General features: G+C 39.3%; 3 protein-coding genes and 1 long non-coding RNA gene across 7 annotated transcripts; 3 read left to right on the top strand and 1 right to left on the bottom strand.

The window, feature by feature from the left end:
* Window positions 1–17,326: 17,326 nt before the first annotated feature.
* Window positions 17,327–25,621, top strand: LOC111461971 (glutamate--tRNA ligase, cytoplasmic-like). Of its 3 annotated transcripts, none has more exons than XM_023105615.1 (7): window positions 17,327–17,466; window positions 18,607–18,778; window positions 21,898–21,994; window positions 22,142–22,295; window positions 22,609–23,729; window positions 24,058–24,525; window positions 25,004–25,621. In XM_023105615.1, the coding sequence occupies exons 2-7, from the start codon at window positions 18,639–18,641 to the stop codon at window positions 25,220–25,222; spliced, it is 2,199 nt and encodes a 732-aa protein (XP_022961383.1). In that variant the 5' UTR covers window positions 17,327–17,466; window positions 18,607–18,638; the 3' UTR covers window positions 25,223–25,621. The 3 variants fall into 3 exon arrangements, with proteins under 3 accessions (XP_022961383.1, XP_022961382.1, XP_022961381.1); XM_023105614.1 differs by lacking the exon at window positions 17,327–17,466 and adding an exon at window positions 18,079–18,246; XM_023105613.1 differs by lacking the exon at window positions 17,327–17,466 and adding an exon at window positions 18,079–18,278.
* Window positions 25,622–29,812: 4,191 nt separating this feature from the next.
* LOC111461972 (pectin acetylesterase 12-like) lies at window positions 29,813–34,089 on the top strand. Its single transcript, XM_023105616.1, has 12 exons — window positions 29,813–30,412; window positions 30,583–30,665; window positions 31,155–31,284; window positions 31,390–31,463; window positions 31,626–31,712; window positions 31,789–31,913; window positions 32,046–32,106; window positions 32,795–32,848; window positions 32,969–33,046; window positions 33,138–33,243; window positions 33,333–33,478; window positions 33,549–34,089. The coding sequence occupies exons 1-12, from the start codon at window positions 30,226–30,228 to the stop codon at window positions 33,660–33,662; spliced, it is 1,245 nt and encodes a 414-aa protein (XP_022961384.1). The 5' UTR covers window positions 29,813–30,225; the 3' UTR covers window positions 33,663–34,089.
* Window positions 34,090–53,619: 19,530 nt separating this feature from the next.
* On the top strand, window positions 53,620–61,498 carry LOC111461975. Its single transcript, XR_002713676.1, has 3 exons — window positions 53,620–53,630; window positions 57,954–58,007; window positions 61,460–61,498. It is a non-coding gene; the product is annotated as an uncharacterized LOC111461975 (long non-coding RNA).
* A 7,752-nt stretch (window positions 61,499–69,250) lies between these two features.
* On the bottom strand, window positions 69,251–70,970 carry LOC111461974 (transcription factor MYB61-like). 2 transcript variants are annotated; one of them, XM_023105618.1, is made up of 3 exons: window positions 70,593–70,968; window positions 70,354–70,483; window positions 69,251–70,282 (listed from the first exon to the last, which is right to left on the bottom strand). In XM_023105618.1, the coding sequence occupies exons 1-3, from the start codon at window positions 70,723–70,725 to the stop codon at window positions 69,430–69,432; spliced, it is 1,116 nt and encodes a 371-aa protein (XP_022961386.1). In that variant the 5' UTR covers window positions 70,726–70,968; the 3' UTR covers window positions 69,251–69,429. The 2 variants fall into 2 exon arrangements, with proteins under 2 accessions (XP_022961386.1, XP_022961385.1); XM_023105617.1 differs by having other exon boundaries at window positions 70,354–70,970.
* Between the last annotated feature and the right edge of the window lie 1,119 nt (window positions 70,971–72,089).

Raw genomic sequence — 72,089 nt, 5'->3', positions numbered from 1 at the left:
AAATTCGTCCTCAACTTTATCAACGCCAGACAGTACCTCAAATGCATCATCGTCAAGCTCATCAACGCCAAAAAAACTTCAGGTCTCTAGAAGATACTTATAGAAAATTGAACGAAACAAAGGAGGAAGCAGTGGACCTTTGTTTTCTTTCTATAGAGGAGCCAACCTCATATGAGGAAGCTGCTAAGAATGAAAACTGGAGGAATGCCATGATGTCTGAGATTCTCTGTAACGCCCGCTCATCGTCAACGCAATTAACAGGAGTTACCATCATCAATGACAACATACTCTAACACCCGATCATAATCTCAAAATATTTCTAAAAAAAACAACCAGTAAAACATTTAAAACCAGTGCTATTTAAACTTAAAACAACCGAAGTAAATTCTTGACAACGAAAACATAATTACATAAACAGACCCAGACATGGATTCCCAGTAGTCTCTAGCCCGCTGGTCTCGTCCTCGGTTGGCCTGCATCATCTAAATCTGGAAAGAAAAGTTATAATAATTTTGATGAGTAATTAGATTACTCAGTAAGTAGCTAGCTTATCATTCACGGGTTCATAACTAATCTTTCCAGGTGTTTTTAAGCTTTATTCATCACTGACTCCTAGTTCTCTTACTAGGGTCATCTGTTCGTTAATGAGGTATCTCAGCTACCTCCAGCTAGGTTACTGACTCTCCTTCGATATGCTTATCTAGAATTTTCGGACTCGTATGTAAGACTCGCTCTCGGTCAAATACGGCCCGTCTACTAATTGCTCTGGCGGCCTGTTTATCTCATATACCAACGGTCAGGAGTACTCATGCTCCCTGACTTAGCACACAGCGCGTTGGCCAGGAACTCCGCGGGAATTAGTAGACTATCATACTCATATAAATAAGCCATAGCTCAACAACCAATAAGCATATCTAGAGTCATAACCTTTCCATTAACATGCATAACATACTCACAGTTACTGCATGCTTTCATACATGTATCATGTTCAACACATAGAACATTCTGACAATCATTTATATCATGCTTACATCACAGGCAAGCAGTCACAATATACAATAAACACTCAATATCATCAAATCTCATCATAACATACTAAGCTCTTAATCAGGTAAACAACATACTCACATGTTGTAAAACAAGTTAAGAACTAGTTCATAGATCGATATGCTACTTACTTGGTTTCGAACTCCTTTTCCCCCTTGAATGTATGTTTAATAGTATTTCAACACAATTCCTTCCTATTAGACCTATTTTTTATCAATTTCAACATAAGTATAGACCAATTTTGATAGGACAGGTCAAAAGGAGTCGAACGGGACAAACCGGAAGCCAAAATACCTGCTCACGCACCAACACAAGGTCGGGGTTCGTTTCTCACGTGCCTGATCCGCGCTCAATCGCACTTCCACTCGCGGCCTCCCACGCGCCTCGCGTGTCCTTCATGCGCTCGTCTTCAACCTCTCCTCCCTGCAATTTTTCCCAATCTTTTCCTTTAATACTCGTTGTGTCCCGAAGCAAAAATTTCATCTCTACCGCTCGAATTTCGTTCTGATTTCTTCTACAACTTTATAGATCTTCTAACTACGGTTCTAACAAGCCTTATTTCATAACTTATTATGTAGTATGAATCAAGATATCGAGATTTAAAGGTTCGGTGATATGGGTTTTTCGTTACCTTCGAATCACCGTCCGATTCAACTCGTGGCCGTATCCCCTTCCTCAAATGATTCCTCAGCAACAACCCCTCTTCCTTTACCCTCGATTGATGTCCAATTTTAAGCAACCAAAACTCGAATTCTCAAAAATTTTCTCCTCTGTTTTCTGGGTTTTTCGCTAATCACTCTTCTTCGTTTTTCTTCCTTTTTAAAACCTAATCAAGGCCCTAATACGCTTCCACATCCTCTAACAATCCACTCATCCATCCCACGCCTCCAGCCTACGCGTCCGCCGCCCGTCATCCCCCTTTACAGCAGCTGCTTGACGCAGCTGCTTCGTTTCGATTTTTTTTTTTTTTATAATAATAATAATAATTATTATTATTATTATCATTATCATTATCATTATCATCATCATCATCATCAAACACACAACAAATAAATACATATTATCATTATTTTAGATTGTTACAATTCTACCCTCTTTTTAAGAACTTTCGTCCTTGAAAGTTCCCAACTTCCTAAACAAGAATGGATACTCTCGTTTAAACTCCTCTTCTCTTTCCCAAGTAGCTTCACTAGCTTGCTGATTCTTCCATAAAACTTTAATAAAGGGAATATCTCTGCTACGCAAAGATCTCACTTCCCGTGCTAAAATTTTCATGGTCTGTTCTTCGTAGCTTAAGTCCTCCTTTAACTCCAAGTCTTCATAATGAAGAATATGCACAGGGTCTGCAACATACCTCCTCAGCATCGAAACATGAAAAACATTATGTACAGCATCCAACGCTGGTGGTAATGTCAATCTATAGGCTACTGGGCCAACTCTTTCGAGGATCTCAAAAGGTCCAATAAAACGTGGACTAAGCTTCCCCTTTCTACCAAATCACAAAACACCACGAGCTGGTGCAATCTTCAGGAACACATGATCCGAGCTGGTGCAATCTTCAGGAACACATGATCCCCTACCTCAAACTCTAGGTCATTCCTTCTAATATCTGCATAACTCTTCTGACGACTTTGGGCGGTCAAAATTCTCTTCTTAATCTTCTGAATCGCCTCATTGGTCGTTCGTAGCAAATCTGGACCTAATAGCGGTTTACTACCTACCTCCTCCCAATAAATTGGAGTTCGACACCTCCGTCCATAAAGTGCTTCAAAAGGAGCCATCTGGATAGTTGACTGATAACTATTATTATAGGCAAATTCCACCAAATATAGGTAGGTGTCCCAACTGCCAGCAAAATCAAGTACACATGCACGCAACATGTCCTCGAGAATTTGATTTAATCTCTCTGTTTGTCCATCTGTCTAAGGATGGAACGCTGTACTAAACTTCAGTTGTGTACCAAGGGCTTCCTGAAGACTCTTCCAGAATCGAGAAGTAAACCGTGTATCCCTATCTGACACAACAGAAACTGGTACACCATGCAACCTTACAATCTCCTTTAAATACAATTGTGCCCACTTGTCAACCGAATATGTAGACTTACCCGGTATAAAGTGGGCTGTCTTAGTTAATCTATCCACAATGACCCATATCACTGTAAACCCTAACTGGGTTCTAGGTAGTTCTGTAATGAAATCCATAGTCACTTCTTCCCACTTCCACTCAGGCACATTTAAAGGTTGCAATAATTTAGCTGGTTTCTGTCTAGATGCCTTAACTTGTTGACAAGTTAAACACCTACTCACACATTCAGCAACATCTTTCTTCATCCCAGGCCACCAAAAGCATGTTTTCAAATCCTGATACATCTTTGTGACACCTTGATGCACAGTATAGAGCGACTCATGCGCCTCAGATAGAATCTTCCTCTTGATCTCTAAATCGTTTGGCACACAAGTTCGGTTCTGCCACTTCAAACATCCATCACCCGTTGTCCAGAAATCCTTGATTTGTTCAGTCTCAAGTTGCCTCACAACTTTTGAAAAATAAGGGTCCCTTTGCTGACCCCGAATAATTTGTTCCTGCAACGTCGGACAAATAGTCATAAGAGCTAGCTGAGCTGCCGCTTTCCTGACCAAGACAGCTATCTGGGCTCGTTCAAACTCCATCTGAATGTTGTGTTGTCTCGTTAGCATTGCAGATGAGTGAGCTGTCTTACGACTCAAGGCATCAGCTACCACATTAGCTTTACCAGGATGATGTAGGATCTCCACATCATAATCTTTTACCAACTCCAACCACCGACGTTGCCTCATGTTGAGCTCTTTCTGGGTGAACAGATATTTAAGACTCTTATAATCCGTATATACTTGTATCCTCTCACCGTACAGATAATGTCTCCATATCTTCAGAGCAAACACCACAGCAGCTAATTCTAAATCATGAGTTGGGTAATTGCGTTCATAATCCTTTAATTGCCGAGAGGCATAAGCAATAACTCTCCCGTTTTGCGTAAGTACGCACCCCAACCCATGCTTAGAGGCATCACTATAAATTACTAGGTTTCCAGTACCATCAGGTACAATAAGCACTGGGGCTGACGTTAATCTTTCCTTGAGTTCCTGAAAACTACTTTCACAAGCTCGACTCCAATCAAATTTCTTCCCTTTTCGGGTTAACTGAGTCAGTGGTGCGGCAATCCTTGCAAAGTCTTTAATAAAACGCCTGTAATATCCGGCTAAACCCAGAAAACTTCTCACCTTAGTAACTGTAGTTGGTCGAACCCAACCTATAACTGCCTCCACCTTTGCTGGATCAACAGTTATACCATCCTTGGATACCACATGACCAAGGAATACTACCTTTTGAAGCCAAAACTCACATCTTGAGAACTTGGCATATAATCTTTGTTTACGCAGAACCAACAAAACCTTCCTCAAATGTTCTGCATGTTCATCGTTTGTCTTGGAATAAACCAAGATATCATCAATGAACACAATGACAAAAGAATCCAGAAAATCCTGGAATACCCGATTCATCAGCTCCATAAACACTGCAGGGGCATTAGTCAAGCCAAAGGACATCACGACAAACTCATAATGCCCATACCGAGTACGAAAAGCTGTCTTCGGTATGTCATCTTCTTTGACTCTTATCTGGTGATAACCAGAACGAAGATCAATCTTCGAAAATACCGCTGCCCCTTGAAGCTGGTCAAACAAGTCATCAATTCGCAGCAAAGGATACTTATTTTTAATGGTCACCTTATTCAGCTCCCTATAGTCAATACAGAGACGGAGTGTGCCGTTCTTCTTTTTCACAAACAACACTGGAGCTCCCCATGGTGACACACTAGGTTGTATGAATCCCTGGTTCAACAATTCCTGTAATTGCAACTTCAACTCTTTCAATTCCGCGGGAGCCATCCTATAAGGAGCTTTAGAGATAGGTGTTATCCTTGGTTCTAGTTCAATACCAAAGTTGAATTCCCGCTCTGGTGGTAAACCAGGTAATTTATCAGAGAAAACATCCAGGAATTCATTCACTACAGGTACAGTTGATACATCTGTATCCACTCGTCCCACTTCTACCACACTAGCCAGGAATGCCACAGCACCGTGACCAATTAACTTCCTAGCCTTCAAAGCAGTAATTGTCTTGGGAACACTTCCCAGCTTCGTACCCTGAAACCGGAAGCTCTTTCCCATCGAGGGGTGAAAAACTATCTCCTTCTTATAACAATCGATACTGGCATGATGAGCAGACAGCCAATCCATGCCAAAAATAATATCGTAATCATACATATCTAGCACCATTAACAACACGTTTAATGGTTGGCCGGATTCTTCTACTTTATTCAGTTTCACCTTTTCACGGGTCATCAATATGACTCCTGAAGGTGTAGAAACTAAAATCTCATAACCTAAAGGCTCTACTTCAAGTCGGGCTTGACAGACAAACGATAATGATATAAAAGAATGCGTCGAGCCAGAATTGAATACAGTATAAGCAAAATAGCCAGATATGGGTAAAGTACCTGTCACCACAGTGCTGGCATCCCCCGCTGCCTTGCTTGTCGTGGCAAAGGCTTTACCTCGAGCCTGAGGATGTCCCCCGGCACTCAACTGACCCCCTCCTCCACCTGGAGCAGATTGCTCGGGGCGCATCATATTTGGGTTCTTTGCACTACGACATACTCTGGCGAGATGACCAGTCTTGCCACAGTTATAACATATCTTGTCTGCAGCATTACAAGATCTCGCATGAGTTAACCCACACTTACTACAACCTGCCCTCCCTTCACTTGAATAAGGCTGACGATCAACTCGTTGTGGTACCGTCTGCTGTTGCGAACCCGTGGATATTTGAATAAATTTTCGTTTACCACTTGGTCGTACCTGACTGTTAGAACCCTGATTATTCCTCGAGGTGCTAGCATCTAATTTCGCTGCAGCATTATAAGCCGTAACAAAATCTTGAGAAGCATGGGCAAACACGGATCCCTGTATCTCTTGCCTCAAACCCTGAATAAAGAGATCCGTCTTCTCTTCCTCAGTAGCAACCATAAGAGGAACAAATCTGGATAATCGTGTGAATTCCGCCTCATACTCCTCTACTGACCTATTACCCTGTTCCAATTGCATAAATGCTTTTTGGTTTCGCAATCTCGCTAGAGCAGGATAGTATTTCTCACAAAACTCATGTCTGAAGGCCGCCCATGTGATTGGGGCCCCACCAGCCTCCATCTTCGGCTTCTTTGGTTTCCACAAAAAATGGGCTGGTCCCTCCAACAAATATGTAGCACACAACACCTTATGATTCTCTGGGCAGTTGTAGAATGTAAACTTTGTTTCAATGCATTCCAACCACCATTCAGCTGCCTCAGGATCAGTCCCTTTTCCTCCAAAAGTTGGCGGGGCAAGTTTCATGAAATCTCGTATGTACTCACTCTCCTCTGTCATACATCGTCGGCCATAAGTTACTACCCGCGATGGTGCCTTTGTCACCACAGCTGTACCAAGTAGCTCTGTCAACCATGTTGGAGGTATTACTGTCTGAACACCTACTCCTAGTGCTTCAGACACTAATGTCGTCTGGCCCGATACAGGTGCTGTTGGAGCCGCCTGGCTTCCAAGACCAGCAAGGGCTGCCTGTACCGCTTGGTCCACCCGGCTCTGCACCGCCTGATCTACTTGACTCTCAATCAATGATTGTAATGCCTCCAAAGTAATCACAACAGTCGGCTGATCTCTAGATGCCGACTGAGCAACAGGCTCCAGAATCGCCTCTGCTGGAGCAGTTCCCTCTACAGGCTGCCCCTCATTTCCCAAGTCCACATTGGACGTACCAGGGTCTAAATTCTTAAATACGACCATATCTGTCACATACATAATTAAGTGATCATCATCAATTCTTTTAAACTTTTCATACTATTCTTTCATACAATTTAATCATACATCACTTACCTAACCGAGGTGAGATACAGCTGAGCTGGACTAAAGGAATCCATACTGTCTATTCTAGACTCTCTACAGAACCTATAACCTAGGCTCTGATACCAACTTGTAACGCCCGCTCATCGTCAACGCGATTAACAGGAATTACCATCATCAACGACAACATACTCTAACACCCGATCATAATCTCAAAATATTTCTAAAAAAAACATCCAGTAAAACATTTAAAACCAGTGCTATTTAAACTTAAAACAACCGAAGTAAATTCTTGACAACGAAAACATAATTACATAAACAGACCCAGACATGGATTCCCAGTAGTCTCTAGCCCGCTGGTCTCGTCCTCGGTTGGCCTGCATCATCTAAATCTGGAAAGAAAAGTTATAATAATTTTGATGAGTAATTAGATTACTCAGTAAGTAGCTAGCTTATCATTCACGGGTTCATAACTAATCTTTTCAGGTGTTTTTAAGCTTTATTCATCACTGACTCCTAGTTCTCTTACTAGGGTCATCTGTTCGTTAATGAGGTATCTCAGCTACCTCCAGCTAGGTTACTGACTCTCCTTCGATATGCTTATCTAGAATTTTCGGACTCGTATGTAAGACTCGCTCTCGGTCAAATACGGCCCGTCTACTAATTGCTCTGGCGGCCTGTTTATCTCATATACCAACGGTCAGGAGTACTCATGCTCCCTGACTTAGCACACAGCGCGTTGGCCAGGAACTCCGCGGGAATTAGTAGACTATCATACTCATATAAATAAGCCATAGCTCAACAACCAATAAGCATATCTAGAGTCATAACCTTTCCATTAACATGCATAACATACTCACAGTTACTGCATGCTTTCATACATGTATCATGTTCAACACATAGAACATTCTGACAATCATTTATATCATGCTTACATCACAGGCAAGCAGTCACAATATACAATAAACACTCAATATCATCAAATCTCATCATAACATACTAAGCTCTTAATTAGGTAAACAACATACTCACATGTTGTAAAACAAGTTAAGAACTAGTTCATAAATCGATATGCTACTTACTTGGTTTCGAACTCCTTTTCCCCCTTGAATGTACGTTTAATAGTATTTCAACACAATTCCTTCCTATTAGACCTATATTTTATCAATTTCAACATAAGTATAGACCAATTTTGATAGGACAGGTCAAAAGGAGTCGAACGAGACAAACCGGGAGCCAAAATACCTGCTCACTCGCCAACACAAGGTCGGGGTTCGATTCTCACGTGCCTGATCCGCGCACAATCGCACTCCCACGCGCGGCCTCCCACGCGCTCGTCTTCAACCTCTCCTTCCTGCAATTTTTCCCAATCTTTTCCTTTAATACCCGTTGTGTTCCGAAGCAAAAATTTCATCTCTACTGCTCGAATTTCGTTCTGATTTCTTCTACAACTTTATAGATCTTCTAACTACGGTTCTGACAAGCCTTATTTCATAACTTATTATGTAGTATGAATCAAGATATCGAGATTTAAAGGTTCGATGATATGGGTTTTTCGTTACCTTCGAATCACCGTCCGATTCAGCTCGTGGCCGTATCCCCTTCCTCAAATGATTCCTCAGCAACAACCCCTCTTCCTTTACCCTCGATTGATGTCCAATTTTAAGCAACCAAAACTCGAATTCTCAAAAATTTCCTCCTCTGTTTTCTGGGTTTTTCGTTTTTCTTCCTTTTTAAAACCTAATCAAGGCCCTAATACGCTTCCACATCCTCTAACAATCCACTCATCCATCCCACGCCTCCAGCCTACGCGTCCGCCGCCCCTCATCCCCCTTTACAGCAGCTGCTTCGTTTCGATTTTTTTTTTTTTTATAATAATAATAATAATAATAATTATTATTATTATTATTATTATTATCATTATCATTATCATCATCATCATCATCAAACACACAACAAATAAATACATATTATCATTATTTTAGGTTGTTACATTCTCTCCATTGAGAAGAACAGAACGTGGGAACTCACAGATTTGCCAAAGAATCATAAAGTAATCGGCATCAAATGAATTTTTAAATTAAAGAAAAATCCAGATTGAGAAATCATGAAACATAAGGCGAGACTCGTGGCAAAGGGATATGCACCGCAGTTTGGTGTAGATTACAGTGAAGTATTCACACTAGTGGCTAGGTTAGAAACAGTGAGATTAATTCTTGCCTATGTAGCCATTAAGAACTGGGAAGTACATCATATGGATGTAAAGACAGCTTTTCTGAATGGAAAGATAGAAGAGGAGGTGTATGTTGTTCAACCAGAAGGGTTTGTTGACAAGGAAAATCCAAACATGGTGTTAAAACTACGTAAAGCCTTGTATGGATTAAAACAGGTTCCGAGGGCCTGGAATTTTAAACCACAGGAATATGCTCTCTACAAGAAAATTAATGGAGTTGAAGCAATGATAATCGGCACATATGTGGATGACTTAATCATAGCCGGCTCAAATAAACAAGTTATAGCTCAGTTCAAGGAAGAGATGCACCAGAAATTTGAGATAAGCGATCTTGGACTTTTGAGCTATTACTTGGGTATTGAGGTCCGACAAAGCAGTGAATCAATCATTTTAGGTTAGGCCGGATATGCAAGAAAAATCCTAGAGAAGCTAGGAATGGGGGATTGTGATCCTTGTTCGATTCCCATAGACCCAAGAATGAAGATGAGCAAACATAGGCATGAAGAACCTACGGTTGACAAAACATTTTACAAAATTGTTATTGGAAGCTTACGCTATCAGGTTAATACCCGGCCCGACATAGCCTACTCAGTTGGTATGATGAGTAGATACATGGAGGCACCAACAACTTCACATCTCACAGCAGTAAAACAAATATTGAGGTATGTGAAAGGTACTCTAAGTTTTGGTTGTGTTTATAAGAAGCTATCGAATATGGAGCTGGTAGGATTTAACGACAATGATATGACTGGGGATATTGATGATAGGAAGAGTACAACTGGAGTGTTGTACTATTTGGGAGTAAATCCGATAACCTGGGTATCACAGAAGCAGAAGGTGGTGGCTTTGTCATCATGCGAGGCTGAGTATATAGCCGCAACTGCTGGAACATGTCAAGGAGTATGGTTGGGCAGGATTTTGAGTAACATCAGTCAACTGCAAGTAAAACCCAAGCTTAATGTTGACAACAAGTCAGCTATAGCGTTGGCGAAAAATCCTGTTTACCATGATCGAAGTAAGCACATTGATACCAGGTTCCACTTTATTCGCCAATGTGTACAAACCGAAGCTATTGAACTGGAATATGTGAACACATATGAACAGTTGGCGGATATTCTGACAAAGCCGTTAGCAAGACAACGGTTCCTGGAGTTAAGAGAGAAGATTGGCTTGAAGAAAGTCGATTCAACATAGTTAAACAAGTTTAGAGGAGTGATTGTTGGTTATAAACTTGTTTTTTTTTTTTTTTTTTTTGCTTTATAAGTTTTTTTTTTGGTTAAAAAAAATATATATATAGTGGTGAGTATTTATTTTATTTTTGTTGCTTATTTCTCCATGAAAAAAGGCTGGAGACATTGGAACTAGTGGAAGGAACTCGTTTTTAGGGAGTGGAATAGTAGAAGGAGTGGTGGAGTGCTTGCTTATTTGTAGTAGAGATGGATAAATTTTTATTATATAAGAAAAATGGTGTCAAGTTCTAAAGACACCGCAAAAGAAGAAAATTAATTTGTGTGTCTTCGCTTCTTCTCCCCTTCTGTTATTTTTTTCTTTCATCTTTGTCGGGGGTTTCAACCTAGACATTAGTTCAGTCTCATGGTCTATGTCCCGACGAGGTGGTAAAGTCTTTGGTAGACTTTCTGGCATTACTTCGTGGTACTCCTCTAGTACGCGTTGTATTACTATGAGAAAAAATTCAATCGTTCCTTCAGTTTCAACCACAGGGATGACCATGAACGTTGGTTCATTATGTGCAAGACCTTGTTTAAGTTGGAGCGCCGAAATCATCTTGATTCCATCGGAATGTTTGATGCTTGATTGAACAACGGTATGGGTTGATCCTGTTATGACTAAGCATTTAGCCAAAGGCATAGGGATCAATTTATGTTCCAATAGAAATTCCATCCCAAGTACCACATCAAATTCGTCCATTTTGACGATCACAACTAGACTACTCCATGTTCCTAACTTGAGGTTAGCCTTTCTCGCTATTTCGAGGATCGGTAGGGCCACATATTTGACAGCCTTCATCTTCCCCGAGTCTCGATGCCACTTGATGATCAACCGATTCACTTCAGTCTCGGTGATGAAGTTATGGGTGGCTCCCGAATTGACCATCGTAGTCTTGGCCAATTTGTGATTTACTCATGCTTCTACGTACAAGAGATCTTTTTCAATTGGTTCTTTTTGCTCCCCGGTCTTCTTTTGAACTGCAAATAGGAACTTTAGAGCTCCCATCTGAGGAGTTTCTATGTTCAGTGCTTTTTCAACTTCTTTGCCCTCAGACTTTGTGTCTAGTCTGCATCTAATGCGGCTTGGAACGCTTGTAGTGACGCCTTCTTTGGGCACTCATATACTATGTGGTTCCCTCTACATAGGAAGCAGGGGGAGGTGGCCGATTGAAGTGGGGTTCTGATTGTGAGGCCCCTTGCCTAAGACACCAGTCCCCTGTTGGGGTTGTCTTGTCTCTCCCCCTTCGATCCTCGACCTCCTCCTTCTGGATGGATTGGATGTATGGTTGCGATTACCTCCACTCAAGGAGGCTTGGTTTCGCCTTGTGTCTTGAGACTGTTGGTTGCTCAGATTGAACAATCGTTCGGTCATAGCATAGCTCATGGAGAGGTCTTGTATTTCATGTTCATATAGTTTGGACTTCACTCATGGCTTCAGTCCTTCTACGAACTGAAAGATCTTATCTATCTCGGACATTTGTTGGATGTCTAACATGAGTAATGAGAATTTTTTGACATAATCTCTAGGGCCTTGGCATCTCGAGCCCTAGAGAAGGGCTTGGGCTCTGGAAGTTTGACCTTGTTGGGTCACGTTGTCCTCTGGGTAGGCTCTTGATTCTTCACCGCCCTTACGACAACGTTTACTCTGGCGCTTATGTCCACCATTTCTACCCTGACAAAGTCAAGGGCTGCCTTCACATCTTCAGATAGCTCATGACCATCTAAAACATCACCTTTTGGGAGCTGTCTAAGTCATGACTCGCTCCTCAATCGAGCCAGTAGAGCTTGTCGAGCTGTCTCCTCACTCGAAACCATCATTCTTTGTGGTTTTTGTTTCTAGGTTTTCCATTCGATACATTATTTCTTGAATGGGCAACCCACCTAACCGACCCGTTATTGTGTCAACGGTGAGGGTCTTGTCAGCGAGTTCCTTACTCGCTCGTCTAGATATTGAATACTGTCAGGGACTTTCCGTAAGTATTGCATCTATTCTTCTATTTCGACTAGTTGGTTGATGTGGGACTCATTCAACTGTTTGGTCGAAGACATGTCTATTGGGTCACTTTAGAGACAACTAGGCTCTGATACCAACTGTTACAATTGCCTTTTCTTGGCAGCGGGTTTGGCGATTGTGCGGCACTCACTCTCTGTACTGAGTGAGTCAAGTCAACTTCGAATTGCGTTGCCTATGGTCGGGAAATGTATATTCAAGCCTTTGACCTCGATTTGAAAAAGAAGATTTTATGTTGTTTTAAAGATGGTTTCGAAGTAAGTCCATGGTAATGTTTTAAGTTAAAGTTTATGTTTTGAGATGAAGTTTTAAATGTCTAATTTCACATAAGAGCATAGGTTATGATGACAGTATCAACTTTAGGTTACTAGAAATCTAGGGTCGTTACATCCACGATCTTTACTTTCCTTGTTGTGGCTGTCACATCGCTTTGTACTTGAAAAAGAAGAATCAGTCGTATCTTTCTTTTCTGCCTGTGTGAGCCACTCCTCATGTTTGAGTACTTGAGGTCGCCAAATTGTTTGATGGAGGTAAATATATGCATGAATCGTAGGGAGAGGCTCTGAGGAACTTCTTATCACATTGTCCCTAAAGAACGGATGTCGGTGACGGTTGTCATCAACTTCATGGTTAAATTGTCCACCGACTTACATTCCTTGACTCGTTCCACACCCTTATGCATTGTTTACGGCATCTCCCACTCTGTCTTTGCCAAGTTCTTCTCGGCTGATTCTTCTATTTCAGCGTCTTTCAAAAGGGATCATATTAATGAAGATAGTGTCCCCCACTTATATGTTCTTGATCTTCTCCTTAATTAGCTAACGTGAAACTCCAACAATTCTCAATAGTATTTAGGTTTTTCCTCTGAAGCTAAATCCAAATCTTGAGGTAGAGAAGAAAGGCTCGGATAAGGATCTTTAGTTCAGCTGGATGAAGTTTTATATGTTATTCTATAGCATGGCTTTACTTTGTTATTATTGTGCTATTCATATGTAATTTTTTCAAATTAATTTCTGTATTTATTTATACAAGGTCAAATATTTTATCGACAGTTTTAAAGGGTAGTGTTTTACCCATGTTTTCATAAACATTTTCAAAGACGGTAACATTCTCGTTCATCAATATTGCAGTAAATAAATAAGTTAAGTCTGTGGTTAGTATATCTACTCATATATTTTGTATAAAAACAATAAATTTTAACGTAAGACAAAATACAAGGAAGAATATGAAGTTGAATCCATTGTACTGAAGACTAATTATCTGGATCTAAAAAATGGACTTGTTTACTGCAAGATAAGACGGCCATCAGCTGGTTTACGTGTAAGAAAGAAATGCTCAAAAACAAAGAAAAAATAAGTTTACTTGTAAGATAAGATATGTGGCATTCATATAAATGACATGGCTTTTGCATCTCCATCCTCATCTCACATATATTAAAATCGGACTGCAAAACATTCATGAAATTGCATGGGAGTAATTTTAAATAAATCAAATTTTATGGATTGGGTTGGTGGATAAATTTCTCTTCATACTAAACAAACTTAAATTTATTATTTTTAAAACCTACCGTTTTACTTAATAATACAATTATATACACCTATTTATTTTATTTTTATTTAATATCATACTTATTTATTTATTCTTTAACAACTTTTTGGAGAGTAATTTTTCAAAATATTTATTGAAACTAAATTACAACTTTCAATTAACTATTTGTACACTAACGTTGAATTTGACAAATCAGAAAAGTTAAAAGTGTGTGAAGTAAAAATGACATTATTTCAAACCATATTTGAATTTGAATGTCAGGCGAGAAAAGTAGGAGTAAAGAAAGGGAATAAATGGAGGAAAAGGTTGAAGTTTGTTGCACCTATTTTAGACTTCATAGCCTTCCATGTTTGAATGGTCAAAGTAGCAATTCTGGTGTTGTGAAAGTGGGAAATATGAAGACTGAATGCAATATCATATTGTATTTATAGTTGTGGCGGTGTTCCAAAGCATTCAATGGAAAAGGAATTATATATATAAGTAGAAGAATTAGAATGTAATGAATTAAGAAAAAAGGAGAGCCGGACTCGTAAGCATTTAGCAATCAGCAGTTTAGGCTGCCGGGCCAGGCCATCCGGACATTGCTTAATTTCTCAACCAAACCCGTACACTTCATTTTACGCGCTTCAGTTCGCCTCATCCCTTCTCCCCCAAATTAAAACTTGGCTTCAAACACACACACACACGCACAAAAGCATCAATTGATCCGTTTACGGCCCCATCTCTCTCTCTCTATATATATATGCACATATCATGTGACATCTAGGCCTACGATTCTCTCTGTTATTGCTAGCAACCATGGCCTTCAACTTCATGGATTCAGATAACATTTACAATCATCATAGTCATGTGGATCATCGAAGTGAATCCTTGCGATATTATTATTCAGATCAGGGCTACTCGTCGACCCTGATGGAGAAGAGGCAACTATTTCTGAGGAGCTATCAGTTCTGCACAAAAAAGAGTGTACCCCAGAAGATAAACGCCTCCCTTCTCAAAATCAAGAGAGTTATATGGGTGAGGCTCAAGAACTTGTTGCTTCATTCCTGCAGGCTCCGACATGCTTCTCGTTCACGTAGAAGAAGATCTGTTCGTCTCCACCACCCCATTCACTCGCTGTCTTGTTTCTCATGATCTATCTCCTCCTTCCTTCTCTTTACTTTCTAATTATCTTTCCTCATTCGGATTCTTTACAATTATTAAATTATACCTCATTTGTTGCTCTCTGTTTCTTTCTATACCTCTTTTCTTCTCTAATATCTGCCCCTAAAGCTTCTTTCTAATTTCCTCAACCTTCATATTTTGTAATTTCTTTCAGTGTCCCATCAATCTTTAGAATACAAGGAATATCTTCATGTAACGAGAAATTTGATATTTTTTCTATCTAAAGACATGAAACACAAAATTAATAAAACAGTAAATTAGCAAAAGAAAAATACAACATTAGTTAATGTCTTTCTCTTCCATCTGCGAGAGTGGAATGAAAACGGCCCTGACGGATTCAGGCAAGGGGCTTATGAATTATTAGTTGAATTTTTTTATTAGACAATTTGATGCATCTAAGTTCAGTGGAGTAGCGTAGCATAATTTTAGAGTGGGGTACATAATTTTAGCAGGTTAGAGCGAGTGGGGGTTGGCCACTTCGACCATTTTTGGAGTATAAGTTTTGTTTTAAATACTACAATCACTAAGAAAATCAACCCAATGTTTTAGTAACAACAAAATTCAAGCTTTTATTAGACACTTGGGATTTCTTCCAGCTCTCAAGGTGAGCTGCTCATAGCAAGTGGGGTAAGAGTCATGCCCTTAACTTAGTCATGTCAATAGAATCCCAAGTGTCGAACAAAGAAATTGCTAGCCTCAAAGGTGTAATAAAAAACTACTCGATGTGACTGAACAAAGAGTGTACTTTATTCGAGGGCTCCAGAAATAGGAGTAGAGTCTCGATCAAGGGGAGGTTGTTTTAGGGCTACATAGATCTCAGGGGAGGTTCTATGATATATTTTGTTCGATGAGAGGATTGTTGAGGATTGTTGGGAGGGAGTGCCACATTGGCCGATTTAGTGGAAGATCATGGGTTCATAAGTGAGGAATACTATCTCCATTGGTATAAGACATTTCGGCGACACAAAGCCATGAGGGCTTATGCTCAAAGTGGACAATATCGTACCATTGTAGAGATCCGTGATTCCTAAAATGGTATCAGAGCTAGACACCAGACTATGTGTCAGCGAGGAGGCTATTCCCCAAGGGGGGTAGACATGAGACGGTGTGCGAGTAACGACACTGGCCCCAAAGATAGGGGGTGGATTCGGCAGGGGTCCTACATACATTGGAGAAAGGAAAGAGTGCCAACAAGGACGTTGGCCCGTCTCCTGGGTCCCACATAGATTGGAGAAAGGAAAGAGTGCTAGCGAAGACGTTGGCCCCAAATGGGGTAGATTGTGAGAGTCCCACATTGGTTGGGGAGGAGAAGAAAACACCCTTTATAAGGGTGTGGAAACCTCCATGCTGCAGCCGAGCGCCGGCGTCTCCATCACCGCCGCAAAGACGGACGCCGAGTCGTCGTCGAGCGTGTGATCAAGGAGACGACCGCCTCTGTGCAGTACCTGATGCTGACAAGGTCCAACTACAACGAGTGAGGTTTGTTGATGCGTGCCAACCTGCAAGCGCAAGGACTGTGGCACACCATCAAGTCGACGGATATTGCTTGACATGGAACGACATGACCGAGGTGGACCAGAACCCAGATCAATTCACGATGGAGTACCTCGTCACCGAGCTGGGAGAAGAAGGAGCGCAGCACCAAGCACTATCACCACCGTTAGCAACTGCACCGGACACGCCTACGCCAACACCGACCGCAACTCCTGCTACGCCCCCTGAACCAATGAAATTCGCAACACTACGTAATGCGGGCTAGTTTTTAATTTGTTAAGTTTAGTGAGTTAGGTTTTGAAATTCAGTCGGGAAGGAAAAGGCGAAAGCATTGAAAAATGAAAGGCCAAGCATATATTTAGTGTTTAGAAAGTTTATAAATACGTTTGTTTTTCATTGTAAAAGAGTAAAGAGAGCTAGATAAAAAGAAAAAATATAGAGTTAAAAAAGTTCAGTAGAAAAAGTTTCTTTTTACTGTTATTTGTTTCCTTGTCTCTCTCCTCGACACTTTCTTCACAAGTAGGGAGTAGTATTTTTGCAAAGTAGTATCGGAGAGATCGATTGTTAGTGAGTGTGAGATTACTTCACAAATTCGTGAGGGTTACCTTTTAACAAATTGGTATCAAAGTTAATTTTTATTTTAACAAATATTACATGATTCCACTGGCGACTAACGAAAACATACATGTTCTATGAGGGTAAGCATCTTAACATGAGTATGCTCGGAGTCGTTGGCGCCACATGCTTTGCTCGTCATATCTATTAAGTCGGCTCTCCAAATCTCGTTGGAAAAAACTCGAACCGTTGGTATTTCTCCCTCGTTCTCTCTCTCTGTATCTTGTTTTTTTTTCCCTTGCAGGTGATGCTCTGGAGTGTGGCTGAGGGTTGTGGCGTCGTTTGGCCGTAACATGGGTGTCGGGGAAGTGTGAAACGCATTCTCAGCGAGTTGCCCGAGAATTCTAGCACCTCACCAGAATTCTCGAGGTTTTTGGCAACTCATAAATTTTTTTTTTTGTCAGTCGTAATTTTGACATTGAAATTGGGAGGTCACACACAAATTCGTTACTTAAGAACTATTCAATTAGCTTGAGGAAAAGAAAGGAAGATTAAATTGACTTCTCAAAGGTATTTTTCGATTAATATTAATATTTTCATCTACCGTTCACAAAAACCATGAAATCAATCTCTAAATCTAGACGGCCATATCTTATCTCTTAAAGAAATGAAGATGCTGGAAGTAAAATAAAAACTACTATAGAATAAGTTCCAAAATAACCCCACACTAACAAGAAGTAAAAAAAGAAAAAGAAAGTACAATATTAATTTTAAGAAATCCCAATAAACCCAAACAGGTATTTTCATTAAAAAAAAAAAAAAAACCCAATCCACACTTTGTAATAGAAATAATTAAATAAATGTAGGAAAGAAAAAACCTAAATCTTTTTTTGTCCTCCCGGCTCCGCTTCCTTCTGCTCCTTGAAGCGTCTCCTTCTCCGTCTCGGCAGTTCAGTGTCGCCGCCGCCTCCTCCGGTTCAGTAGTGCTGCCGTCTTTCTTTCGCTCGTGCCACCGCAGCCTTCCTCCAGCGGGTTTGTACAGATTTTCTACTCTGTTGCTACTGGTATTCTCCCCACCTCCGTCTATGCTTTTATTCTCGCTTGAAAAATACAAATTAGAACTTGACCAACATCCTTGTGGCTAATTGGGACTTACCCTATACGTGGCTTTTTGCAATTTCTCGAATTGATTATTAAGCTCAAATCTTCCTAGTTAAATAATTCCGGTCGCCTTTGGCCCATAGATATTGGCGGCTACCTGGTTGTTCACTTCCTGTGTTCTTCCGTCCCTGCCAGCAGCTTTCTTTCCTTCTTTTTTCTTTATTTTTTTCTCATTCACGTAGACGATTTGGCTTCTTTTACCTAAACGCCTTATACTTGCTCTCATTTCAGTCTGGTTTTGATTGGTTCTGGTGTTGAGAATCATGGATATTAAGCTTTTGTCATTTCCGGCTGATAGCCCTCCACTCTCCGTCATTGTGGCTGCCAAGTTTTCTGGTATCACTTTTCCTGCAGATTCTTCTCTTGCTTCTGGCTCCGCTCCCACATTTCTCTTCACGAACGGGTACAATCGGATCCCTCTCTTTCTTCTCTCAGCTAGTTTTATCTTGTTTAACTTCTAATATAGCATAATGTTTGAGATTCAACCTTCAAAAGCTATTGATTTTGATTAATAACACATCTTTTTGTAGAATTATTTTCCATTCCCCAATGTCTCTCTTTCTGATTTTTTGTCTATTTCATGAGTTGTTGGTGTGAACTCAAATATTTAGAATTAAAATGGATGTATTATCGTTGATGTTTGAAATTTATAAAAGGATGTATTATCCAAAATGTTTACAAAAAAACCTTCCCAATTTACAATGAGAGAGGAATTACAATTGAAAGCAAAGGAATTAGAAAATTTACACTAGTAGCTTCTTATGATCAGTGATCCTAATACCTTATTATGCCCCTTCGTTTGACCATGGAATATTTCTAACAAGTATTTCTTTAACTCTAAATTGGAACCTAGCATTATTAATGTAAAATTTAGTTGATTTAGACATAAGGTTATTGGGACTAGCTTCTTGGCCATCAGGAGAAACCGGACAATCTGATGATATACACTTGTGATGTCAAAGAAGAGTCCAGAAGTGTAATGACCCATTTTTCGAGGCTCTTGAGCCACAAACCGTTACTCATTGACGCAGAATAAGTAAAAATGTGTAAAATTTAAAACACTTAACACGTGCATGCACTTTGAAATGTAATTAAAATAGTAGTGAAAATTTTGCTTTTACAAAAGACGAAAAGGAGACCACCAAAATACACTACTACAAGATCAAACTATTTAAAATACATGAAATACAAGATTTGAAAGATAAGTACAAAAGGAAATCTAGACTCAAGTATGATGGGACTTGAACCAAGGCATCTCAACAATACAATATCAACTTGAATGAAGTTGTGAAGAATATTGTTCAAATTACCACAAGATAAAGTCAAGTTTTATTAAAGTTGAACTCAAGTTGCAATCAATTTCACGTTAAGAAAAATCAAGTCTCATTTATGCAACAAAGGCTTCAAGATACTTCAAATGCGGTTTCATTTATTCTTAGATGCTTACAAATTTATGATGGAGGATTAAAATCTAAATTTATGGTATTTCATTAATGTCTTTTAAGTTTTAAAACTTTTTATTTGTTTTTAGATTACATTTACATAGTGGCTAATTATGGTCATAAAGTATGAAGGTTAAAAACTCTTGAAATGCCTCATGGAAGGTCAAGGGTTCCATTTTGAGGCTATATAAAACCATGTATGTTATCTTTGTAAACATAGACTTGAAAAATGTAGTAAAAAGAGCATTTGTGCTTTCGTTTAGCCAATGACTAAGTTTCTTTGCAATTTTATGTCGTTTAGATTGCATTCGAGATGGACATGATCGATTTTCCTTGTGGAGTGATTCGAATCTCAAACAAGTGTTCTTGTTTTGAGTATTAGATCAACAAGGTAATCTAAATCTTACTTCCCTTGTAGTGATTCCTTATCACTCCCTATAGTCAACGACCCATGTGTGCATCCGCCTCGACCACTACAACAAGCTCCACCTAAAAAGAAAGTTGAAGTAGCAAGGTTGAGTATATATATATACTTAGTAAGCAGCTTCTTGGTAGTTCATAGTTCGTTATCAGGTTTTATTAATCTTAGTTAATTTGTTCGGTGTCTTATTCTCATTTGAGGGTTCGTTCTCTAGTATAGGCAACTTCCTAGACTTCACTCTAGGTTTATTCATTCTATTTTCTTGGTTCTTGGTCCTATCTGGCCCTCCCGCTCTTGGAATATTCTTAAGTTCTCTAGGTCTCCTGGCTAGTCGTTTCTGCTAGTCTCTTTCATCACCATATCTCTAAGTCCTCGAGGCGCAACCTCGGTATCAATCTCATAGGGTTCATGCATGCTAAGGCTCGACTAAGGCGCAACTGTGGTTAAGATGATGTTCTACAAAATCACAGAAGACAAGATGCAAAAGACTTGTAGAAATATGATTTTTTTTTTTTTTTTTTTTTTTGTACTTTTTGACCAGTTTCAAAATTGAACCGATTCAAACGACAGGAAGAAAATAGAAATCAAATCCAAGAGAAATGTAGAGGAAACATATATTCAATCTTGAGCCTAAAGTTCTATACCAAATGATATGAAAGCCCTAGCTAATTGGATCTAAGAACCTTTATTGATATGCAAACCCCTAAATCGCTAATGCTAAAACCTCTAAATCAAGATGATTTCAACAATGTTGTTTACTAAGCTATATCTTGGTGTAAACTTGTTTGAGATTCGAATCACTCCACAAAAAGTTTGATCAAGTTAAGCTTGAATGCTTATAAGCATACAACCTAAACTACATAAAATTGCAAAAAACCTTGGTTTAGGCTCATAAAAGCACAAATTTTATTTTTACTACATTTTCCAAGCATATTTTACAAAAACAACATGCATATAAAGTCTCACTGAAACCCTTGACCTTTTATGAGGCATTTCAAGAGTTGTAACCTTCATACTTTATGACCATAATTAGCCATTATGTTAATATAACTTAAAAGGTAAATAAAATGTATTAAAATTAAAAATACACGGATGAAACTTGGCTTCACTTTTATGAGGCATTTCAAGAGTGGTAACTTCATACTCTATGACCATAATTAGCCATTATGTTAATGTAACTTAAAAGGTAAATAAAATGTATTAAAACTAAAAATACACTGATGAAACTCGACTTCACTTCATGTGACTTGAGTTTATCGGGTGGTAATTTGAACTTATATTTTTTCACACCTTCCGAGAAGTTCATATTGTATGTTTGAAATTCATATTGCATGTTTGAAATGCTTGGTTCATATAACATTGTATACTTATTTATTTATTTATTTTATTTTTATGGTTTATGAGTTGGAATTTGATTTTTGCTGAGGCACAACATTAGTGATTATTTTATATATTGTTGCTTGCACAACCTTTGATCCAATTGTAAATCATTTCCACTAATTTATTTTATTTTATTTTTATTTTATTTTTATTTATGAAAGCTTGCACTACACTCCTACTGTAAACTTCAAAGGAATTTCTTTCCATTCAATGTGGATCAGAGGAAAGAATCTGTAATGGACTGTTTCTCAATGCTTAAGTCAAGTAAATTTGTTGTAGGTTGAAGTTGCATGGAACGTCTGTGCTTCTACGTTATATTGGTCGAGTCACCAACATTCCTAATTTCTATGGAGAGAATGCATATGAGTCCAGTCAGGTAAGCTGAAAAATAAATGTAATAACATAATCCAAATGTTTATTCGGATGTATGGATTGCTATTTATTTATTTTCATGATTGTTAGTTAATAGGCTAATTTCTGCTAAATGAACTTCTCTCATATCAATGCATGGATTTTAACCCAGATTGATGAATGGCTAGAGTATGCTCCTATCCTTTCGACTGGTTCTGCATTTGAGAATGCATGCAGTTATGTTGATAAGTACTTGGAAAGACGCACATTTCTCGTTAGCCATTCTTTGTCACTTGCAGATGTAGCTATATGGTCTGGTTTAGCAGGTATTTTTTTTCTAATAAAGAAAATAAAATCTTCTGCTTTGAGCATCCTCTTTAGTAGGTACCATTGGTCCATTGTTCCTCAGAAACTTTTTCTGCATCACCATGCCTATCTTGAGAGAGGCTGAGAAAGATGGGTTGTCATGTTGTGTTTGTTTTTATTTTTAAAGTTATTTACAGTGTTCCTTGTTTATTAACCCCATGCCCACTTATCCACAGAGCACTTGTAGACAGACATAGTCACACACAAACACTCTGTATACATAGAGTGAGAGAGAGTTGGATTATTGATACTATGATATTGTGTTCTTTACAGGAACTGGGCCACGGTGGGAAAGCTTGAGAAAGTCAAAGAAGTACCTGAATCTTCAACGATGGTTTAACTCACTCTTAGTAGAATATAGTGATGGCTTGGACGATGTCTTAACTACATATGTTGGCAAAAGAGGCGGAAAATCTTCAGGAGCTAAATTGAAGGATCAACAGGGTCTCACTCAAAAGCCAAATAGTGTCAATCAGGACACATCTGATAAGGGGAAATCGGGAAGCAAATCTACATTTGAAGTTGATCTTCCAAATGCAGAGATTGGGAAAGTGCGGTTGCGTTTTGCACCTGAGCCTAGTGGGTATCTTCACATTGGGCACTCAAAAGCAGCATTGTTAAATCAGTATTTTGCCCAGCGGTACAATGGTGAAGTAATTATCAGGTTTGATGATACAAATCCTGCTAAAGAAAGCAATGAGTTTGTTGAAAATCTTTTAAAAGACATTGAGACATTGGGTATAAAGTATGAAACTGTCACATATACTTCAGATTACTTCCCTCAATTAATGGAAATGGCTGAAAACTTAATTCGTCAGGGTAAAGCATATATTGATGATACTCCACGTGAGCAGATGCAGAAAGAACGAATGGAAGGAATTGAATCAAAAAATAGAAGTAATAGCCCTGAAGAGAATCTGAGATTATGGAAGGAGATGATATTAGGAACTGAGAAGGGTTTACTTTGCTGTCTTCGTGGAAAACTTGATATGCAGGACCCTAATAAATCTCTCCGAGACCCAGTGTATTACCGTTGTAATCCAATTCCTCACCATCGGATTGGTTCCAAGTATAAGATATACCCAACGTATGATTTTGCTTGTCCGTTTGTTGATTCTATTGAAGGAATTACACATGCTCTTCGGTCTAGCGAATACCATGACCGCAATGCACAGTACTACCGAATCCAGGAAGATATGGGTCTAAGAAAGGTTCATATATATGAATTTAGCCGGTTGAATATGGTGTATACACTTCTCAGCAAGCGTAAGCTTTTGTGGTTTGTTCAAAATGGGAAGGTTGATGGGTGGGACGATCCTCGTTTTCCAACTGTTCAGGGGATTGTTCGAAGAGGTTTAAAAGTTGAAGCTTTGATCCAATTTATCCTTGAACAGGTGCGACTATTTTAGTGTTTATTCATGAGTCGGTGATAAATCTTGCTCTAATAGCACAAAAGCTGGTATGCACTTTTGATCGTTGTCCTCCCAAAGGATTTTTATTTGTCATAGCATCTGGGAATGCTGTAAAATTTATAATTAAACATTTGATTTTCAGTTAGAAAGATCAAAGTATTTTATAATGATCCTTGTCTACCGTATCTGTCATTTCTATATTTCAAATGATAGATATTATGTTCTTTTCATTTTTTTAGTCAGGACACTATGACTCTATGCGTGCATCTTTATGAAAGTTTCTCTCATCGTTTTCTTTTCTTTATTTCAGGGGGCATCAAAAAACCTCAACCTTATGGAATGGGATAAACTATGGACCATTAATAAAAAGATTATTGATCCTGTGTGTCCCAGGCATACTGCTGTTATAGAAGAACGACGTGTGTTATTTACCCTTGATAATGGTCCAGAGAAACCATTTGTCCGGGTTATACCAAAGCATAAAAAATATGAAGGTGCTGGTGAGAAATCTTCAACTTTCACAAAGAGGATATGGATCGACCAAGTGGATGCACAATGTATCAAGGTGGATGAAGAAATCACCTTAATGGACTGGGGTAATGCAATACTGAAAGGCATCGAGAAGGACGGAGATGGATTTGTCACACGGTTGTCAGGAATATTGCATCTCGAAGGCTCTGTGAAGACCACAAAGTTGAAGGCCACTTGGCTGCCTGATATAAACGAACTAGTCACCCTCTCACTTATGGAGTATGATTATTTAATCACAAAAAAGAAGGTATGGACCTTCAATATGTGGTATCATATGCACTTTTCTTTATGGTGGATGTGAGTCTATTTCTATGCTTTGATTGTGATATTATAGCCTCTTTCCTGTTGGTTTTGAATCAAAGTTCTAAACCATGCATGCTGCTGACATCAGTGTATTTGCATGGACACTTTTGTGTTTTTATTTCTGTCTTCTATTTTTAAAAGCCAGATAGCAATAAGCATCACTTAGGTAAGCCAGTTTGTCGAAGTATGGATAATGTTCAGTACTAATGTAAAATGGTTCGAATGTTCCGAAGGTTTATGAAATTAGATGTTAACTGAGCTGCCTTGCATGGGTTAGAAGTTGTTGGTGAACCTTTTCATACGATGAATGTGCTTATGACTGTAACAATTTGTGGGCTGCGGCTTTTTGTTGCTTATTTCATGTTAAGAAAGTGGGTTATAGAAATTATGGATTTTAGCCATCTTTTAAATTACTATTGCAGCTCGAAGAAGGAGAGGATTTTCTTGATGTATTAAATCCATGCACAAAAAAGGAGACCATTGCTGTTGGGGATTCAAACATGCGAAATATAAAGCGTGGAGACATATTGCAGTTGGAGAGGAAGGGGTATTTCAGATGCGATGTTCCATATGTCAGGCCATCGAAACCGATAGTCCTACTCGCAATCCCAGATGGCAGGCAACAATCATGTTCGAAGTAAAAAATCTCTCTAGCAATTGAACGGGGTTTATTGTGGAGTTTGCCCGGTCTAAAATTAATCGAGGATGTACTTTTATCGAAGTTTTTGCCATTACTTTCTTTTTTTCTTCTAAAAGATGTGTACCTATACCCTTGGGATATCATATAATTTAAATATTCTCTACGTTCTGGCATATCTTAGATGGTCATAGTTCCTTTGGGCAAATCATGTACAAACTATTGGCCTTGGGCAATTTCAAAATGCCTTGCAACGGGTTCTTTGTTTCTCGAGAGAATGTGTGCTTAGTTAGCTTAGGTGTTTGGGGCTTGGAGTAGAATGGAATACATATCAAACAAATAAGTGTTGTTTTTAAGATTAGTACAATGATGAATATGGAAGAAACATGCATGTGATGTTCGATATTGGTGTATGTATGTTGATGTTGGGGCAAATTATAGGTATGAATGAAGCGTTTGTTAGGTTTTGGGCGCCAAGCGAGACGTGATCTTGGTACCAACTTGGAAAGCCTTGGTGAGTACGTTAGCCAGCAATGAAGGAGTTGGTGCAAGTAGAGTGGCGGCAATAGACTGAGGTCCTGGTAATTGGCTGTTGAAAGCCGTAATCACTGCAGCAGCGTCCTTCCCATTTTTCAGTTTCTCTAAATTTGTGATCATTATTGCATCTACTTGTTATAATTTACTACGCATTTTTTAAGTAAGCACATGGATGACTAAGATTTAATAGTCCATTTGAAAGAGAATAATGTAATGAACCTGTTTTAGCACTACATGCACACCTATTTTAGCACTACATGCACTAGGCGTGGAAATTCATTTAGAAATAATTAGATCATCACATCTAAACGATGGTTGGCACTTCATGCACTATATGTGTGGCAATTCATTATTTAGAAATAATCACATCTAAACGATGGTTGGCACTACATGCATTATATGTGTGGAAATTTATTTAGAAATAATCACATGTAAACAATGTCATGGGTTTAAACGTTTGCTAAATTCGTTCTGGATAAAGAAAAATAAACATCAATAAAATAGTGAAAATTGAAATAACAACAATCTAAAAGAAATGCATATGCCCATTACAATTTTGAAAGAAAAGTACAACTATACTAGTTGTGTTTTCGTGGCGAGCATAGTGTTGTTGTCATCTGTATATGGGTGCTTGCCTTTTCCTAAAAAGAAGTAGCACATGACTTAAGTATTTAAAATGCTCCATAAGTAGTCCCACCGTTAAGGATGAGAAATGCAATCAGATGCAATCATGATAGAACCTATCATTTTGTAGAACATCATGACATTGGAATCTACTTTTCAATTCGGGTGAAATTGGATGTATAGTACTTTTCTACATATGGTCCACGCATGCTATCAAAAGCTATGAAGGGAAAGGAGTGCATAATGCATGGTGTCATGTATCTTAGTGTATGCATCCGTACTAATCATAACGGGGAAGTATCCCAATGTACGTGACATACAAAATGAATGAAGTATCCATAGCTTTAAATCATGACATATACCTATGATGCAATTCATACCTCCCTTCTTTAAATGACGTATACCTATGTTTGGTCGTGACATTTTAGAGGCATTATGCCCTCCATATTAAGAATTCATAAAGCCCAGAATTCGACCGATGAATTTATCAAGGTCGTTTTTGTTGATATCCATATCACCGTAGGGTCGGCGTGCTGCTTGCTTTGTCTCCAAGTGGAAGATGGTTAAGAATAATGGAGCCCAACATCAAAGTAAACTCCATTTTGTATTTTCTTGGCCCGTTGAAACCAAATTTGTTCACCAAGTTTCAAGAAGAAAAAATGAAGTTCAATTTATGTTCATATTAACGTTAAAATGGCTTTATTTTAATAGTATCAGAAGATATTAGTAGAATTAACATAAAAGAAGAAGATGGTGTGTTACATGGACATCCGTTAGTGGGAGGTTGAGTATGTGTAATGATATTCATGTGGCTGTGTGGGAGCGATTAATGCCGTATTGCCCTACCACCTTCCTCTTTCTTTCTAATGTTCTATCATCAATCATGGATCTTTCACGTGCCCACTAATAAACCCAATCATCTCATAAATACATACCTATTATTTCATCCTTTTTTAACGTTACCTCATAACTTAACCACACCCCCTAAATTCAAATTTAAATCTACCACCCAAAGTATTATTTTATCTTGCCATATTTCAGACTTCCAAATTTAGTTTTAGTTTTTGTAAGATTGGTGAGAAAGAATAACAAAACATTTCTGATAAGAGTATGAAAACTTCTTCCTAACAGACACGTTTTAAAATCGTGAGCGTAACTATAGTAGCTAAAATGAACCATGTCAGTTTTGTCCGACAATTAAGTTATAAAATCTGAGCTCCTTAATGGATGCTAACTTAAACAACAAAATGATGGGTTAGACATACCATTACATCAATGTAGGCTCCCAATATTTGGATCCACTTAAACTTCGTGTGGATTGTTTAGCTAGTAGAGCTTTGGTGGTAGGCTACTTGGACAAGTGATTGTCTACGTCAATTGTTTTCATTAATTCAAACACCTACACCCACCACAAATAAAACATTTTTCTCTTAAAAACATGTGAAATAAAACACACTTTCTTTTCTTTCTAATGTTACTATTTACTAGTTTTGTTAAATTTTAAAGAATAGTTTTAGAATAAGTATCTCCAGCTAGGAAAACAACAGGGAATAATATGATTCTCATTTTTTTTTTAAATTTAACAATCAATTTTTATTATTGGATATTTTATTTAATTCAAAATTGATTGACATCTTAAGTTGAGGCATAAATTTAGTCACAAGTCAATGTCGTATTTACTAAGGTGATTTGTCATTTGGTCGAACAACTTGTATAGAAAATACTCATACTAGTGTAACATGTTTAATATTTAAATTAGTGTTTAGATCAAAGTAGTATCAAGTTGAGCCGGAGATTATTGAATACCTCTATAGGTGAGAAAAGTTCCTTGTATTCATATTTTTCCGCCAACCTATTGTCATGATCGAGCCTAGTATGGTAACTAAAATTAAAGAGAGGAGTGACGCGTACTAGTCGCTTCCTTTATTCAATTATGCCCTCTCATATAATCTTCTCTAAAAGTCTTAACAAGGGGGTAGATGGTAGGTTATAAGATATTGAATCTTAGAAAATTTTATTTAATTTTTATCACGGGAAAGTTGAATTGTGATTTTGTATAATATTGGATGTTGGAAAAAGGAAGGGGGGTGGAAAGTCAAAGCACACATAATTATTGAAATTAAGCATGGTGATGAGTTTGAGGTGGTGGGATAAGAAGGCAAATGAAGAGAAAACGAAAGGAAAGAGAAAGGGCGTTGGATATATTGATTTGGGAGTGAAATTGTGTCGGTGGGGAGTTTGTGATGGGCAGAGACTCATAACGTTGGTTACTATTGGTTTGATGTTGCTACTGCACGAGTAGCCTCCGCACCCATCGCCATCATTCTTCCCCATTCCATTAAAAACAGTACTAAAGAAAAACAAAATTGTTAAGATCAGAGCATGTGAAAGTGGTTAATTGTAAAAGAATTGATTAAAATGTTGCTTTGTTGGGAAGAAAAAGATGTTTGATGCTTAGATCTCATCTACCTCCTCCTCTCTAATGTTTGTGGGCCATCTTTGTTTAAACCACTATTATTTTTCTTAATTAAAACCCAATCCAGACACCGGTCTCCCATCCCCCATTTGTTTTATGTTTAAATCATCATTAATATTTCATTAAATATATGTATGAACAACAATCAAGAAACAACAGAGTTGAATGGAGCAGCCTCATTAATTGTGTGCGCCGGACTTCACGCTTCTTATCATCTTTGTTTAAACCACTAATCCCTCTATTATTTTACTTAATTACATTTTTTTTTTACTTTCAATTTTCTACTCAATAAACAACTATAAAGGAGGCTTAAGCCATTCAATTATTCATAATAATTTCACCTTTTTTCAATATATTTTTAATTCAACAATAAAAGTAGTTGATGCTTTATTTATTGTTTTAAAAATTATATTGGAGTTGTTATTTTCCCATTTGCTGACTTAAATTCATTTCTTGATTTTAATGAAAGTCATTAAATATATGAGGCAAATTCAGAATTTTATTACTCATAGTTTTGAAATTTTAAAATGGTATAGAAAAGGGAATTTGTGATTTTGAGATAAATTTGGTAGCCTACCTGTGAGTATCACTTTTGACCCAATTTTTTTTTAATGTGCTACAAGGATTGAGATGTAGTTACCTAAATAAGTTCATAAAGATGTTTGAATATTTAATGATACTACACCTTCCTATCACACTTATTTAAACATTTGTCTGTTTATGGAATACTAATTTTCAATAATTCCTCACCATTACATTCATATTTAAAACATTTTTATAAGCTTTTTCTTCCAAATTCAAATTATAATCTAGAACAGTAAAAAAAACAAACACAATTTCTAAAAAAAAATTTGATTAAAGCAGGCAACCGGCAATAAATGAATGAAAAAGAAAAAGAGTTTATAAACAAAATAAAAAAAAAATTTAAAACTAAAAGCAAACAGTTATTATGGGGAGGTAAATGTAAGGCACCGACGTCAGAGATGAGGGAGGAGCGTGGGGTTTGTGCGGTGCCGCCTGGTATTGGTGCTTCGGATCCCACGGTCACAAATGGTTTGACACTGCTGCATAGCTTTTACCTGCTCGTGCCTGCTTAAAGTAAAGCCTTACCGTCCCTCCCTGTAAAGTGTAAGCTCAAAATCCTTTGCATGACAACCCCGGCAAACCTTCTTTCTCAATAATTCATCCTCTCATTTCCCAGCTTCACGCCTTTACAAACCCCCCCTTTGCCGCTCTTATACTAACACTCTACTCTGTTCCGCTTTTCCCATTTCTTCCCCCTTTTGCTTTATTCCCAGATTTCTATAACTGATTCACTTCTACACACTCCAGCCACATTGATTCATACTGTGTGAGGTAGGAGCAGAGCCATGTTCAAGCCTTCGCTCCTTCTGTTTCTCTTAGCACTGTCTTTTACCAAATGGGTTCACGCCTTAAACCCCTACAATCTCTCTGATTCTTCTCTCTTCGACTCTTATGAAACTTCCTTTGCTGCTACCCTTACTCCTCTCATGGTTGGACTCACTCTCATTCAAGGAGCAGATACAAAACAAGCAGGTCCCCTTTTTTATTTCCTGCATTTTCTTTTCTCTGTCTATTGTTGGAGCCTCTTTTTGGGTGCTGATCTGAATCTTCCATCACTTTTTTACTTTTCTTCTTACCCACCTTAGATTTGTTGATGTGAACTTTTGTGTTTGTCTTTGTTTTTCTTTCTTTACCTTGTGCAGTCTGTTTGGATGGCACTTTGCCAGGATATCACCTGCATCGTGGATATGGGTCAGGAGCAAAAAGCTGGCTTCTTCAATTGGAGGTTTGTTCAAACAATGCCACTAAATGAAACATGTTTTGAATTATGGGTCAATCTATTTTCAACTTCATATCCTTTTTATATGTACGTTTCTTTTTTTTCTGTTTTCTTGGTTCTCTTAAACACTCGAGATGGAATCTACATATCCAAGAAATGTTCTCTTAAACATTTTGAGATTTACACTAATCTCCAACTCTTCACCTTCCAGAGGTTTAGAACAGAAGGGTATCCCTCACTCAATGTGTTAGCTCCAGAATCCCTTACTCAATGGTCTTATACTAATAGAGATATTGTCTCTCACTTATCTATCGAATGCGATAAATGGTCGCACTCCCAACACTATTAATATCTTTAGATCATTAACTTCCCAAATGAGACATTAATACCAATCTGTTCAGGATTTTAGTGTTGGCCATGATAATTGCAACATATTCTGCCATCATGCTATTAATGTCCAAACTTTGAGGTCTTAAGTTGAGCATCTGTTGGCAGGGAGGTGGATGGTGTAACAATATCAGGAATTGTGTCTATCGGAAAACAACAAGGCGTGGCTCGTCAAAATTTATGGAGAAGCAGATACCATTTACAGGAATTCTGAGTAACAAAGCTGAAGAAAATCCTGGTTGCTTTTTCATTCTCTTGAACTTATTATTTTTCCCTCACTTCCTGTCTTAGTTTTTCCTCACATTATGTACACTAACAATTACATGTTCATATTTCATTCCAGATTTTTTTAATTGGAACAGAGTGAAGGTTCGTTACTGTGATGGCGCCTCTTTTACTGGGGATTCAGAAAACAAGGTTTGTAAAATATATGTTTCACTTTTCAGTGTCTGTCAATGGCAGTTTCACATCTTGCTATCTAGACGGCCTACCAATAGATTAGTGACTGCTGTGCTATTGTTCTTTCTCTTTTTGCTATCTTGCATTTATCACATTTTGAATAGAGCGAGTATTTTATAGGCTGCACAGTTGCAATTTAGAGGACAGCGGATTTGGATGGCTGCTATGGAAGCATTGAAGGCCGAGGGAATGCGTTTTGCTGAACAGGTCTAGTTTACCTGCCACATTATCTCGGCTTGTTAACTCATTAGTTCTGATTTATGTTTTTTTTTTCATGTTTCAGGCCTTGCTTTCTGGATGCTCTGCTGGAGGTTTGGCATCTATTTTACACTGTGATGAGTTTCGAGACTTATTTCCACAAGCCACTAAAGTGAAATGTCTGAGTGATGCTGGATTATTCCTTGATGTGTAAGTTCTCTTATTCTCTCGTATCCTTTGACTTTGTTCGTTATATTCGTTAGCAATTGCTCCTATGAAAATCATGAGCCACGGCTTTAATTAGATGCTTCTAGTATTCATTAGTTCTTCATGGAATTGCAGGACTGATATATCTGGAGGCCACTACATTAGAAACTTATTTGGTGGTGTGGTGGGCTTGCAGGTACAAAGTTAATCTATCTATCGATTCATGTTTTTCCTTGTTCTAACAATTAATATAACAACATTAAAAAAGAATTACCCTCAATTACTCAACTTTGAGTAATCCACTGGAACTGAGAGTCACAGATTCTTTCTATCTCTTGGAGAACCTCCTCATGTATACCACTTTCTACCATGAACACAAATTGTGTTATCGTTTTGATTTAGATTTTGAAGCATAGAGGATGATAATTTGGTCTTGGAATCTGGTCATTTTATGAAGATGGAAGGAGTAATTGGCACCATTCCTTATTTTCCCCTTCATACTGTGGAAATCATAAAAGTGGTTAGATGAACACGACTCTCCAGAATGGTATGATATTGTCTACTTTGAGCATAAGAGCTTTGCTTTGGGGGTTCCCCCAAAGGCCTCATACCAATGGAAAGAGTATTCTTTGATTATAAACCCATGATCATTCCCTAAATTAGCCGACGTGGGACTTTCACCCAACATCCAACAAAAGTGAGTTTTTCATTTGAAGGTTCATTGAAAAAGTTGTAGAAATTAGGAGGATTAAATGTACTTGTGACGAACCACCCGAACAAGTGAGGAAAGTAAAGAGACGTGAGGAGTTACTTAAGATATATAATTGTTTTCTTTACTAAGAATCTCAGTGTTAAATGATTATGCATTATAATTGTTGTTGCAGGGAGCAGGAGTGAATCTGCCATCCTTCTGTATGAACCATCTCGATCCAACTTCGGTAATTCTTTCCATTCCTACTTTGGTAGTCCCAATATTATTGAAAACTTCAACATGAAGTTCTCATAACCTTTAATTTGGTACGTTGATAAATCACTTTGTGTTCCTCATAATTACTCAGTGTTTCTTCCCACAAAATTTAATTGCTGGAATCAAAACCCCACTGTTTCTAGTGAACGCAGCATACGATTCCTGGCAGGTATATTCTCCTGCGCTGAGAGTGTTGTAACCTTTTTATTTTAAACCTGGATCGGGGTCTGATGAAATGGTCTCTTTCTCTTACTAAACAGCTACAATCTAGTATAGCTCCACCTTCTGTGGATCCGGCTGGGCAATGGCACGATTGTAGGCTGAATTATGCAAAATGTAGCCAACCTCAGATTCAATTTCTTCAAGGTAACATTCTCGGAATGGGATGTGATCAAGCTCTTAACTAACATGTGTTTCTTAGTGACTTACTGTTGCATGTGTGTTTGTTTTAACAGGATTCAGGAACCAAATGTTGGATGCTGTTCGGGATTTCTCAAAATCTTCAGAAAATGGGTTATTTATTAATTCATGCTTTGCTCACTGCCAATCTGAGAGACAGGATACATGGTTCGGCGACAATTCTCCTGTCATCGGAAACAAGGTGAGTTGAGTGTGTAAATATAGTTAGTTAGTGTGAAAATGTGTAACATGTGGGGATTGACAATATGCAGCCAATTGCTCTGGCCGTTGGAGATTGGTACTTCGACCGAGCAGCAGTGAAAGCAGTTGACTGCCCTTATCCTTGCGACACGACCTGCCACCATCTGGTTTTCAGAGCCGCTTAGCATAGCTTAGCTTAGCCTCAACGGCTGGATTCTTCATTTATTTCTCTCTTTCTGTCGTCATGGAACCTGAACACATACTGCAATTTGATTGGGAAGTCAATAAACAAGAAAGAAGAAGGTGGTGAGATCACAAATCTGATCTGCACTCCTTCTGAAACCTTGTTTCAACACACAAGAAGATTAAACAGTTCCTCCATTTGGAAAAGCAGCTTAGAAGCTAAATTAAAAACCACATCTTTATTATTGAATTCAAAGAATTTCAATACAGTTGAACCTAAATGTTCCATTTAGATGTTATGATGTTTCATTCAAGGTAGTTAGTTATGTTATTCTTCCTGTCTGCTTGTTATAATATGTACATCTTATTCTTCCACCATGTTGGGAGGGTATTTATTTTGGATAAATACTCCAAAAGTTTTATTTTTTATTTATTTATGAACAGTGAGATGTTTATTCTATAAAATTATTAGAAGAAAATTGGATGGACAAACATACTAAAAATATTTTATTTATCCTTTGAAACATACTTCATACTTCATAATTAAAATGTCATTATTTTAATATAATTTCACGCCTAAAGAAATGATCTAATCAAACCATCTTTCCATAAAATTGATTACAAATGCTTTCAATTTACTTGCAGCTTTATGCATTTAGTTTAAGTGGTATTAATTCTTTTGTGACATAGTGCTTCAACTTCAACTCAATACTTCATAATTAAATGTTATTATTTTAATATAATTTGTTGTAAACACACAAACTAAAGCTCGGAAATCAATTACATTGTTATACAAATCAACTTGGTTGGCTTTTAGAGGCTTACAAACTAGCCAACTCTAAAAATGACCAAGTTTTTCCAATGCTCTCCTTGTCCACACCCCTTTCCAATACTCTTCCCGACCACAAACTCTACTTCAGTAGTAGACAAAGTAACTGCAAGTTATTTTTTGGAGGATCAAGACACAATTGGTAACTATAAGTTGTTTTTTAGAGGACCAAGACAGCTCATTCACTGAGTAAAAACACATAACCAGAAGTGCTTTTCCTATCATCTACATCTCATGCATAATTACTACTAGTGTTAGGATCGATACTAGTTGTTAGCTCTGATACCAATTGTTAGGATCGCTCAACAACGCACACACTCGATCAAGACGAACACAAAGAACAGGAGAGAGAAAATACAAGGAGGAATATTGGCTGAAGGTTTTGTATTGATGACTTCAGGTATGTACAACAAAATAGAATACAAAGAATGAAGAGAAGTACATTTTGAGAGTTGCCTAATGGGATATATATGGTTTCAATTTATTAGATATAGCTTCCGATTTAAACCTACGAGATATAATCTACCAAATATATCTCTATCAAATCTTTATCAAATATCTACCCAATATATCTCTTATCAAATCTGATATGAACAAAAGACATCAATCCTACAATATACTTCAATGAAGATGTGAAGAAAAGGTTGTCAAAATTATCAAAAGATGTTTCAATTCATGCTACATTGAATAAGAATAAAGTTTGATCGTTGTAAATTTTGGGTGGGTTATAATTTAGAGTAATTTAGAGTTATTCTATTTTAAGACTTTTTATTTAATTTCGGTTACATTTACATAATGGCTAATTATGGCCATAAAGTGTGAATGTTACAACTTTTGTAATGCTTTAATAGTTTCATTTTTTTGAGGCTATATAAAGCCTTGTATGTTTATTTGTAATCAGACTTGGAAAATATATTAAAAGAAGCATTTGTGCTTTTCTTTAGTCAATGGCTAAGTTTCTTTGCAATTCTATGTAGTTTAGATTGCATGTAGAATCATTCAAGCTCGACATGATCAATCTTGCTTGTGGAGTGATTCGAATCTCAATCAAGTGTTCTTGTCTTGAGATATTTGATCAACAAGAATCATTGAAGCTAGACATGATCGAACTTGCTTCTGGAGTGATTTGAATCTCAATCAAGTGTTCTTACCTTGAGATATTCGATCAACAAGGTAATCCGAATCTTATTCCCCTTGTATTGATTCCTTATCTTATCATTTGGTATCAGGGCTTCAGGCTTGTTAGTGAAAGAGGGATTTATTGAATGGTAGATGAGATAATTAAATTTTGAAGAGCAAGAATGCTCTATATATGCACAGAGAATAGAAAGAGATATCTAAAAAAATCTACCTAAAAATCGGTAGAAAATCTGGTAACAAACCAGTAAACAAATCAAAATAAAATCTAATCAAATCAAAAACTAAATTAAATAAAAAACTAGATATAACTTCTAACGGAGATTTAATTAGATACTAACTGACAGCAATCTAAACAAATATGCGATCTTTAACACTCCTCCTTGTTTAGATGCTGTGAACTCCAAGCTTTTTTCTGAACACCCATCTTGCTCCAATTATTTTTCTGTTTATTGCTCCAATTATTTTTCTGTTTAGAGGTCTGTTAAGAATGAGAAATAGAAATAGAATTGGGATCGGAAGTATGATCTTCATTCAGGTTTACCACGTTTAAATAGGATACAAACTATCAACTAATACCTAAAAATAGAAAAAATATATATCTAATTAAATCTGGTAAATAAATAAAATATACGGTTAATCAAATCTATACTAACAACTCCCTAAATATCTAAGATATATTCTAACTAATTATCACGGCAAAATATCCTCTTAATACTCCCCCTCAAGTTGGAGAGTGTATGTCGATCACACCCAACTTGTCCTTCAAAAAGTCAAATTGCTGTCTTCCCAAAGCTTTAGTAAGAACATCTGCCAATTGCATTTTGGTCGAAACATAACACGGTTTGATGATTCCAGCTTGTAATTTTTCTCGAACTATATGACAATCTATTTCAATGTGTTTCGTACGTTCATGAAAAACTGGATTGGCTGCTATATGTAATGCTGCTTGATTATCACAATATAATAATGCTGGTTCGGACAGTGGAACATTCAAGTCTTGAAGAATGTATCTTAACCAAGTTAACTCTAAACAAGTATTTGCCATAGCTCGATACTCGGCTTCTGCTGATGATCTGGACACATTAGTCTGCTTTTTAGACTTCCAAGTTAACTCTAAAGAGTAATCTGCTTTGAACTGAGTGTAGCCTGCATTTTGTATAGTTGTAGAAAATATGGAGAACCAATTGCGAGAAGCCTGTTTTAATCCATAAAGAGATTTATGGAGCCGACATACTGTATTCTCCCCCTGTCGGCGAAGACCTGGTGGTAAAGACATATAAACTTCCTCGTCTAGATTACCATGGAGAAAGGCATTTTGAACATCCAACTGATGGGTGAACCATTTTCGAGCAGCAGCAACAGTGAGTAAGCAACGAAGTGTAGTAAGTTTCGCTGTAGGGGAAAATGTTTCTGTGTAATCAATACCTTCAACCTGAGTGTACCCCTTTGCTACTAGTCGAGCTTTATAACGTTCAACAGAACCATCAGAGTTGTATTTAATTTTGTACACCCAACGACAACCAATAGCTTTATGACCAAGTGGTAGAGGAACGAGAGACCATGTATGATTACGTTCCAAAGCTGCAATTTCATCATTCATAGCCTGCTGCCATAACGGGTCGCCAACTGCCTCGTCATAGGTTTTAGGTTCTGTCTGGGATGTAATAAGAGCTAGAAAAGCACGTTGAGTAGGAGAAAAACGAGAGAATGAAAGGTAATGATGAAGGGGATACCTGGTGCCAGTGCCGGGACTTGAGCTAGAGGTTAAATGATTGACTCCAGAAGACATCTCATAATCCTTATGCCAAGCTGGAGGCTGTTTAGTACGAGTAGAACGTCGAAGTGGAGCTGATGTATCAGGTGGGATAGGATTGGAATTAGTGGGCGAATCTGGAGAAGGTGGAGGAGACGACGGAGTAGTAGGTGAAGGGATAGGAGGTGAAGGAGGAGTAGGAGGTGAAGGAATAGGAGGTGAAGGAGGAGTAGGAGGTGAAGGAATAGAAGGTGGAGGATGGATGTTTGAGTAGGATGGATCATGAAGTGGTACAATAAGAGTCGAAGGAGCTAATGTCGAAGTTTGTGAAGCTGATGAAAAAGGAAAATCATCTTCACAAAATTTGACATCACGGCTGATAAAGAATGTGTGAGATTGCATGTCATACAACTTGTAACCTTTATGACCACAAGGATATCCTACGAAAACACAAGGAGTTGCCCTAGGTTCAAATTTTTGCTTAGGATGTACTATAGTTGCATAACATTTACAACCAAAAACTTTAAGATGATGAAATGTAGGTGGTCGTTTGTAGAGTGCTTCAAAGGGTGTCTTGTTAGATAATAATGGTGATGGCGTTCTATTTATAAGATAAACAGCCGTTAAAATGCACTCTCCCCAAAAATTAAGTGGAACCTGTGACTGAAAAAGAAGAGACCTAGCTACATTTAGGATATGGCGATGCTTGCGTTCTACGACTCCATTTTGTTGTGGAGTATAGACACAAGTGCGCTGAAATTCAATACCACAAGAAGTAAAGAATGGTTGCAAAGATAGGAACTCAGTCCCATTGTCTGATCGAACTATCTTGATAGTAGTATGAAATTGAGTTTGAACGAATTTAACAAAGTTCATTAACAAATGATGTACTTCTGACTTATGTTGCATTAAAAAAACCCAAGTACATCGAGTAAAATCATCAACAATAGTGAGAAAAAAACGCAAACCAGAATGGGTAGGAATTTTATGTGGTCCCCAAACATCACAATGTATCAGATCAAAAGCAGAATGGGTTGTTATTGAACTTCTTGGGAAAGACAACCTAGTTTGTTTTGCTAACGGGCAGATACTACAATTATGAGAATAACTCGCATTATTAAGATGCAATTGATCAGCTAGAAATTTGAAACGAGAAAAGGAAGGATGACCTAGGCGTAAATGCCACAAATCAGATGACTGAGATACTTGATGAGCTGAAGACTTGATTGGAGATGAAGAAATATGATAGAGACCTCCAAATTGTTTACCCGGGCCAATCATCTTCCCCGTAGCCAAGTCCTGCATAACACAAGAATCAGGATAGAAGGTGACATAACATTTCAAGTTATTGGTAAGTTTGCTGATCGACATTAGGTTTAAATTGAATGAAGGCACACATAAAACGTTGTTTAATTTAAGGTTAGGGCTAAGTAAAATATTGCCAGTATGTGACACACGTGCTGTCTCACCATTAGGCAAATTTATTGTAGACATGATGGCAGCCTTTGGTTCAGTCATAACAGAAGATTTTGATACTATATGATCCGTAGCTCCACTATCGAGAATCCATGAATTAGAACTCGCAGAGTTAATAGATAATGTAGATATGGGAAACAAACCTGCAACATTGATGTGATTGTCAGAATTACCAGAAGGGTGATGATTGATTGCAGATAAGGCTTGTGCTATCTGTCGTAATTGCTCAAAAGAAAAATTTGGAATGGAATTAGGTGACTGTTCTTCTGTATTCAACTGTGAAACATCGGCCATATTTGCAGATGATCGATATCCACGGTTATTGTGTTGATTGTCTTGTCTTGTCTTTCCAGAATTATTTTTCTGTCGACACCGATCTTCTGTATGGCCCCTTCTATCACAAAACTTACAGTGAAACTTAAGAATTCGACACTCATTAATTGTATGACCGCTTTTATTGCAGTGTTTACACAATTTGTCCTTGGCGAATTTTGAATATATTGTTTTCTTTTGCACTGCTGATGCAATCGAGATTTTCTCAGTAGGTTCGGAAGTTACCTGACGCTGCATCTCTTCTTGTACAAGTAATGAATAGGCTTGCCTCACATTAGGTAATGGAGACATCATCAATATGTTAGATCTCACCGTTTTATAAGACTGATTGAGCCCCATGAGCAATTGCATCAACTTGTCTTCTTCGCGTTGATCAATATGTATTTGACGTTGATTACAGGTAAATGGTGTGCGGTACGCTTCCAGTTCATCCCAGAGTGCTTTGAGCTTGGTGAAATATGTTGACAGTGCCATGGTTCCTTGTGACATCGTTGCTATCGAGTTTTGTATTTGAAAAATTGCTGGAGCATTCTTTTGTGAGAATTGATCGTGAAGATCAACCCACACTTGATGAGCTGTCTTGGCGTGAATAATGCCTTTAGCGATATCTGCTTCAACGGAATGAGTTAACCAAGATATTATCATACTGTTGCACTGATTCCAGAGTTCGAATTCGGTTGAATTTGCATCTTGGGACGGTTCCTCAATTGTGCCATCAATGAAGCCAATTTTCTTCTTGGCAATAAGAGCATGCATAACTGATTTACTCCAGGATTGATAATTTGCTCCATTTAATTTGATTGGAACAAGTGAATATCCTGGCTGATCAGAGTGATGAATATAGTACGGATGTGTTAAATCAACATCCGAAATTTTGAAGCTAGATTTGGCTGATTCCGCCATAAAGGAAATTTTGATATTTAAGAACACCAAGATCGGTGCTCTGATACCATGTTAAGAATGAGAAATAGAAATAGAATTGGGATCGAAAGTATGATCTTCATTCAGGTTTACCACGTTTAAATAGGATACAAACTATCAACTAATACCTAAAAATAGAAAAAATATATATCTAATTAAATCTGGTAAATAAATAAAATATACGGTTAATCAAATCTATACTAACAACTCCCTAAATATCTAAGATATATTCTAACTAATTATCACGGCAAAATATCCTCTTAATAAGGTCGATCAACCAACTCCCAGATTTTGTTTTTCTCGATCACCGAGAGCTCCTCCTCTGACAGGTGCATCATCAATCAAAACATCTTGTCGTTCATCTTCAGACCCTTCTAGTTGTTTATCTTCAGACTCTTCTAACATGCAAACTTCAAATGGTGTGAGAACCTTCACATCTTTTGTTGAAATTCGACTTTGCAAGCACACAACAGTGTTTGCTGCTTTTCCCCAAAAACGTTTTGGAAGATCCTTCTTATGAAGCATGCGTCTCGTCATCTCCATTATGAATCTATTCCTCCTTTTACTAACGTCATTCTGTTGAGGAGTGTATGGTGCTGTCAATTGATGTTCAATTCCAGCCTTTAAACAAAACCTGTTAAAAGTTTCTAAAGTGTACTCCTTGCTATTATCTGACTTTATAGTCTGAATCAAGCATGCACCTTCATTCTCAACTTTGGTTTTGAATTTCCAAAATCCACCCTCAACTTCTGACTTTTGCTTTAGCAAGAATATCCAACACATTCTTGTTAGTTCATTAATAAAAGCAATGTAATAAAGATTACCATTTAGTGATGGTGTTCGCTGAGGACCACAAAGATCAGCATGAACCAGTTGCAGCTTTTCAGAGCCTCTCCATGCCTGTTTAGGAAAGGGTTGCCTATGTTGCTTCCCAAAATTACAAGCACGGTAAGGAGACATGTCATCATCAATGTCAGTGAGTTCTTCTACCAGCTTCTTTGACTGTATCTGAAGCAAACCTCGATGATGAAAGTGCCCAAGTCTTTTGTGCCAAGTCCCAGTGGCACGAGCTCTAGATATAAAGGTCGTTGGATTTAGAGCAAAGCCTTTTCCTTTCATTTTGACGTTGAACAAGTCTTTGCCACTAGCATCTTTGATCAAGCACCGCTTATTCTCAAACAACACTTTATAACCTTTATTAAGTAACTGACCAACGCTCAAGAGATTTTGATCAATTTTAGGCACAAATAAAACATCTGGAATAAATTTTGTACCTTCATAGCTTGTTATAGCTACTGTGCCTTTTCTCTTGACTTCCAAGTGTTCACCATTGCCAATCCTCACTCTCTTATCTTCGGTGTCTCTTAATTCCTCAAAAGACTCCTTGTCATATGTCATGTGATTTGTGCACCCACTGTCAATCACCCAGCTCTCGCTTGATTCTTTGCTTGAGGAAGAAGTGACCATAAACAATTGATCTTCTTCTTCTTCTTCTTGATCAATGACCTGTGCATCTACTTCTTTCACCAGATTTTTGGCTTTGCAGATTACAGCTTCATGTCCAAGTTGATTGCATTTGGAGCAGAAGGCGTTAGGTCTTCTCCAACACTTGTATGGTGGATGACCTTTCTTCCCACAATGGCGGCAAGGTGGATAGGATTTTTTGAAACCTCCTCCTTTTGTCTTTTGATAATTAGCAGATGAATCTCCATACGTCAATTGATTTTTGAAATATTTGTTGTTTTTATACCTGTGGCTGTCTTGATGCTTAACAAGTAAGGCATCTTCAATCACCCCTTCTTGTCTCATAGACCTCCTTTGCTCTTGCGCTTGTAAAGCATTCATGAGCTCTGTAAGAGAAATCTTTGGCAAGTCTTTGGTGTTCTCTAGAGTAGTAATGGTGGCTTCAAACTTCTCTGGAAGAGTGACTAGCAGCTTTTCAACGATCCTGGAATCATTTAATACAGAACCAAGCAATCTCACCTTGTTGGCGATGCTGAGAAGTCTGTCAAAGTACTCTTTTACCGACTCTGACTCCTTCATCTTCTGCAACTCGAAATCCCTGATCAAATTCAGAACTTTCATTCCACGAATCCTCTCATCTCCTTCATATTCAGCCTTGAGATAATCCCATATTTCTTTTGCTGTTTTGAGGGACATTATTCGCATGAAGATCATTTCAGATACAGCGGCAAATAGGCAAGCTTTTGCCTTTGATTTTCTTGTATTCTTTTCCTTCTGTAATTTGATTTGTGCTACAGTAGGATTTGCTGGAAGCGGAGGGACCTCGTAATCCTCTTCTATTGCTTCCCAAAGATCCAAGGCCTCCAAATAAGTCTCCATACGAACTGCCCACATTTGATAATTGTCTCCATCGAAGACTAGTGGTGCAACAGCTGAAAAACTTGATTCTCCCATTTTGATCTCACAGACCCCTTAAGAAGATAGCTCTGATACCAATTGTTAGTGAAAGAGGGATTTATTGAATGGTAGATGAGATAATTAAATTTTGAATGCTCTTATATACACAGAGAATAGAAAGAGATATCTAAAAAATCTACCTAAAAATCTGCAGAAAATCTGGTAACAAACTAGTAAACAAATCAAAATAAAATCTAATCAAATCAAAAACTAAATTAAATAAAAAACTAGATCTAACTCCTAACGGAGATTTAATTAGATACTAACTGACAGCAATCTAAACAAATACGTGATCTTTAACAAGTGGCTAAGTTTCTTTGCAATTCTATGTAGTTTAGATTGCATGTAGAATCATTCAAGCTCGACATGATCAATCTTGTTTGTGGAGTGATTCGAATCTCAATCAAGTGTTTGTTGGGTTTTATGTCCTAAAACTCATAGTATGTAAACAAAGATATATTCTATTTTCAATAAAGTTATTATTGATGTTTATTCAGTAAAAATTGTTATNCATCTTGATGAAAAACCTTGAGAAAAACTTCTCACAAACACTCTTTTTCACATATACAAAATCCCTCCCAAGTTTAGTCACTCACCGGATTCCACAATCCCGTTCTAAGGCCGGAGGATAGTGGAGAAAACACTAGTGGTGGTTCGAAACCGGTTCGTGAGGCAAAAGGAGTTTGAACTACAAAAGGTTAGTATTTAAACTCATTAAGTTTTAATACTTATGAACATGCTAGTAATTTACAATAATTGATGTTCTAAAAGTGCCTAAGATCCAAATTGCTTCCGCATGTGTTATATTAACACCAACAGTGTTCTTGTCTTGAGATATTTGATCAACAAGAATCATTGAAGCTAGACATGATCGATCTTGCTTCTAGAGTGATTTGAATCTCAATCAAGTGTTCTTGCCTTGAGATATTCGATCAACAAGGTAATCCGAATCTTATTCCCCTTGTATTGATTCCTTATCTTATCATTAATGATATGAACAAAAGACATCAATCCTACAATATACTTCAATGAAGATGTGAAGAAAAGGTTGTCAAAATTATCAAAAGATGTTTCAATTCATGCTACATTGAAGAAGAATAAAGTTTGATTGTTGTAAATTTTGGGTGGGTTATAATTTAGAGTAATTTAGAGTTATTGTATTTTAAGACTTTTTATTTAATAAATGCATCCCTTCCAGAAGTCGGGGTTTGTTGCACGTATTAGCTCTAGAATTACTACGGTTATCCGAGTAGCAAATACCATCAAACAAACTATAACTGATTTAATGAGCCATTCGCAGTTTCACAGTCTGAATTAGTTCATACTTACACATGCATGGCTTAATCTTTGAGACAAGCATATGACTACTGGCAGGATCAACCAGGTAATCCGAATCTTATTCCCCTTGTATTGATTCCTTATCTTATCATTTGGTATCAGAGCTTCAGGCTCAAGATCGGATATATGTTTCCTTTGCATTTCTTCTCAATTTGATTTTTATTTATTTTCATCTTTTTAGTTTTTAATCGACCCAAAGATCTTCCAAATATATCTCTACTAGATCTAGGCATCAAGCTCCATATCCCAACAACTAGTATATGCTATCAACTCTCTATTATCCCTTTTTCGATAAAGAACTCCCGAATCGATAGTACCTTTTAAGTATCTCAGCACTCTTTTTGCCGCTTACAAATGCAACTCAGTTGGATTTGCCATAAATTTGCTAATGAGAGACATTAAATACATTAAATCCGGCCTTGTTTTAGTTAGATACATTAAACTTCTAATCAATTGTTTGTACATGGTACTTGACCTTGACTCCTTTACTTGACCTTGACTCCTTTATCAGTCTACCCCTAGGAACAATAGGATTCTTCCCACGGTTACTCTTCTCCATATTAAACTTCACCAAAGCTTTATTGGCATACTTTTTCTTAACTAATATAAATGCATTTAGGATTTAGTAAAACCTCTCTACCGATAAAATATTTTATTTTTCCCAAATCAGACATTTCAAATTTAAGTTTCATAGAATTCTTGAACTTATCAAACATACTCTCATCATTATTAGTAAAAATTAGATCGTCAATATATAGGCTGAAAATCAAAATTTTACCTCCATCTCTTGTTTGTATGAATAAAGTATGGTCACAATAGCATTTCTCAAATCATTCTCTAACAAAATGTGCTTCAATTTGATTGTACCATGCATAAGAATGTTTGATTAATCCACCACATGTGCGAAAGTTATCTTGTTTATAATAAAATAAATTACAAGGATATAGAAGAGTAATAAATGGAAAGATACCTATGGTAGGAAGAAGGCAAATGGCAAAAAAGAAAGACGACAAAATGGCAAAAAAGAAAGCATTCATTCCCCTTCTATATCTTGCATCTATGGTATTTTTGCCAAGGTGGATCTCTCTTTTATTTAATAAAAGCCTAGAATCTTGGGTTACTAATTGGTGGAATACTGGTCCATCCGAATTTTTTTTGAATGATATTCAAGAAAAGAGTATTATAAAAAAAGTTAGAGAATTAGAGGAACTCTTTCTCTTGGACGAAATGTTAAAGGAATACCCAGAAACACATCTACAAAAGCTTCGTATCGGAATCTACAAAGAAACGATCCAATTGATCAAGATGCACAATGAGGATCGTTTTCATACGATTTTGCACTTCTCGACACATCTACTAGATATTTGCCTTATAATAAAATATCAAATATGATATATATGTAAACTATAATTTATTATTAAATATCCTTAACAATGCACGTAAAGCTTGTTTAAGGTTATATAAATGTCTTCTTCAATTTTATACTCTTCACATTTTTTTTCACAACTTTGTGGTTGAACAAACACGGCTTAATTCTCCATACAAGAAAGCACTTTTCACATCAAGCTGATACACGCTCCAACTATTTTGAGTTGCTAAAGCAATTATGATTCAAATAGTATCCCACGTTGCAAAAAATGGAAGCACATCAGTATAGTCTATAATATGTTATTGTGCATACTCTTTTGCCACTAACCTAGCCTTATACTTGTCAACTTCGCCATTTTCGTTGAATTTAGTTTTGAAAACTCACTTGACTCCAATCTTCTTGATTTCCTTGGGCACATTTCCCAACTCTTCATTTTTTACTTTGAATAGTTTCTTCAAAGGTAGTCAGATCTGCACTTGAGGTTAATAGAACTAAATTGGTATGTTGAGCTTCTTCAGAAAATTCTCCTTGCTTACATAATCTTCCATCCATAACGGTGCTTCTCTGTTTCTCCCTTTTAGTGTACTTTATTCAGATGTTGAAGAATTTGCTTTAGATGATTCACTTGAAGATATACTTCTCCTTCTTCTACTACCACCTCCTCTTCAGGTTCTTCCTCACTTTGGTCATGTTTGCTTACTTCTGTATTACTATCTTTCCATTCGAGGGTATCAAGTCTAGCTTCTTCATTTAGCTTTTGATTTTTATATAATCAGATGCTACCTTAGGATAAGATTAAGATAACCCTTTATTTTTAAGTAATCATGTGGCTACCCTAAGATAAAACAAGCTCCTAGTAAGCATTTAGTTTTTAAGTAACCAGAAAGCTACCTTTAGATAAGCTTTAAAACAACTCTGGACAAGGATGCTACCTTCAAAACAACTCTGGACAAGGATGCTACCTTCAATCCAAATAAGCTTTAGGTAGCTTTGATTTTTAAGTAATCATATGCTACTCTAAGGATAAGGATCAAGAAGTAAGTTTTAGATAGCCTTTGATTTTGAAGTAACCAATATGATACTCTAAGGCTAAGGATCAAGTAAGTAATAGATAGCCTTTGATTTTCATGTAATCAATATGCTATCTCAAGGACATAAATCAAGTCAAGCATGTTTCACACAATCGGCCCTAAAGTAGCACTATATAAACTAAGGCCATAAAATATGAAGGTTGCTAAGCACCACGCAAGAAACAAGAACCAAAAATAAGAACAAGATTAGGAAAATGAATAAGTGTTCCTAACACATCTTAAGGTCACGATTAAGAACTTATGAGTAAGCTACTTATTGAGTTTTAGTACTCCCTCCATGTTTTTTTGGGTGACAAGAAGAAGCTGATCTAGGATAGATGCAGATTTGAAGCAAATGTCGTACAGGGCCGCACCATGTTTCAACTATTTAATGTTTTAAGTTGTTTTGTCTCCCTAAATGTATTCTACTTTAGTTTAAAAATCATTCACATTTTGTTTTTCAAGTATAATTATCTATTGATGAGTTTTTGTGAAAAGAGGAAGATTCCAAGAAATAATAATGATACGAAAGAAGTGGAGATGAAATAGGAAGCGAGGGGGAAACGGGGGTTGGTTGGTAAATGACATAAATGACCTTGGATGGGAAAAATATTACATCAATACTAATAAACGTTGATTTGACAACTCAATGATATAACGAAAATCACAATAAATTAATGGTACATTTAAAACCTAAGAAGAAGACAAAGGTGTGATAATTAAAAGTCTTTTCATAAATAATAATTTCAAAACTCAACAATATATTTAAAGATATGACCACACATTATGCCTTGAAAGTTCTCTCTTTATGTTGTATCATAAATAATAATCACATTATATTTGCAAACTTCCTCTTAAATCATCCATTATTCAAAACTTTAATTTAATCAAATATTATTTAGAAAGGAAATGACATTACACAAGTTGAAAGTCTCCCCTTCTACATATCATTTTAAATCACTATCAATTTGAAGTTTTGGGTGATAGAAAACAGTAATTGGAAAAGATGCGTCCATGTTGTTGTTGTAGCATGTCTGGGGTCAGAGGAGGCCACATAATTGTGCAAAAACAAAATGAAGTCTTCTCCACAAAACTCTCAACCATTTTCAGTGATTTTATGTGTTTAGAAAGAAGTTTGTTTTTGATCTAAGGTCTTCCATTGTTTGAACTCTTTGAATGCTTGAGAATCATCCCTTTGATGCTTTTCCAGCAACTCATTTGGTTTGGAATGTTGGTCTGAGGTAACCAAAGCATCCGGAAAGGTAACCAAACCTCTGGTTGGGCACTTGATTTTGGAGTTTCTTTACCTTTCACCTGTCGAAGAACAATGTCACTTACATTTAGAATGAGTGTTCCATAGTCTGTTAGATCCATTAATTCCTTTTCTTCTTCAGTCACAGAGGCTTGAATCTTGGAGGGATCTTGAATTGCGCCAGAATGGCCTTAATTTTGGCTACACATACCTAGAACTCACCCTTTCCATGTCGTCATACGTCGCAACAACCATTCTTCAATTTTCAACAAAATGATTCTTGAATATTTACCGGCTCTTACCACACTTGCTAGTGCTAGATGTCACTATCATGCTAATAGTTGTGGCATGCAAGTGTCATCTGTCAAGTGTCATCTGTCAAGTTATTTCAAGGATCGAGAGAAGTGTTATGGCACTATCAAAAGAAGAACGGTACATCATTTAACATACATGGGAGAGAGGACAATACTTTTAAGCTAAGGTGAGAATAAGAACCTAAGAAATAATGTGAGTTTTGATAAATGGGTCCAGAGTTAAGTTTGTTTAAGTAAAAATATAAACTCTCCACCCGGTGTAAGCTCCACATTGTGTCTTAGAATATATTATAGGAGAACTATGGAGTTGGCTCTCCATAACGCCTAAGTCTCATGGCCTAAGTGAGCCACTCCATGGCATATGTGTGTCATGGCAAAAGTGTGTGCATTGCAAGACGAGATTCTTGAATATTTTCGTTGAGAATGAGTTCATAGAGAAATGACTCATTATTGACATGGAAGAATCCATGCCTAAAAAATGATCGAATGAATGAATATCTAAAAGTTTTGAATACGAAATTAACTCAGGGGTTGATTCTTGATAATAACATTTGAGTGAGCTACAAAAGTAAATAATATCGTGACGCCCCTAGTGATATCATGAAACATTAGTGCGACTCAATAGATTTTTTTTTTTTTTGTTGGTACAATACTTGTTCGAATTGTCTCAATAAGTGCTTGAATGAAAATGTTAAGCCTCGGATGTTATAAGCTTGTTTTGACCAACAAATGGTTCAAACTAAACTCAGTGAAGTTTGGAGTTGATGGAGAAACATGGAGACTGTGTCATCGAGAACCAAGATACTGAAATGAGATGCAACATTGTGTTTGAAGAACTTTGACATAGAGTAAAGATAGACTGAACCTTAAGACTTGACCTAGAGTAGAGGTAAGTCGTTTAGAAATGAAGAAAAATACAAGTGACTTGTATGACAAAGTAAAGCTGTGTTAAATATGAAGTGAAGCTTGGTTGAGGAAGAAAGGATCTCACCTAAGGTCCAACGAAGTAAAAAAAAAAAAAAAAAAGCAATGAAGTATAACGAGGTTTGAATTCTTCATTAGATTGATCATGATTGTATATATATTCATGGCACTGCACGATTAGAAGAGTACGACTGTTATAATAGATACGAGACAAAACAAGAAGCTAACACATAAACCTTACACGTTGCATAATAAATAAACACTTCTACATGCAACCAAGCCCTAAACCGAAGAGCAATAAGGATCACTCAAGAAAGGCAAGACTACTTAGGATTGTTGGAGGGAGTTCACATTAGTAAATTAGGGAATGAATTAGGGAATGATTATGGTTTATAAGTAAAGGACACATTTCCCAAGACTACTATTGCTTATGTTCTCCAAAAGCCTAGAGCATAACTATGAGAGCTTATATCATACCATTGTGGAGATCTGTTAAGTCTCTTGAAAGCTCTCGCGAATAAAGAAGAAGATTTCTCACACAAATCAAGTACACAATTCAAAGGGGAATACACCAAAACAATGCACACAATTCTCTACTCTCAACTCTGTTTTGTAAAGATTTTTCAAACCCAATTCTCCAATTTAACTTTGTGATCTATATGCTTGTTGATTTCAGCCTTTTGAAATCGCAAACAGCTTTTAAAAGTTTTTATCGTGTTGGGATATGGAGCCTGATGCCTAGATCTGGTAGAGATATATTTGAAAGATATTTGGTAAAGATATGATAGAGATATATATGGTAGATATTTGGTAAAGATTTGATAGAGATATATTTGTTAGATTATATCTCGTAGGTTTAAATCTTTGAAAGCTATATTTAGTAAATTGAAACCATATATATACCTCATTAGGCCGTGCTCTCAAAACATACTTTTCTTCATTCTCTGTATTCTATTGTGTTGTACATACATGAAGTCATCAATAATAAAATCTTTAGCCATCATTCTTCCTTGTATTTTCTCTCTCCTATTCTTTGTGTTCATCTTGATCGAGTGTGTGCGTTGTTGAGCGATCCTAACAGTTGGTTTCAGAGCTAACAACTGGTATTAGAGCGAGGCGAAATTTACCACGATTTGTGAAGATGGAAATTTCAAAGATTGGAATTGAAAAGTTTGATGGATCCGATTTTAGTTTCTGGAAGATGCAAATTGAAGATTGTTTGTACCAGAAAGGTCTTCACGAACCCTGTTGGGGGTGAAGCTGAATACTATGACCACGGAGCAATGGAAGCTCAAAGATCGTCAAGCCTTAGGGTTGATCCGGTTGACGTTGTCCAAAAACGTGGCGTTCGATATTATCAAGGAGAAGACAACGTCAGATCTATTAAAGGCGCTGTAGAATATGTACGAGAAATCGTCGGTTATGAACGAGGTGTATTTGATGTGGAGGCTGTTTAATCTACAAATGTCTGAAGGTGGATCTGTTACTGGTCATATAAACGAATTCAATATGATTACAAGTCAACTAAGTTCAGTGGATATTAATTTCGAAGATGAAATTAAGGCATTGATTTTGATGTCATCTTTACCCGAGTCGTGGGATACTATTGTTGCCGCGATAAGTAGTTCACGAGGATCTGATAAACTAAAGTTTGATGAAATTCTAGATGTAGTTCTTAGCGAAAATATTCGCAAACGGAAAATTGGAGATTCATTAAGCAATGCTCTCAGTGTCGATCGAAGGAGAAGAAATAAATCAAAGGGACCAAACAATGGGCGATCAAAATCAAGGAACCGAGAAAAATCTCCAAACAAACGTTAAGTGTTGGAGTTGTGGAGAAAAATGTCACTTTCGAGCAGATTGTACAAAGAGGAAGCAGAATCACAAATTAGAAGATGACGATGATTCGATACATTCAGCAGAAGATATTGGGGATGCTCTAATCCTTAGCGTGGACAATCGGATTGAATCCTAAATTTTGGATTCAGGTGCATCTTTTCATTCATCTCCAAATAAAGAGTTGTTTCAAAATTTCAAGTCTGGAAGTTTTGGGAAGGTGTATCTTGCCAACAACAAAGATTTGAAGATCAAAGGAAAATGGGATGTCTGCATAAAAACTTCAACAGGAAATCAGTGGACATTACAGGATGTCAAATATATCCTAGTCTCAAGAAGAACCTGATCTCTATTGGTCAGTTGGATAGCACAGGTTATGCAACAAAGTTTGAGAAGAGTTCATGGAAGATTGTGAAGGGTGCTATGGTGGTAGCACGTGACACAAAATCTGGAACTTTGTACACCACTGTAGGGTGTATGGACATGGCTGTTTTGATGTCCCACATTGGTTGGGGAGTAGAACAAACCACCATTTATAAGGGTGTGGAAACCTTCCCCTAGCATATGCGTTTTAAAGTCTTGAGGGGAAACCCGAAAGGGAAAGCTCAAAGAGGATAATATCTACTAGCGGTGGATCTGGGCTGTTACAAATTTGGTATCAGAGCAGCCAGGTTATAGGTCCTGTAGACATTTAGGATAGAAAGTCGTATCCTCTGTGACCACGCTCGTCAAACACATGCCACTCATGACCAGATGTTCTCACGTGATGGAAACATAGAGACAAAAGTCAAGCTAGTATTTATAGAGTATACCATGACCTTCTATGGCGTTATAATCGCACATTATCTAGAAGATGCGCTATGAAGTAATTGTAACCATAGTCCTTTTCTTTCTGTTGTGGTAGATAATGGCACCCAAGAGACGTGAACCTTATGTTGGGCTCGAACCCAGAAGGGGAAGAAGAGAGGAAATTCAGGACACCCCGGTTCCAACACCTGACGTAGAACAACCTGAATTTGAAGAGGAGGTTGGGGATACGCCCCAAACTAGCGAGGGGACCGTACCACAGCCATCAAGAACAAAAAGACGCCAAAGGAAGGCCAAGGCTCGAAGGCTGCTCGATACACCCCCTACTGCTCCCTTCTCTAAGGAGGTCCCATTGGTTCCAACCACTAGTACAGAAGTCCCACTAAACTAGTCGTTAGCCATGCCCACAGTAGAGATGTTTCAGATGTTCATGATGACCTCGATGGAGAATTAGGCTCTGACGAACCAAATGATACAGACCATGATGGCTAATCAGTGAATAGGGCAAGGGGCCAAAGATTCAGGAACTATGACTGTGAAGTCCTGCTACCTAAGAGATTTCTAGAGGCATAAACTACCTTCCTTTGACGGAGGCAAGATGGATCCCATTGCCGCAAAGAAATGGCTAGAGGCCATAGAAACGACCTTCCAGTTTATGAACTGCCCACTAAAGTATCAAGTCCATTGTGGGACGTATATGTTTAAAGGAGAGGCGCACTTCTAGTGGAAGGGTGCTCAGAAGACCATTATACACAAGGAGAGTTTATTACATGGTACCAGTTTAAAGATGCTTATCTCTACAAATATTACCCAATCACTGCTAGAGTGAAAATGCAGGCATCATTCCTCGAATTGAAATAGGGAGACAGATTAGTGGAGGAATATGACTTAGAGTTCAGTAGGTTAGCAAGGTTTTCTCTAGCCTATGTTAGTTCTAATGAGTTGAAGGCCGAACGATTTATTGCTGGCCAGAGGGAGGACCTGAAGGGGAATGTGACGGCCCAGTCATCTTCGATTATGCGAAAGCCCTTCAGGTGGCGACCCTCCTTGACGCGCCCCACACCAACAAGCTACAATTGGGAACAGCATAGTCATCCCACACTGCAGCCCAGGAAAAGGGGACAGACCGAAGCCACCCCAGAACTGGTAGACCGCCCCGTGGTCGCACTGATAAATGAAGAAGAGCCCTGGTACAGAACATGACCCTTTGTCCTAACTGTCGGCGTCCTCACATGGGGGAGTGCAAGGCAGGAACAGACACCCGCTATAGATGCGGCCAGGTAGGGCACTTTGCAGTGGATTGCCCTTAGAGAAACGATCAACGCATCAAATGGTCTACAGTACAGCATTAGAGGGGCAGGGTGCTCAACATTAGCAGGAGTGAGCTGTAGCCCACGCAACGACAGCTAGGCAAGCTAACCAGCCTGACGCAGTTGTCACAGGTACGCTACCCGTATTTGGCCATCTTGCTTTAGTATTGTTTGATTAGGGTTCAAAGCATTCGTTTGTATTTGAGGAGTTTGTAGAGCTAACGCACCTAAAGAAAGAACCTTTAGAGATCAGCCTATTAGTGTCCACCCCTGCTCACGAGCTGTTGTTAGCTACCCATAGGGTTAAGGGAGGTGGTGTAACAATATCAAGACGTGTCATCGAAGCTACACTGATAGTGTTAAGCATGCAAGACTTTGATGTCATCTTGGGTATGGATTGGCTAGGCGAGAATCGCATTGTGATAGATTGCGAGACTCGAATAGTGACTCTCAGGCTCCCGTCAAGGGACAACTGTACCTACAAGGGAGCGACTTCCAAAGGAACCCCAAGCGTTGTAACAACATTAAGGGCTAAGAAGTTGATTTCTAGTGGCACAAGTACATTTCTAGCCAGCGTGACCTTAGCCAATAGTAACAAACAAATAGCCTCATCTGTACACATCGTCAGGGAGTTAGTAGACGTCTTTTCGGAGGATTCACCAGGTTTGCCCCCAGCTAGGGAAGTCGATTTTGGGATCGATTTAGAACCAGGAATTGTGCCGATCTTCAAGGCACCTTACAGGATGGCACTTGCAGAACTCAGGGAATTGAAGGAACAATTACAGGAGCTGTTAGATAAGGGTTTCATCTGACCCAGTGTATCACCCTAGGGAGCCTCTGTTCTGTTTGTCAAGAAGAAGGACGGGTCCATGCGATTGTGTATTGATTACAGGGAACTAAACCATGTCACCATAAAGAATAAGTACCCCCTCCCGAGAATTGACGACCCGTTTGATCAGCTATAGGGAGCAATAGTTTTCTCGAAAATTGACTTAAGGTCGGGGTATCATCAGTTGAGGATCAGAGAAGTGGATAGACCCAAGACAACCTTCAGAAGTCGGTATGGACATTACGAGTTTCTCGTTATGTCCTTTGGTCTTACCAATGTACCAGCGGTTTTCATGGAACTAATGAACAGGGTGTTTAAGGAATTCTTAGACACTTTTGTCATAGTGTTCATCTACGAAATTCTGGTATACTCTAAGTCAGGGGTAGATCACGGAGAACACCTAAGAAAAGTTCTGACAATACTGAGAGCCCAGCAGCTGTATGCCAAGTTCTCCAAGTGCGAGTTTTGGTTGTCTGAAGTAGCATTTCTGGGTCACGTAGTGTCAAGCAAGGGGATTATAGTGGACCCAGCTAAGATAGAAGCAGTGATGAGGTGGCCAAAGCCGACCAGTCACGGAGGTGAGGAGTTTTCTCGGGCTAGTTGGATATTTGTCTAGGATTTCTCTAAAATTTCCTCAGCACTCACTCAGCTAACCAAGAAGGGCAAGCATTTTGCTTGGACTCCAGCTTGCGAACAGAGTTTCCAGGAACTCAAGGAGAGGTTGGTGACTGCACCAGTTCTTACAATTACGAATGGGTCAAGTAATCTCGTGGTGTACAGTGATGCATTAGGGAAAGGTTTAGGGTGTGTGCTCATGCAGAAGGGTAAGGTGATAGCGTATGCTTCTAGACAACTGAAGGAATGAACAAAACTACCCCACACATGACCTCGAGTTAGCAGGGGTAGTGTTTGCTCTGAAAACGTGGCGGCATTACCTGAATGGGAAAAAGTATAAGTCTTCACTAATCATAAGAGTCTCAAGTATTGTTCATGTAGAAGGAGCTCAATATGAGACAAAGGCGATGGTTGGAACTGATAAAGGATTATGACATAGAAATCCTGTACCATCCAGGCAAAGCCAACATTGTAGCTGATGCATTGAGCAAGAGGGCTATGCATACTTCCGCGATGATCACCATGCAGGAAAGACTACAAGATGAGATGAAGAGGGCTGGGATAGATGTGGTGGTCAAAGGTGGTATTGTTCAGATGACACAGTTGACCATACAACCCACCCTATGAAAGCAAATTATCGACGCTCAGAGATCTGATAAACACCTTAGTAAAGTGTGGAATCAGACTGAGACAGAGAGACCAGCAGGGTATTCTATCTCCTCAGACAAGGACCTATTGTGGCAAAATCGCATATGCGTTCCCCAAGACGAGAGAGTCTTAAAAGATATTATGACTGAAGCCCATGATACATCTTATATGTTCCACCCTAGAAGTACAAAGATGTATCAAGATCTGAAAAGATACGTGGTCCGAAATGAAAAGGGACATAGTGGATTTCGTAAGCCGTTGCTTGACTTGGCAGCAGATGAAGGCCCCGAGGCAGCGGCCAGTGTCATGGTCCTACATTTTTTTACCGTGCGACATCGTGATCTTGACACGCTCACGACTAGCTTTAAGGAGAATTAAGCCCCATATATATTTTTCACCCCGGCTTTGTGGCTTCGTCGGACCTTAGGCAAGGTTTATCTTCACCAATCGAACATCACTTGTGCGAAATTCAAGCTTGTTCAACCACACACGCCGCCTACGCGTGTATGTTCAATCGTCTGCGATACATCCGACTTGCCTCTACACTAGGCCAAGTCATTCGACTCGACCTTGCCTCTACTCGGGCCAAGGTCTCTCAATGCAAGGTCGCATCTTATCTTGTCATCTCGATCCCCATCGACGGGGTCCATATGTCTTGATGCCATCTCGAGTCTTAGGATGTCGTCGGCCATCATAACTCGCTCGATCATGCCATCGAGAATGGGCCCGCGTGTCATTCATCTCATTAGGACTTCCCGAACATCCATCCATTCGAGTTTTATCGAGGCATTGGCCCTCCCGTGCCAATGCCGAGTCGTTTATGGATACTGTATCGGATAGCGGGTGTATGTAGCAACCTCCAACACGCGGGCTGGGGCACAATATCGGCACTCCCGTGCCGTCCGATACCATCCTTAAAAAACCCATTTCAAAGGAAGTCGCTCGAGACACTCGTCTCGACACGCTCGCTCACACTGTGACACACGTATGTGCCACAGGGTAGCTCACTTAGGCCACAGGGCCCAGAGGTGGTGGAGAGCTAACACCATGGTACCCCCTATATTACATTTCGAGTCATTTTCAATCTTCCAGATGTAGACATGATTTTGGTGAACGGTCATAAGGTGTCGTGCATTGTCCGTCCGGTGTCCAATTGACACGAAACTTGGTGAGCAATCATATTTCATATGGACGGACTTAACTCCCAAACTCCATGCCCATATTTCTTCCGAAACTCCAACTTTTGAGGTTAAGGCCCGGGGCCCTACCCGACCCTTCAACAAGCCTATCTTTGCCCTTCATGTCTATTCCGATGTCTCTATCTTACTTATGTCTCAACTTGTCTTCAATGTCCACTTCGCGTGGTGGTGTTTTGGATGATGCATCGTCCTCCTCGATCGCATCATGATACTCTTCTATATTCGCCCGCATGTGGCTGGATGGGCGTCTCTTGAGGGATGCCGCTTTGCTTGTCATGACGTGAGGGTCACAACCTACTCTCTTCATAGTATAATTGTGACACCGAAGGGAGAGTATGTGAGTATGGTGCTTCAACAAAGTCTTGTTCCGCTTGCCTTTACTCACCAAGGAAAAAAAGGGTTGTTCTCAGACTGAGAGTTGCTCCTAGAAAGCATATCAGAGAACAATTTAGTGTAATCCCTTTTTAGGCTCGAGGCTCTGTCTAATCTTCCAAGAATATGTATAGTTCATTCTCAATTCACATTGAAATTATTAAATAGAAAAGTGGTACCCTCATTTTAGAAGACTACCTCAAGCCCCCTCAGTGGAATGATTTTCCAATGTTGATTCTTCAGAGAAGGGAGTAGATAACTTAAATAAACAATGATGGTCCTGGTCCCCAAAAAGAAAGTCTCCATGAAAGGAAAGGGGAGGAACTAGTTAGCAGGTGGGAATACTTTCCCAGGAAAGGGCAATGGAGGGGTGCCATTGAAACCATTTATATCTTATAGGCTTTGAAAGCTTGTACAATGAGTTTGATATAAAAGGAAGCCTTTCAATCTAGTATTCAGCTCGTCAGACTGCATGGGAATCTTCCTAGGGGTTTCCAACACTCAATCCCCATGGACAGCTCTTAGATTGCAAGGCTTCTTTGGTTCGTTATACACTTTAGGAGAGTCCTTCTTATTTGACAGTATAGCTTAGCTTATTTAGTCAATGCCATAGTCAATACAAATACAAACTCTATCCCTCCCAGAAATTATGTACTAGCGAAGAAAGAAAGAGACTACAACAATTGGAACTATCTCGCCGGTAGAAGGAATAGGACTCCCGGGCAGATCAGGTACAAGCTCCCCAGGGCCAGAAAAGAAAGAAGCAATGTATTGACAGCAAACAAAGATAACTACATCTATCACCCAGCAGGACTGCTACAGCCCCGGAACGTTCCCCAGTGAAAATGGGAAACAGTCTGTATGGATTTTATCTTAGGTTTGCCAAAGACAAAGAAGGGTTTCAACGTCATCTGGGAAGTTGTAGACAGATTGACCAAGACGGCCCACTTCATTTGAGGCAAGTCCACATATCGAGTCGATCAGTGGGCTCAGTTATATATCAAGGAGATAGTACGCCTGCACGGGGTACCAGTGTCCATAGTATCAGACTGGGACACCAGGTTCACCTCTCAATTTTGGAAAAGTCTCCAGATAGCACTAGGAACTCAATTGAGGTTCAGTACAGCGTTTCATCCTAAAACGGACGGACAAACCGAAAGGTTGAATCAGATCTTAGAGGATATGTTACGAGCCTATTCCTTAGATTTCTCTGGGTGCTGGGATGAACATCTTCCTTTGATGGAGTTTACCTACAATAACAATTATCAAGCGACCATCCAGATGGCCCCCCTTCGAGGCACTGTATAGGCGTAGGTGTTGAACACCAGTGTTTTGGGAAGAGGTAGGCATGCATCAACTACTGGGAACAGAGCCGACAGAAAAGCTATACGGATTTGCGTAGAAGGGACCTCGAATTTGAGGTGGGTGACCACGTGTTCCTGAAGGTAGCCCCTATAAAGAGGGTGTTGAGGTTTGAAAAGAAGGGAAAATTAAGCCCAAGGGTCATAGGCCTCTTTGAGATTCTAGAAAGAGTTAGGGCTTGTTGACTCTGGCAATTCGGAAGACAGTGTCGACGAAAAATTGGCCGAAGGTTTCTTCGAAGGAAAAATTAGCGGAAGTAAAAGGAGAGAGAGTGAGAGATTCGCTGATAATGCTGAAGACTCGATGTTTTTATTTTACTTCAGTTGAACAGTTTAAATAACAAATCTAATTACAAAAATAGAAAAAACAAATATACAAAAATAGAAGAAGTGGACGAAGACTTCGCCCAAATTGTCAAAACAATGGCTCCTAGAATCACGCTTCTCCATTCGCGTGAATTAAGATGTAACTGAATAAGGCATGACTTTTATTTAACAATCTCCTCCTAAAAGCTGTACCTTATTATTTGAACTCTGATCTTTGACAGTAGTTCTTCGAATTTCACCCGCGCCAGGGACTTGGTGAAAATGTCTCCAAGTTGTTCCTCTGTTCGGATGAAATCAATCTTGATGAGCCCTCAATCTGCACATTCTCGAATGTAGTGGAATCTGATTTCTATGTGCTTGCTCCGGTCGTGCAAAACTGGATTTTTGATCAGGGAGATCGTAGCTTTGTTGTCTACGTATAGCATTGGTGGATCGCTTTCTCTCCCGATGAGTTCTTCCATTAGTCGTGCAAGCCAGATCCCTTGTGTTGCTGCCATCGAAGCGGCGATGTATTCTGCTTCGCAGGAAGACAAAGCAACCACCTTCTGTTTTGTTGATTGCCAGCAGATCGCGCCGCCTGAGAGAAAGTAGATCATTCCGCTGGTGCTCTTACGATCATCAACGTCACCGGCCATGTCACTATCACTGTAGCCGACCAGCTTGAGTTTCTCCTTTCCGCTCCCTGCACAATATCTCACACCCCAGCCTCTAGTTCCGGCTACATAGCGCAGGATGCGCTTGACAGCCACTAAATGCTCCTCCCTAGGTGCTTCCATAAACCTGCTCACATAGCCAACAGAATAAGCAAGACCAGGACGAGAGTTTACCAGATAGCGCAGACTCCCGACAATGCTGCGGTAATTGGTGGAGACGACTGTCGTCGTAGTGTCGGCCTTCCTTAGTTGAAGTCGGGCCTCCATTGGCGTCCTAGTAGGATTACTGTCCACAAGCCCAGTTGTGTCCAGCAACTTCCTCGCGTATGCACTTTGGCAGATGGAGATGCCGGAAGAGTTCTGTTGCACTTCGATGCCGAGGTAGTAGCTGAGCACACCGAGATCGCTCATCTCGAAGTTTTTCGACATCTCCTTCTTGAACCTTTCGAGGACTCCCACGTCGCCTCTAGTGATTATGAGGTCGTCGATGTACACTCCCACGATCAGTCACTTTTTGCCGTGGCCGTACGTGTACATGCCATGCTCAGAGGCACAACGTTTGAAATTCAGTGACAGTAGGGTACTGTCAAGCTTCGCGTTCCAGGCTCGTGGGGCTTGTCGAAGCCCGTAGAGTGCTTTGTGCAGGCGCAGTACCTTATTAGGGTTGTCCTTATCCAGGAAGCCAGGTGGTTGTCGAACATAGACGGTCTCCTTCAACTCTCCGTTAAGGAAAGCAGACTTTACGTCCATATGGTGAACCTCCCAAGAGTGATGTGCTGTAATTGCCAGCAAGAAACGAACGGATTCTAACCTTGCTACTGGTGCAAATACCTCTTCGAAGTCCACTCCTTGCTTCTGGACATAGCCCTTCGCCACCAGACGAGCCTTGTGCTTCACAACTTCTCCTTTTTCGTTGCGCTTCAGTTTGAAGACCCATTTGAGCCCTATGGCTCGGTGTCTCGGGGGCATATCCTCCAGACTCCACGTCTGGTTCTCAGTGATGGATGTCATCTCCTCCTGCATTGCCTTCCGCCAGCACGGGTTCTTTTCTGCTTCGGCGAAGGTGTTTGGTTCATCTGCACTAACGGCATGTAGTTCGGCCACTTCCTCGAGCTCGCACGCTGCTAGTCCAGGTGGTTCACCTCCTCCCACTAGGTCATCCATCCTCCGGTACCTAGCCTCTAGATCAGTATCGTGATCGGCATCCAGCGTCGAATCCGCAGTCTGTGGTGTTGCGAATTCCACTGGTTCAGGTGGTGCACCTGCTGGCGACGGTGACGTCTCCTGATGCTGGGCTCCTCCTTCTTCAGGCTCGGTGACGAGGTACTCCACAGTGAATTGATTTGGATTACGGTCTGCCTCGATCACGTCATTCCACTGCCAGAAGGTGCTTTCGTCGAAGACGACGTCGCGAGACACGTGAGCTCGCCCCCCTACAGGATCGAGCTTGGCGAGATGGGGATGTGTTACCTTCATGTATGCGACGCAGTCGAACACGTGAAAATGATGTACACTTGTATCAGGCCTCATATGGCGTCTTCTCTGTTGGGGGGAGTAGGGCGCCGTTGTATGCCAATCTCGTCGCAGTACGTACTGAAACTTGCCGAGGTGAATTCTCCGCTCGCGCCTTAATGCGCTTAACCGCCTCACTTTTCGCTTGCAACAGAGTCAGCCACATGAAGTACTTACTGAAACTTGCCGAGGTGAATTCTCCGCTCGCGCCTTAATGCGCTTAACCGCCTCACTTTTCGCTTGCAGCAGAGTCAGCCACATGGCTTTTGTCATCGACTAACAGGAGGAAGAGACTCTCTGAAAGGCGTGCACCAACTCCTTCCTTCTTCTGTAGCTTTTCTAGGGCAGGAAAGTTTAAGTGTCCGTACCTTGCGTGCCACCTCCAAGATACCTCTTCTCGGTCCCGGGAGGCTAACGGGTTGGTCTATCTCTAACTCCAGGATGTAAAGACGGTTTGTGGTGCGCCTTGCCTGCGTGAGCAGGCGTCGTTGATTATCGCAGATTTTCAGTAGTCCGCGCTCGATGGTAATGAAGCAACTTGTCTCATCGAGTTGACCCAGGCTCACAAGGTTAACCTTGAGCATCGGGATGAAGTAGAACGTCGGTCAGCTTGCGATGCTCGCCTCCTCCCTTACTGATGAACAGGATGGTGCCGCGCCCTTCGATCTCGACGACGGAGCCATTGGTCGACTCCTTCTTTTGATTCCCATCTTTCCCGCGCGTGCGCCCGTGGGACAGAGTAGACGGCCCTTGCGCCTGTAGGTTGACGCGCATCAACAAGGCCCACTCGTTGTAGTTGGACCTTGTCAACATCAGGTACTGAACGACGGCGGTCAACATCAACAAGGCCCACTCGCTCAACGACAACTCGACGCCCGTCATCACGACGTCGGCCTCTTCGTTGTGGTGATGGAGATGCCGGCACTTGACGGCGGCGTGGAGGAGTGAGCGGAGCTTGCTCGGGATGGACCCCACGATTTGCTTATTTTCGCCCTTTGCATTTTCTTCTACTCGAACCTGAGACCTGTGTGTTGTTAGGTAGACACTCTAACCACTTGAGCCATTCAACTTGATTGTTGATAGGTTGGCTCTTCTGTGATGGTATACTACCGATCGCTTCAACGAGGCTCTGATACCACTTGTTGACTCTAGCAATTCGGAAGACAGTGTCGACGAAAAATTTGCCGAAGGTTTCTTCGAAGGAAAAATTAGCGGAAGTAAAAGGAGAGAGAGTAAGAGATTCCTGAAGACTCGATGTTTTTATTTTACTTCAGTTGAACGGTTTAAATAACAAATCTAATTACAAAAATAGAAAAAACAAATATACAAAAATAGAAGAAGTGGACGAAGACTTCGCCCAAATTGCCAAAACAATGGCTCCTAGAATCACGCTTCTCCATTCGCGTGAATTAAGATGTAACTAAATAAGGCATGGCTTTTATTTAACAGGGCTGTGGCTTACAGAATTGCCCTGCCACCGAGCCTTGCCGCTGTACACAATGTGTTTCCTGTATCCATGCTACGGAAGTACACTCTAGACCCTACCCATGTAATCGAGCACAAGACGCTGCCTCTTCGGGAAGATCTGTCTTACGAGGAAAAGCCTAATAAAATTTTGGCTCGAGACACTAGGCGATTGCGCAACAAAGTTATTCCCTTGGTTAAGGTCTCATGGAGTAACCACCGTGAGGAAGAGGCAACCTGGGAACGAGAAGAGGACGTGAGGAGAGCTTATCCCGAACTCTTTCAAGGGATATCCACTTTCAGGGACGAAAGTTCCTAAGGGGAGAGTTTGTAACGCCAAAAAAAAGAGGGGGGGAGGGGCTAAGTCAACAGAGGGGCAAAAATGTGTCATTTTGCCCCTCCAGCCATAATAGGGGTTCAAGGAAAACCCCATCAAATCTCCTGCAAAAGAAAAAGAAAGTTAGAGAGAAAATTGAGAGGAAACAGAAAAGAGTCGTTGCGAAGTTCATCAAACCACCGTCGGAATCCACCTTCAGACGAGACCTGTACAAGGACTGAGAGGCTAGCGAGGCCAATGCTCCATCAAGATCCAAGAACGTTTCGTGAGGTAAGGTTCTGAACGACATTTTTCAGATATGAGCTTTTCCTATATGAATCGAGACCTAAAATGTTGAGATATTCATCTAAGAACAACTCTACGCACAATCTGTGAAGAAGTTTGGCCGAAATCTGAATCTGAAGGTGGAGATCTGAGAATCGTCTGAGAACGGTAAGTGAACTTCCGATGCTCTTAACTCGTCTGGTAGTTAAGCTAAAAAATTACAAAAAAAATACCATGCCGAAGAAATCATCTCGATCCGAACTCCAAACCAAAAGATATGTAAATCGAAAATGTGACTCTGTGTTACGGATTGCAGAGGAGAGAGAGAAAAAAAAGACTGCGTCGGCCAGGGAGCGGCAGAGGGCGGCACGGCAGGCACCAGACATGCATCATCGCGGCTGGAGCAACGCATCCCCAGTGAGATGACGACACGTGTCGCCTGCAAACCCCAAGCCGAACCGGACTGTCTAACCCGCAACTGCGTAGAAGCAATCGCACGTGCGGTCTGTAACTGGTGCACTTCCTCGCGCGTGAGAACGGTCGTTTTGGCCTGTTTGTCCTCTGTTTGCCCGATTGTTGTCCCGATTCCAGTTCTAATACTGTTTTTATGTGAATAAAGACCTAATTGAAGAAAATCAGTATTTTTGGACACCTCACGGGCAAAAAAACGATAGCAAAAGGGCACGCATCAACCAGGTAAGTCACCACTCGGTGTTTAGGAAGAAATACTTGTAGGATTCGCTTGGACTGTATGCATGCTAGTTATTCGCCTTAGGTGGTAGCCTCTTGTGAATAATTGTTATGAGCTGATGATGTGTAATATTATGAGAAGTTTTGGGTGAATTATTTGAGCGTGCGATCATGCTTTTAATTTCCGTTGTACGTTTGCATGTGTTAATTCATGTTGGAATTGCGTATTCTGCGTTCTGGGTGCTTGATGGATGACTTCGCCCCATTGAGCGTGAACTTCGCATTCTAGGTGCTTGATGGAGGCCATCGCCCCCTTGAGCCTGCGTGTCTAATTTGCATGAATTATATAGTATGATGTTAGACGATGGTTGTATGCACACTCTGTTATTTTCTATGGCCCATTACTATGATAAGCCTAGGGATTTGATGTTAGGAACGACAAGTCGCTCTAGCTAGACTTAACCTTCCCCTAGGAACTTAATGGATTACCACGACAACAAAGTATCTCAGGAATGTTCATAGATTGCTAGCGTGAGAACAGTATCTAATAGCTTCATGGGAGGACCAAGGGTTCCTGACCAGTTCTTATTGCTCTTAGTGGTTTTGCATGGGAAATGTGTCCCCACGTCGTATAACCCATTAGCTTCATGGGAATGATGGTGTTAATATAATACATGCGGAAGCAATTTGGATCTTAGGCATTTTTAGAACATCAATTATAGTAAATAACTAGCATGTTCATAAGTATTAAAACTTAAGGAGTTTGAATACTAACCTTTTGTAGTTCAAACTTCTTTTTCCTCACGAACTGGTTTCAAACCACCATAGTGTCTTCTCCACTATCCTCCGACCTTAGAATGGGATTGTGGAATCCGGTGAGTGACTAAACTTGGGAGGGATTTTGTATATATGAAGAGAGTGTTTGTGAGAGGTTTTTCTCAAGGTTTTTCACCAAGAAGAAGAAGACCTTCCATGTACCATGATCACTCTATTTAAAGAGTCATGTTTGCATGTTCATGCAAATTTGAGATCACCAAATTTTGACACTCAAAAATCCACTCAAATGTTTGGGATTATGTGGCAAGCATGCATGTTTGAGTTAACCAAATTTTGACACTCAAACTTGTGGAATTTATTTGGCAAGCAAGCAAGTTTGGTTAAACCAAATTTTGACACCTCAAAATTCCACTCACATGGATTTTACATTAAATGAAGTCAACATTTTGACTTTCTTCATTTTAATTCAACAATTAATTTGAATAATTAATTTCAAATTAAAGTAACATAAATGATTAATTAAACAATTTAATTAATATTTAATATTAATTCAAATGCCAATCCCAGTCAATTCGACACATACTTGATTAAGATATTTAAATCTTATTTAAATATATCAGATTCTCTCTTTTTGTTTAATTCGTAAATAAAACAAAAATGCGGTTAAATATATCGTATATGTAGCGCATATTCCCTAATTTGAATTCGAACACTTCGAACTCACTCATCACACTATTCTATGGTTTAGTCCGATATGAGCTAGTAGAGGGACCTAATGGACCTATAGATCATGGGCTCCAACGATCCAAGATTAACCGATTAAACTCATTAACCTTGTTAACCAACATTCGTTAACTACTAGGACACTCCACTATAGCCTAGTAGTTGCACTCCTCTCACTATAGATATATTTCTGTCCATTTGATATAACCATGATTAGTAAGTCGATCATTCACAGGTTGTTCGTAACTGGAACTGGGTCAATTTACCATTTTACCCCTGAAGTTACTTCTTGTTCCTTATGTCTCACCGATCCTCTAATGAACAATTGGTTTGTGGTCCAACCAGTAAACCGAATCCCTCTCAGGCCAATGAGAGGGTGGGGCACCTTGTTCAAGACCTGGAGTCAGTGCTTAAGAGAACTACCTCTCTTCTATCCATAAAAGTGGGTATGAGTGAATTCCATCTTGCACCCCACGTCCCCAGCCATTCACCCAGTTTTACCCCTGAAATGGGAGGTCTATTGAGTCGGCGAACTAGAGCCACTCTCACCCATGCAAATCTAAGGATAATTCCGAATAAACAGGAGTTCATAGTTAGCTCAGGATTAAAATTGAGTTACCTAGGTTATCGAATGAAAAGAAAATCAGTCTCAACAGTAAACGACATTATAAAGTGAGAGTGGTTTTCTTCATGGTCCGATCTTATGCAATACTCATTGCATAGGACGCCCCCACTCACATGTCTCCACATGTACAATTTAGTGATCACATTGTTTATATCATATACAAAAGTGGGCCGCATCCATAGTATCTCCAGAATAAGGTACTCAGCCTTATCCTTATACTATAGATCATTTTGACTATATACTTGAACTTGATCCACTCTTATGTCTCTACATATAGTTCAAGTAATCATACTATAGCCAGAGTGTTCTTAGTTTATTGGATTTAGATTAATGATCGTAAAGTTCACTTTATTTAATAACAATCTTTACTGAATAAACAACAATAATAACTTTATTGAAAATAGAATATGTTTTTGTTTACAAACTATGAGTTTTAGGACATAAAACCCAACAGGGAACGGGTTGGGTCGCGCCCCCCATAGGGGGACTATATGGGTTAAGAGGTACTCAGCACACCCCTAGGCTAGATACCATGTAGTCCTAGATAGCCATGCAAAGGTAGTGCCTCATAGAGAGATATCGACCATATCAACTTGGCGTAAGGAACCTTTAGGTATCTAATGAAAGGACGATGAAGCGGTGAAGCCCAAGGGGCAAGCTCCAAGGGACTAAGATTAGATCCAGATGTCCTAGAACAGAATTAGGAGATCGTGGGAATCTATTAAGTTAGGATGCGAAGAGAGCCTACAAGTAGGTGGCTTACTGAGTATAATTTTTATACTCATCCTTGCTATGTTTTCCTTTTTCAGGAGCACGAGGCATCGGTCAAGGGCGGGCATGATGGAGACGGGGATTGTCACAGAGGAATGGGTTGTCCCGGGGTGTCAGTCCAGTCTTTATTTTGTATTTGCATTCTTTCATAATTTGTTTCATAACTGTTGATTGGTTTTTTTGTTTGTCGTTTGAAAATTTTATTGGAATTAAATGATTTTCTCTATTGCATATTTAAATTATTTTGTGCATTCATGTGTCGTTGATAGTCATGGTTTGTAATAAAATATTAGGTTGTGACAAATTTGGTATTAGAGCCAAACACCGGATGATGTGCCAGCCTTCTCGCTATTTCTCGAAGGGGGTTAGACATGAGGCGGTGTGCAAGTAAGGACGCTGGGCCCCAAAGGGGGGTGGATTTGGGGGCGGTCCCACATCAATTGGAGGAAGGAAAGAGTGCCAGTGAGGACTCTGGACCTCGAAGGGGGTGGATTGTGATGTCCCACATTGGTTGGGGAGGAGAACAAACCACCATTTATAAGGGTGTGGAAATCTTCCCCTAGTAGACGCATTTTAAAGCCTTGAGGGGAAGCCCGAAAGGGAAAGCCCAAAGAGGACAATATCTGCTAGCGGTGGATTTGGGCCGTTACAGCTGCTGTTGCTGAGAGTGCTTCAAATTCAAGCCTATGGCATAATAGACTTGGACATATGAGCATTAAAGGAATGTTGATATGAGTCCTTATAAGAACTGCGTTATGAGCAAATAGAAACGAGTTAGTTTCACAAATACAGTTAGAGAATTGAAGAAAAGTACCAGGACAACGAAGCAAGTGGGAGTTGAGGTTGAGTTGCTGAAAGATTCACCTAGTGATGTTGTAGCAGATACTCAAGAAACTCCTGAGACTATTGTTGAGGAACCAAAGGTGAAGCAAGTGGGAGTTGAGGTTGAGTTGTTGAAAGATTCATCTAGTGATGTTGTAGTAGATACTCAAGAAACTCCTGAGCCTGAGGAACCAAAGGTGAAGCAAGTGGGAGTTGAGGTTGAGTTGTTGAAAGATTCATCTAATGATGTTGTAGCAGATACTCAAGAAACTCCTGAGACTGTTGTTGAGGAACCAGAAGCAAAGCAAGTAACACCTGAGCAGGTGTTGAAAAGATCATCTAGAGCCATCAGTACCAAATAGGTATGTACATTCTTTACACTATCAGTTGGTGACTGATGAAGGGGAACGAAAGCCCCTTGATGAGGCCCTACAGTTGGAGGATACAACTAAGTGGGAGCAAGCTACAAATGATGGGATGTCTATACTTCAGAAATGCGTTGCTCTTTCATCTGTGAAGGCTGAGTACGTGGCAATAGCTGAAGTTGGAAAGGAGATAATATGGATGACAGACTATCTAGAAGAATTAGGCAAGAAGCTACGCAAGAAGATTCTTCAGATAGATAGTTAGAGTGTCATGCAATTGGTGAGGAATTCAGTTTATCATTCAAAGACAAAACACAGAAGGTGATACCATTTCACTCGGAGGTTAGTGGAAGATGGTGATGTACTTGGAGAAGATAGAGGGTGCAAGGAATCTAACAAACATTTTGTGTTGATGTTGGAACATTGAGGTTGTGCAAAGCCTCAAGTGGTATGGTACAAATTGAGAATGAAATTCTTCATTGACTGGATTAGTCTCGAAGTGGGAGATGGTTGGGGTTGACTGGACCAGTCTCTAATTGGGAGATTGTTGGGGTTGACTGGATCAGTCTCCAAGTGGGAGATTGTCCAGATATAGAGTCTGATGCCTAGATATGGTAGAGATATATTTGGAAGATATTTTGTAAAAATTTGATAGAGAGATATATATATGGTAGATATTTGGTAAAAATTTGATAGAGATATATTTGTTAGATTATATCTTTCAGATTTAAATCTTTGAAAGCTATATTTAGTAAATTGAAACCATATATATATACCCCATGAGGCCGTACTCTCAAAACGTACTTTTCTTCATTCTATGTATTCTATGTTGTTGTACATACCTGAATCATCGATAATAAAACCTTTAGTCAACATTCCTCCTTGTATTTTCTCTCTCCTGTTCTTTGTGTTCATCTTGATCGAGTGTGTGCGTTGTTGAGCGATCCTAACAATTGGTATCAGAGCTAACAACTAGTATCAATCCTAACATATCGTTCCTCGATCAAAAAATATTTTACAAAAATAAGAGTAAATGATTGCATATATGTATAGAAAATTAGTAATGATACAAAGAAGCAAAACAATAAACAATAGAAATGGGAAATTATTGGAATATCTCAACCCAGCTGAATAATGATGGTTAAATAATTAGATATTTTAGCAGATTCTTCCCTCTTCGCAGCTCTGCAATCCCATTTTGCTTCTCTTTCTCCAACTCAAAGGGAAATCAAAGAGAGAATGGAACGTATTATATTAAAATAATAATAATAATAATTTAATGCAAATTATTAAAAAATGTGCATGTTTTCTAACAATTTATGGTACAATTTTGTGGGCCTGAACTGAAAAGAAGAGAGAGTTGAAGGCATTGCAATTGAAAATGAGAGGGGTGTCATAATATTGACAAAGGCAAAGCCAACGCGGAGGCGGCAAATGTCAAAATATACCTTACCTTCCTACTTCTAATAATTTGGGCGCACATGCATTCCCCAAATAAAAATTCACTCACCTAATATATTCCAAAACTATCTTCCATTATATACATATTTTTTTATTGTGGCTGCACATGCCTATAAGCCCACACCCGCTGCTCCCCCTCTTCATTCCCCTTCTCCTCGACCATTTACATATATTTTTTTATTTCATATCATATCATATTATATCATTCTTAATTACCTTCCCTCCAACCTTCGTTGAACTTGGGACAAAAACAAGTTGACTTTACTTCATAAAACATATCCCTCTCGAATAAGTTGCATCACCAACTGACTATTTTACAAGGTTGGAGTTATTCTCCATCCGCCTCAGACCAATTGGTGGCCTTGGGGTTGTGTTCTCATTTCATTATTCCATATGGGAAATTGTGACCTATGAATGGTGATGAGCTTAACAATTATACATAAATTAAACTAGCAACCTTATTTTAACGGTCAGTTTTAATGGTGTGACGTTGGAGAGTGGGGAAAGTGAAACCAAAATGTATATAAACCTCTGGGTGTCCGTAATTTTACAGATAACAAACACAGTGAAAGACAAGACAAGCATCAAACATTAACAATCTGGATAAACCCAAAACACAATTGTCTTACATTTATTACATCACGTCTATCACTAAGTTTCAGTCATTCTTTCTTCATCAAAATGAAAACCAAGTAATCCTATCATCCACACAATCTCTATTAACAATATATATAATATCTATGAACACAAAGCATGGAGCTTCAAACCAAGAAAAATGAAAAAAAAGAAAAAAGAAAACTCATTTACTTGAATGTTGTTTAGGCAAATAATTGGAGTATGTAGAGGAGGAGGAGGAGGAGGTTAAAGGGTATTTCCAAAAGAAACAGTAAGAGTATGGAGGTGTTTGTTATATACAGCATCTGAGGAAGCTTGTTGCCTCTGCCACCCGGCCTCTGTTATAAACCCTGTTTCCGCCGCCGTACCTCTACTTATGTTCTCTACATACATTGGTTCAGTTTGAAATTGAAATTCTTGATTTTGCACTGCCGCCGCCGCGTTCCCCATGACCATATATGGATTCCCCACAAACTCCGACCATTTGATGTCTTCCGGAATTGCAGTTGGATTTAGTTTCTCTGATTTAGCGCAATCGGGGAGCCCCCCCCAGGAGAAGTTACTGGCGTCGTAGAAGTGGTTGTTTCCGCCGACACCGCCGGTGAAAGTGGTTCCCTCCCAGGTGGGTACTTGGGGCTTGGTCGGGATTGGCGGCGGGGGGAGGTTGAAGCAGAGGGAATTGGGATTTGGATTTGGGATTCTAGAGGGTGCGTAATTGAGGTGATGAAAAGAGAGGTAATCCACCATTTCAGAAGGTGTGTTGGTTGTGGAAGTTTGGAATCGGAAAAAGTCCTGTGGAGTTTGGGAGAAGATTTGGGAATTGGAATTATGTGGATTGGCGATGATTGGGAGAGGTATTGTCTCCGTTGCATTGTTGGTGGCTTCATCGGAGCTGTTGTCGTTGCTTCTGTGAGAGGTGGGTGTGGCCGGGACCTTATTATTCTCACTCTCATTGTCAACATCAGCTGACACACACACAGGCTTATGGGTGTTGGGGTCAATCCCTTTCTGCCTCAGTTTCTTCTTAATGCACGAATTCCACAAGTTCTTTATTTCATTGTCTGTTCTTCCTGGGAGCTGAGCAGCAATCTGAGACCATCTGCGCACAAACAAACCATTCAATTCCAATGGGTATTGCAGGATACGATGATAGGAAAAAAGGAGGAGTACCTGTTTCCAAGCACGGCATGAAGCTCAATGATCAAGTCCTCCTCCTGTTGGGAGAAAGGACCTCTCTTTAAATCAGGCCTGAGGTAGTTAATCCATCGGAGGCGGCAGCTCTTTCCACAGCGTTGAAGGCCTAGAAGGAAGGAAGAAGGGAGAGGAGAAGTGAGAGAGAGAGAGAGAGAGAGAGAGAGAGAGAGATTAGTATGGATAGAAAAAGAAAAAGGGATGATATTGATGGGAACCAGCGAGTTTAGGGACAGAGCTCCAACAGCCATGGCCATGCTTGGTGATATAATTGAGAAGCTTTTCATCTTCATCCGGAGACCAAAGTCCTTTCCTTAGCTTCTGTTTATAGCAACAAGAGTGCCTTCCCATGTGGAGGAGGATTCAATTGCGTTGCGAGAAAACAAAAAAGAAATGGTGCCAACACAGAGGATAATGAAAAGTTTATTGGAGAAAAAAAAAAGAAAAAAGGTGGGGAAAAAGTGTAAGCTTCAAGAAATGTCAGCAACAGGTACAGAAACAGGAACAGCAACAGCAACAGGAAGGGAAGAAAATAAGAGAGAGAGAGAGAGAGGAAGATGGGCGAAAGAGAAAGATGATAAGGAAGGGTTATGAAAGGGAAATGGTAGGGATTCTGAATTTAATAGGGGCAGTGGCAGGGGAGCCCCTTTTTTAAGATTCACACCATTTCTTTTCGCCTCAGGAGCTTCCACGTCACCCATGGGGTCCCTTCTGGACGGTCAGGATTCATTCCACACCATTAAACTATTTGACTTCTATATACGTCTCATCACTCATCCCACTCCTCTTCTCTCTCTTCCCATCACTATTTTTCATGCACCGACGCCCTCTCTTCTCCTTTTCCCCCTCAAAATTCATAACACAATCTTATACTACATGGGTAATCAAGATTCTTCGACATGATATGATATTTGAGAGCTCTCGTAGCTTTGTTTTCAACTTTTCCAAAAACTCTCGTGGCTTTGTTTTCGGCTTTTCCAAAAGGCTTCACTCAACAATTCTCCCCTCGAACAAAGTACACTATAACTCTCTTTAGGCTTATGGAGTTCTCGAACAGCCTCCCCTTAATCGAGGCTCGACTCCTTTCTCTAGAGCCCTCGAACAAAGTACACAACCCTTTCAGGCTTTGTTTTAGGCTTCTCCAGAAGGCCTCACTCAACAATCCTCCCCTCGAATAAAGTACTATATTCATGGCTTTGTTTTGGGCTTCTCCAGAAGGCCTCACTCAACAATCCTCCCCTCGAACAAAGTACTATAAGCCTCCCTTTTGTTCGATATTTGGGGATTCTATTGTCATGTCTAAGTTTAGGGCATGACTCTGATACCATGACGACTCTCCACAATGGTACGATATTCTCCACTTTGAACATAAGCTCTCATGGCTTTGTTTTGAACTTCCCCAAAATGCCTCGTAACAATGAAGATGTATTCCTTTACTTATAAACCCACAATCATTCTCTAAATTAGCCAATGTGGGACTAACTCCCAACAATCCTCAACACATCTCAACTTTTAAAATTTTTTTACTTCGGAGAGGTTATAATGCTTCGTTCCTCTCTCTAACTGACATGGGACCTTGGTTATCCTTACTCTATTTACCCTTGATCAAAACCTTAAAAAACCTCTACTATTTAATATAATTTGTGAAGGTTAAATGGATTGGGTTTGTGCACCTAAAAAAGGTTTCTAATAACTCACTTAGCTATATATCGGTT

This window comes from Cucurbita moschata, unplaced genomic scaffold, assembly GCF_002738365.1.
Source record: "Cucurbita moschata cultivar Rifu unplaced genomic scaffold, Cmos_1.0 Cmo_Scf00026, whole genome shotgun sequence".
Taxonomy (NCBI): Eukaryota; Viridiplantae; Streptophyta; class Magnoliopsida; order Cucurbitales; family Cucurbitaceae; genus Cucurbita; species Cucurbita moschata.
Note: the sequence above shows the minus strand (reverse complement) of the source record. Positions and strands in the feature narration are given on the sequence as shown.

What these genes read in the sequence shown, in the direction of transcription:
- LOC111461972 (XM_023105616.1), top strand. Translation starts at nt 30,226, where the DNA reads ATGTTCAAGCCTTCGCTCCTTCTGTTTCTCTTAGCACTGTCTTTTACC. An exon ending in GCTGGATTATTCCTTGATGT is followed by an intron (nt 31,914 to 32,045) that starts GTAAGTTCTCTT and finishes ATGGAATTGCAG; the next exon opens with GACTGATATATCTGGAGGCC. An exon ending in GTGGTGTGGTGGGCTTGCAG is followed by an intron (nt 32,107 to 32,794) that starts GTACAAAGTTAA and finishes TTGTTGTTGCAG; the next exon opens with GGAGCAGGAGTGAATCTGCC.
- LOC111461974 (XM_023105617.1), bottom strand. Translation starts at nt 70,667, where the DNA reads ATGAAGATGAAAAGCTTCTCAATTATATCACCAAGCATGGCCATGGCT. An exon ending in CATGCCGTGCTTGGAAACAG is followed by an intron (nt 70,283 to 70,353) that starts GTACTCCTCCTT and finishes GTTTGTGCGCAG; the next exon opens with ATGGTCTCAGATTGCTGCTC.
- LOC111461971 (XM_023105615.1), top strand. Translation starts at nt 18,639, where the DNA reads ATGGATATTAAGCTTTTGTCATTTCCGGCTGATAGCCCTCCACTCTCC. An exon ending in ACATTTCTCTTCACGAACGG is followed by an intron (nt 18,779 to 21,897) that starts GTACAATCGGAT and finishes AATTTGTTGTAG; the next exon opens with GTTGAAGTTGCATGGAACGT. An exon ending in TATATGGTCTGGTTTAGCAG is followed by an intron (nt 22,296 to 22,608) that starts GTATTTTTTTTC and finishes TGTTCTTTACAG; the next exon opens with GAACTGGGCCACGGTGGGAA.